Here is a 72,089-nt window from a genome sequence, read left to right as displayed (position 1 = left end):
TTTCGTTTTTATCGGACCACCCGTGCAAACAATAGCCATACACTCTGCAAAGAACGGGATCTTTTTTTGTATAAAGTGCTACTTTTTTATAGTCAATAGGCAAATTTTCTTCTAAATAAAATATGTGGGAATAATCATATTTTGTTTCTATTTTATTTTCAAGTGGTAATCTAGATAGAGCATCTGCAGGATTTTTTGATGAATTAACGTATTTTATTTCGTAATTATATGTGCCTAAAATAATACTCCACCTTTGTAACCTGCTAGCAGCATAGATTGGAATTCCTTTTTTATTACCAAAAATATTTACTAAAGCTTTATTGTCACAAAGAAGAAGAACATGCCTCCCATATAAATAATCATGAAATTTCTTTAAACAAAATATGATTGCTGCTCCTTCTTTATCCATTTGACTGTAATATTTTTCAGCGGAAGTCAAAGTTCTCAAAGCGAATGCAATAGGGCGAGCATCTCCGTTATCGTATAAGTGCGAAATAACTCCCCCCACTGCATACGAGCTTGCATCACAAGCCAAAGTTATTGGCTTTTTTGGGTCGTAATGTGCCAGTACTTTGGGTGAAACTAATTCCTTTTTTATGTCCTGAAAGCTTTTATTTTGATTTTCACCCCACTTCCATACGGAATTTTTTTTAACAAACAGTATAGAGGGTATAATTTTGAACTCAAATGTTCAATAAATTTCCCATAATAATTCACTAGGCCCAAAAATGACTTCAAACTGGTAATATCCCTTGGAATTGGAGCTTTTAAAATTGCCTCCACTTTATCTTGTGATGTGGATAATCCATATTTACTTATAGTGTGTCCCAAAAAATGTATTTCTTTTTGAAAAAACTTGCATTTATTGACTTGCACCCTTAATCCACATTCATTTAATTTTTCGAAAACAATGAACAAATTTTTTTATGATGTTCAACATCCTTACCCGTAATTAAAATATCATCCAAGAATACCACAACATTGTCAATTCCAGAAAAGGTATTTTCGATAATTCTTTGAAAAATTCCTGGGCTAGAAGCTATTCCGTACGGTAACCGATTCATTTGAAACAGTCCTTTGTGTGTATTGAGGGTTGTGAGCATTTTTGAGGAATCTTCAAGTTCTATTTGAGCATATGCTTGTGATAAATCAATTTTACTAAAAAATTGTCCTAACCCCATTGCAGCAAAAAGATGTTCAATTTTAGGAACAGGATATCTATCAATTAATAAATGTGGATTTAATGTCACTTTATAATCACCACAAATTCTCACTTCCCCAGTTTTTTTTAACACAGGTACTATAGGAGTGGCCCAATTGCTATATTCAATAGGAGTTAAAATACCGGATGATACTAATTTATTTAATTCACTCTCAACTTTTTCCCTAAGAGATAATGCTAGTGAGCGTGTTTTGCAAAATATTGGAGTTGTATTTTCCTTCCTTGTTGAATTTACCTAATCCTTCACGAAAAACTTCGGGAAATTTGTGTTGTAAAATTTTTGGAATGTCTTCTATTACATTCATATGATTAATTCTATGTGATTTCAGTAATTTCACAAACTACACTTAAACGATTTGATCTCCACTAACTTTATTGAAAATAATCATAACATGTTTCGCTAAAACATTAGCTTTTTCAAATGATTAATACATCCAAGCATCCTTACATTCATATTTATATACTACAGGTAACCACAATCGAGACTACCTGTAAGAAATTACCTGAATCTCTACATCACATACCTGCTCGATTATGCTTACCTAAAGCAAATTGCCTACCATCTACATCAATAATAATTCTTTATGGGTTTTTAAGAAAACAAGTTCAATAATGGTGATCTATTCAAATCTAATTGGTCATTCATTAGAATATTTGAATTTTTAAGTTTATTAATTTCCATTGCTTCTAAATGATTCAGTTTGAAACCTTTATTTTCAATGTGCAAAATTTCGAATTCTTCATTAAAGATGTGATTTTCTTCTAGAAGATGATTTGAATACGTTGAATTTGTTTTCTTGTTTACATAGCTCTTATGATGTTCCTGGATTCGATTCCTAAATGTCCTGCCAGTTTGACCAATATATACCTTAGGGCACGTTCCACACTTTAATTTATATACCCCTGATTTCTCGAATTTAGATGTCTTATCTTTATTATTTTTAACTAGCTTTCCCAACGTATTACTTGTTCTATATGCAATTTTAATATCTCTATTTCTCAAAAATGAAGCCACTTTTTCCGTTGGTTGTCCAAAATAGGTTAAAGCTCTATAATTTTGATTATCTACCTTATCAATGGGAAAAACGTCTCGCATCGCTTTTGTGTAGACTTTCTTGGCAAGTATTTTGTTTATTAATTCGGCTTTAAACCCATTGTTTACCGCAATTTGCTTGATGATATTGAGTTCTTTATCAAAATTATCTATTGAAAGAGGAACATTGACTAATCTATGAATCATGCTATTATAAGCTGATACTTTGTGTTGATACGGATGGGTAGAATCGTAATGTATCGTAATATCCGTATAGGACGGTTTGTGATAAATTGAAAAATCATGTTTGTTGTTCCTCCTACTAATTGTTAGGTCCAAAAAATTGATTGAGTTGTCTGTTTCTATTTCAATAGTGAATTTAATGTTCTCATGAATTTTGTTAATATCCCGATGAAAAGTATCTAATTGCCTCTTAGTACCTGTAAAACATACCAAAACGTCATCCACATATCTATGCCAATACAAGAAATTCTTAATCAAAGGATGTTTAAAGATTGACTTCTCTAGATTATCCATGAAAATTTCTGCAAGTAATGGGCTTAATGGATTTCCCATAATTAAACCTTTTGAGGAGGAATAAATATTGTTGTTGAATTGAAAATAATTTTGGTTGAGACATAATGACAGAAGGTCAATTATTTCTCGTTTTATGACTGGGTTCACTCTATTTTTATCTAATAATTCTATTACTAAAGTAATAGTATCATCTGGAGGTATACTGGGAAATAGATTCTGCACATCAAAGGATAGTAATTTTGCGTTGTCTGGTAGAGATAAGTTCTCTATTTTATTGATTAAGTCATATGAGTTCCGTAGACTAAATTTTGGTTGGAAGTTACTATGGTTTAAGATGATATTGATAAGCCTTTCTGATAATTTCACTGATGGTGCAGTGACAAAGGAAACCACTGGTCTAATTGGATAACCCTGTTTGTGCAGTTTTATGAGTGAATATAATTTTGGCATTTGGGGGTTCATCAATGTTAATTTGAACTTTTCCCTTTCTGTAAAAAGTATGTTAGAATTTTTCAAAAAATCTTTCACTTGTCTTTGAAATAAATTAGTTGGATCACGTTTCAGCGTTTCAAAATTTCCTAAATTCAAGAAATCAAGGGTTCCGTTGACATAGTCCTTTCGATCAATAGCAACTACAGTATTGCCTTTATCTGCTCTAGTTAATATAACATTATTTTCGTTAATTTTACTACGTATTGATTTAACAAGTTTCAATTCATTCGTAAAAGTACCTTCTTTCAGAAATTCTGACTTTATGATATGTGACGCCAAATGTTTGTTATTAATGTTATTCAATGTCCCTCCTAATGCCATTTCAGTTTCTATTCCCAAAATTTCAAAGTTGTTAGTGCTATTTTTATGTCCAATGTTGTATTTGAAACCTTTTTCTATCAACCCATTTTCCATGTCTGTGAACTGAACTTTCGATAAATTTATGAACCTGTCATAAAATTTATGATTCGAGAAATTGTTTCTAATAGATAGAGATGGTTTCTGTGCTATTAGTGAATTTAGTTTTTTCTTTTGAATGCAGTACTTTTTATGAATGATTTGATTTACTTGTTCTCTTACTCTAACATCTAAAATATCGAATTCTATATTATGACACCTATGAAGTAATTCCGTATGTACTACCTTAAGATATATATTTGCGTTGTCCCTCTTGCTATATTCCCGTTTTCGCACTTCTTTCATCCATTTCATTTTTCCTGTTTTTATGCCATCTTGCGCTGCTTGGCTTTTATTTGATGTTTTCAGTTGGATAATCTTGGAAACACTTCTTTCTTGATGCAAATGTTAAAAAACCAAATATTCTGATTAGTTATGGCACACCGAAGAATTAACTTGAAGTACCACAGTAAATTATCTATGGAAATATTAAAATTTTTAATCCATTTCCTCCCAATTATCGGAGGACCGCCATTTTTTATGACAAATAATTTCAATTAGCTGGTGACACCATCGTAAGAAGCCTCAACTTTGATATAGCCCACCGTTATTAACTTATTTTCTATGTATGATTTTAAATTCAAATTAGAAGATAGCAAAGGAACATTTTTGAAATTTTCTGTATAAAATTTATCAGAAATTGCCGAAATGGGTGAGCCAGTATCACATTCCATAGCTATCGATTTTTTATTTATAAGCAAAACAACTTTGATAGGTTTTTCGTCAACTTGAGTAATATTATAAAAATTCAACTCATCCAAATCAGAGTCGTCACTATTTTTATCAATACTAAGTTTATTACATTTGGTCTGACGTTCTAAAACTAATTTATTACCCTTTTTCTTGCATACCGTGCTGATATGGCCTCTTTTTTGACAAAGTCTACAAATAGCTTCTTTGAAAAAACAGACAGCGTTACTGTGATTTCTTTTTCAGCAATGTTGGCATTTGCTACTTCCGCCACGATGTGCGCGATCTTCCCTAAAAGATGGCGGCCGATCTCGTTTGCATTCTTTGGATACATCGGCGGAGCTTCTGTAAGTATCGATGCGGCAGACTGAGTTATTTGTACCTACAAATCATGCCAGAATTTATTTCTGCGGCCTCTAGGTTTATAGCCAAATCATATGCCTTGACATATGTGAGATTTGTCTCTTGAAAGTGGCGTTGCCTAATGATATCATTTTCAAGCCAAAAACAACTTGATCTCTCAATTCGGTTTCTAAATTTGTACCAAAATTACAGTTCTTGGAAAGTTTTTTTAGAACTGCCACGTAACATGCTATGGACTCACTTGGTTCTTGCTTCCTTTGACGGAATTTATACCGTTCTGCGATTTCTGACGGTGTTGGTTTTAGATGATTAACCACTAATTTCACTAAATCTTCATATGATTTATTTTCCGGTTTTTCGGGACTGCAAAGATCTACCATTAATTCAAATGTTTCATCACCCACTGCCGTGATGAGAATTGCTGTTTTCATTTCATCTTTAACTTGGTTGGCTTTGAAATACTGTCCAATACGAGCAATATATGTTGTAAAGCTACTTTCGCCAAATTTAAATGGTTCCAACTTTCCAATTGACATTTTCAATTTTCATTTATAACTGAACTTAAAACTGATTTCCGACTGCGCCAGTGTGATAACTTAGCTTCTTCAATAAACTATTTGAATAATTTCCTTATTTATCAGGTACAAATAAAACCAAACACGTTCCATTTAATAATGACAATCTATTTCATTTCAAACCCTTGAGAACATCAAAACCTGAAATTTACAAAATATAAAAACCCATATAAAACACTGCCGCCGTGACACTGCAATGTTGGGACTTATACCCCGTGGCACAAATCCAAATATATCTCAGTTATCAGTGTATGAAACTCATCAAAAATACTGGAGAAGATTTTGTCGCATATGCATCCAAAGTCAATAAATTTTGTGAAGATTTTGACATCAGAAACATCACAGCAGATCAATTCAAATGTTTGATATTTGTATGCGGTCTTCAATCTGGTAATGATTCAGATATCAGAACCAAACTTCTATCTAGAAATGATGGAAAAGATGCAGAATCTTTATTACTTCAAGATCTTACTTCCGAATGTCAACGTATACTGAATCTTAAGAACGATACAGCGATGATAGAGCAATCTACAACACCGGTCGTTAATGCAGTTTCTCAGAAAAATAAGTATCCATCAACAAAAAGAAGTCATAATTCTCAATCCAGTTCATACATGAATGGGAATTCATCAAAAACACCATGTTGGTACTGTAGTCAAATGCATTGTTCAATGTTCAATGCAATCACACTTGTAATGACTTCAAACAGACAGGGTGTTGTAATTTGTAGGAAATCGAACTGTTAACTCTACTGAACCAGGTTTTAGTCTTGAATATACAAACGATACATTTTATGTATTAACAATAATATTAACTAATTCAATTAACAACAATTTCCAAGGAATCATAAAAACAAGATCAATCAAAATGAAACGAACATGGATTACTTCAACACTCCCACTCTTTGTTCACTTCGGAGACGTTACCCACAGACCTTGTCCATTTCTTGACAATTTTTCTCGTGGAAAGGGTTTGGTTAAAATATCTGCCAACTGGTTTTCTGATTGGGTGTAAACAACAGTGATATTTTTTTCTTGAACATGATGTCTTATGTAATGATACTTGACATCTATGTGTTTTGTTCGTTTGTGATGATCATTATTGCTCACCAAGTTTATAGCACTTCTATTATCAACAAAAAGTTCCGTTGGATTTGAAACGTCAACATCAATTTCTTGAAGGAACCTTCTCAACCATATTATTTCTTGTGCGGCATCCGAAGCTGCAATATATTCAGATTCTGTCGTGGATCTTGCAACACACTTGTCGTTGAGATGTCCATGTAACTGGACAACCTGATAATAAAGTAACATAGCCAGTTGTTGAATATCTAGTATCCATGTGTCCTGCAAAATCTGCATCTGAATAAGCTTTTAAACATTCGTTGCTCCCATTGTATAGAATTCCATAACTTTTAGTACCCTTTAGGTATCTGAAAATACGTTTGACTGCTTCCCAGTGCTGCTTTCCTGGATTTTCCAAATGTCTGCTGACTCTGCTCACTGAGAATGATATATCTGGACGAGTGACAACCGCTAAAAACATGAGACTTCCTATAGCTTCTCTGTACGGAATATTTTTCATATATTCTTTTTCTTCCTCATTTTGGGGGCTTTGAGCTGCATTCAGGTTAACATTTGGATCGACTGGTGAATGAAATGGTGAATGAAAAAATGAATAATACTTGTAGTTTCATTTGACACAGCAAATTTAAATTTGTGATATTTCATATACTACTCTGTTCAAAAATAAGATGATTTTTTGCTAAAAGAATATTTATTTATTCATCAACTCCTATTTTTTCCCCTTCAATGTAGCCCTCTTCAGATATGATACACTTGTGCCAGCGTTTTTTTCCAATCTGCAGTTTTCAAAGTGTCTTTGAGCTCTCTCTCCGCGATTTGATTTTTATCTCCTCAATCGTCGCAAAATGCCTTCATTTCATGGGTCTCTTCAATGTTGCAAAAAGGAAAAAGTCTCAGGAGGCCAAATCTGGTGAATATTGTGAAATATTTTTTGTTGACTTGATCTATGAACTCATTTTTGAATGATTTCGATTTGTTTTATATGTATAATATAATGAGGATTCCAAATAGTTCCAAATAGCTCAGGAAGCTATTTACGTATGTCATAAAGAGTTTTTGTATTGTTTGTCCGTATAATGAAACCAAGCATTTTATTTGCTCTTTTAGTAATATAAGATATGTGCCTATCAAAAATCAATTTACTTCATTACATATTTGGAGATGATGGCTTTCTAATTTATAGCCAAAATATGATGAAATATTTCGACAGAATGTAATATGATAGCATTTGTGAAGGTTTAGGAAAAGCCCATTATTTTCACAGTATTTCATAAACCTGTCGAGGTTTTTTCATATTAGCAGATCACAACACAACAAAAAAATATTTTTTGAATGTTTCCTACACTAAATTAGTCAATTTCTACTAATTTTGGGGTGATAAAAACGAAAATAACAATGAAAAATTTTTATTAGCTCTGGTTTTTGAGATACACAGTACTTAATCTTAAAGAGTAGTTATACTATACGTGAAAAGTGAAAGTACATAAAACAATATTGTTATGTTTCTTTTAGAATATTTTAAGTACAAAATTAATAAAAAAAAAACATTATTCTTAGTGTTTTGACAAATAAAAGAAGTTTGTACCACCAAATTTCAATTAAGTCCATCCGATTCATTGTAAGATCGCTGTCGTTTAGCTTGTCTTTTATAAAACACTTCTGGAGCATCCCTACACACAGACCAGCAGTAGTCTGCAAGCATTGCTTCATTCCAACGGCCCTGATATCTCTGTTCCATTAAGGCAATGTCTTGATGGAATCTTTCTCCATGTTCGTCACTCACAGCTCCACAGTTTTGTGGGAAGAAATTAAGATGAGAGTGAAGAAAATGAATTTTTAAGGACATGTTGCATCCAAGTTGGTGGTAAGCTTGAAGAAGCTCTTTAACCAATGCTGTGAAGTTATCATCTCTTTTGTTACCTAAAAACCCATGTACAACCCCCTTAAAGGCTTCCCAGGCTCTTTTTTCATTTCCTGTTAAAATCATGTCAAAAGCAGGATCATTTACGATTTCACGGATTTGAGGCCCAATAAAGATGCCTTCCTTGACTTTAGCATCAGTCAACCTGGAAAACTTTGCTCTCAAGTACTTAAAAGCTTGTCCTTCCTGGTCCATGACCTTCACAAAGTTTTTCATTAGTCCCAACTTAATATGTAATGGGGGAAGGAGAACATCCTTAGGATCTACAAGAGGCTCGTAAACTACATTTTTCTCATTAGGGTTTAGGTCTCGTGTAGGCCAGTTCATTTTTTTATAGTGAGATTTTCTATTCCGACTGTCCCACAGACACAAAAAACGACAGTACTCGGTGAACCCTAATTGCATTCCTAGGAGTATAGCAATGACTTTCAGATCACCACAGATGTGCCACTTGTGTTGTTCATATTTGATTGATTGGAGAAGTGTTTTCATATTTATATACGTTTCCTTCATGTGAACTGCATGACCTATAGGAATAGAGGGTAGCTGATTTCCATTATGCAGAAGTACAGCTTTTAAGCTTAGTTTTGAAGAGTCTATAAACAGTCTCCATTCAGATGGAGTGTGATCCAAATTCAAGCAGTCCATCAAACCATTAACATCAGAACAAACTACGAGGTTTTCTTTTTTCTCAAAAAAAGGAAGCAAATCTTTTTGACGCTGTCTGTACTGAGATATTTTCACATCATGTTTTAGAAGATTCCACTGTTGTAGTCTTGACCCTAACAGCTCAGCCTTTTCCTTAGACAAGCGAAGATCTCTTATAAGGTCACTCAACTCTGCTTGACTAATTCTGTGCGGATCACTAGACCTATCGCTTACCTCAAAATCAGGGTCATAGGATGTAGAAAGATGGGTTGCTCCTTCTAAACAGTCTTCATCACCTTCCTCTAAAATTTCATAGTTTTGGGGTGGAGAAGGGACTGGCAAATTGTCTGAGTGTGGTACAGGCCGAAGAGCAGATGGGAGATTAGCGTATTTAACCGTTCCTCTTTTCTCCATAGATAAACCTTGCTTAATGGGAGGAGTTAAGCAGAAATAACAGTCGTCTGTATGATTGGTAGGCTCACGCCAAACCATAGGTACTGCAAGTCATTGCCCGGTTTTTATTTTTCAGCCACTCTCGCAATATGACGGAACAAGAATTACAACATATATGAGGAGCCCATGATTTATCTTGGTCCCCAACTTTCACACCAAAATAATGTTCATAGGCTGTCTTAACGATAGGTGTCATTTTACGTTTCTGAGCCTTAAATGTTATTTCACCACATATATAGCAAAAGCTATCAACAGAATTCACACAATTTCGAGGCATTTCAGATCAGCACTTAAATTAATTTAAAAATCAACTTCACACGATAATTTCAATAGCAACCACGTGCGTACAATTGACAAACTCACATAGGTTATGTTTACTACTTAAGAACAGCTGATGAGAGGGGTGTTATGTAAACAAACATGTGTACCAACTGTTGGTGATGAAATATTTTATTTGTTGAAAACTCAATATACATATATATAATATAATGATACTATATCTTGAAAACAAGAGCTAATATATAATTTTTATGGTCACTTTCGGTTTTAACACGTGGAAATACATTAAAATTATCTAATTTCAACCCCGAAACAAAAACTTTGTTGTGTTGTGATAATCAATCATTCCAGTTAGAGACTGCATGGAATATTTTCATATAGTCAGCAAACATGGGAAAATTGGAAAACTTGGAACGTTCTGAAATAGTTGAAAGGGTAAATGTTGAAAGGGTAGTAGGCCCAAATGAGATCCCAGTGGAACTCCACATGTTATGCAAATTGAGTTTGAAATATTATTTCCAATACAAACTGCCTGACAATGGTTACTCATGTAAGATCGAAACAAATTCAGCTGTGATCCAGTAATACCGACTTCAGCAAGCTTGAACACTAGTAAACCATACTCATTTTTTTACATTTTTACTGAAGTACGTGTAAATAGCACCTACTTGAATTTTGCTATTAAGATTTTTTAAATTTATTCGAATGAGTTTATTTTGACAGATCTTTTTTAATGAATTCGTGTTGGTTTTTATTAAAAATATTGATTAGTCTTAATATAAATAATCGTACACACTTGATTCAAAAAACTTAGCTACAATAGATAATTTTGAGATAGGTCCATAATTCTGGGGCAATTGTCTGTTGCCTGATTTGTGTAAACGGGCAACATAGACTTGTTTCCAGAATTCAGGATAATATTCTTTTCTCAAGTATCTATTGAAAAGAGGTGAGACAAACTTTCCGAACACTTTTTGATGAAAAATATTGGGAGGGTATCTGGGCCACATACTTTGGAAAGTTGTTAAATTTATTTGTTATAACATTTTCGGGTATGTAGTAATTGCTAATAATTTGGTAATTGTTACTGGTAGATACTGTTATTTTTTAGAATTTTAATATTTATTGTACTATGAACCTGAAAAATCTAAATTGGAGACAAAATTGTCTAACACAATTGCTCAAATGAGTATTATTTCAATAATTAATTTTTTCTGTAAGAAAATGTTTTATTGAGAAAAATATTACATTTATAAATATGAAGTCCTGATATTGTTAGAGAGTTTCACATCGTTTTTGAATTTTGAAAACTGTTCAAATTGCTACTTCCGCCCTAAATGATAATACCATATTGAGCATGAGAGTAAAACTTTTTAGCAGTTTCTTGGAAAAAAATAACGTTTGGTTTTTGTTCTTCTCCATCATTGAACAATAAATATAGAAAACTTCCAAAGAAAGGAAGAAAATATATAACAATGATATCTGATAAAGCACAAATATTACAGAAAATTTTTCGGTATAGTATTGGAATTTTTTTTGATGAAATACATATCTTTTTCAGGAACTTCAACTAGCTAAAACGTTCAATATTATTATCTAGATATTACTTTTGCAAAAAATTCAAACAAATAATTTCGTTGATGCATTTCATTTTACTGAGACATTTTGCAAAATTAAAACCAACAAGTCAAAATTCATTATATTTCAATCCCAAATATGTTTATGGAACTTTTGAATCCAATATTATTGAATATTCACCTCAATGATTTGCTTTATATGCAAATTGAAAGTAAACTTTGGTCTTTTATAGATGATAATGTGATTTTATATAGCTATCTTTATGTTGTAGTATAATTTAATGTTAAGTATGGAGGCAGATTTCAAAATTATTAAATACTGGTTCGAGGTAATTTATTAACAATAAATTTCAAAAACCAAATATCTTTTGCATGATTGTAAATATGTGGGCAAAATGATTGACAAACATTTGCAATGGTATCATCGAATCAATTATTTGCTGAAAAAAATTGGGAATCTTCTGACAAAATCCAAAAAGTTTTTGACTTTCCACCATTTTCATTTTTAGCTTGTTGAAACACAACTAGAATATGGAATATTAGATTGAGTTGGAGTGGGTAGAATCTACTCAAATAAATTTGAAGTAAACAACCTTGGATGTATAGAAATGAAATAAATATTCAATATAATTTATTTATACAACATTTCCAATTATAATTGAAAAATACATTATTAAAAAAACAAAAATTTTAAAATAAATATAAATATATAAACAGAATACAAAATAAATATAAAACAATACAATAAATACCAATATATAGTCTTACTATATAATCATATGCAAATTAAATTGCAGTCATTCAAAGGACTCATTTCGAACAGCAGAAAATATCTACATGTTGAAACATACTTGACACAAAATCTCATTGATGACTCTAGTTTGTCCATTCATATTCAACTTAACTAAGGATACGATTTCATCACAGTCAATATTACATGTTAAAAGTCTATTCAAAAAGCACATCATTAAGTACTATCCTATTTTCCAATATTAATAGCTAGAGTAGATGACGAATATTTATATATAAGTAATGTCTTTTTGTGATAATTGCATAATTGAACCATACTTCAGAGAACTGTATAACAACTTGAGAGTGGGGAAGAAAGGCTTTGGCTTTCTACTTATCTGACTTTTGGACATTGAATCAGATATGTCACAGGTAATAGAGCAAATGTCTCATTCCAAGACATTGGATTTCCCCAATAAACCTTTTTCCTGAAGTACGAAAAATCACTTTTATAGCAGCGCTAGTAGTTCGGTAGGGACAAACACTGCCTAATCCTCATATAAACATATGCTAAAGTACAATTAAAAAAGAATGTTTTTAACAGAAGAAAATGCCCCTGAAGCAAAACTAAAATTTGCAACTGTAAAGGATAACAATGTTGTAACATTAAAACGTTGGCTTGCATGTCGTAATTTAAAAGTTACTTGAAAAAAGTTAATTAATAGACAGGTTAGTATACAGACTCTAGTAAAAGAGTAGCGGTAGATTCAAAGTGTAATAAAAGAAATTTAAAACAATTATGAATTTCCGAGTGAAATATGAATCAAATATAGATGGTAATGAAATAAATTCAATTAAATATAATTAAGGAATATAAATTCATAAACGATTGAGATTATATCTCATTCTAATCAATGTTAATTAACTATGAAAAATTTACTATTCATTTCATGTTTAGAGCATACATATGAATATTTATTTTTTGCACTGTTACATCCACTCGAAGTATGTATTCATTTCTTACGTGAGGTTTTATAAATGGTATAAAAAACACGTTTTCTTCCGGATATTGATTATCCGACGTACAATTCGCAAAACAGCAATGCTTTGTTGGCATTATACGAGCACAAAATAATTTTTTATCTCAGATTTATATTCTTAAATAATAAATTAATATTACATAAATAACACTGTTTTACATGTGAATAGTTTATGTTTGTCCCAACTAGTGCTGCCTCTCGTGACGCGTTCGCTGTACTTTTCTCAGGAAAAAGGCTCATTGAGGATGACATTGTTCCATGTAAGTGAAATTTGACCTTTTTGATATACTTTACTGTATAGCAATCCTGTGGTAGATATCTGATTCAATACCATAAAGTATGTTTGGAGTACAAACTAAATGGGAAAGTGTTTTTTGTATAATTCAATGTTCAATTGAAAGTATTTTTTCTTTTGTGGAATTCAATGTTTATATGAAAGTAGTTGTTTTGAGAGTTTTTTTATTCCAGTTTGTTTCTGAAAGTTACTTTTTTGCATGATCTATACATATTTGTAGAGTTCATTTTGAAATTAATTACTTTCTTCCTTTCTTTGGAAGATTCCCACATTTTTTATATAAAGATGGAAAAGTAGAAAGCCAAAATCGTTCCCAAAAATTACACGATATTATATGAACATACTTTATCGTAAAATTGGTAAAAAAGACATCCGTATTCAAAATTCGAAAAATCGGATGATATACCGTATGAACGTATGAAATATGTTCAAGAAGATCTAGGTATCCTTTATTATCACAACTGGTGAGTTTATTGAACACGATGATGAGAGATAAGTCACTGGAATTTCATTTTAATTTCAATTCAAATGAGTTTTAATACTGGCTGTTTGTATACGGTCAGTATGAGTCTAAGGAAGTTATTGTATAGCGAAACACGTGTTGCGGTTTTGTAAATTGTCCAATGAAAATCTCTTAATGAAGTGTTACTTGAATAAGTTATGGATTTTCATCGAGTAGGTATCGTCAAACTCCATCACATAACAAAGTTGTTCATCAGTAAGACTGGTACTATCTAGATGAAGGTACCCTATGGCAAAACGTGCCTTAAATAAAATCTTTCGTGAAAATTGTATAATTATTATCATGGATAATATTAATAATTTTCATGGAGTCAGTGTATTCAGAATGATTGTCTAGGAAAAAATTACTGAGAATTACTAGTTTCAGTCCTTCAAAGAGTATTTATTGTACTTCAAATTATTCTTTGAATCAATCATACTAACGTAATTGTAATAATTCATATTCAGTGACACAACTTGAAACTATTTATCCGGGAGTTAGGATAATTAATTCTAAATTATATACTTTGACTTAGATGATTGAACGAAACCAATTTGTAACAGCTAACTTTCATGATACTCTTCTTCATTTATTTCAATTTTTAAAATTGATTTGATGCCAATCACACAATATACAGATTAAGGCGTCTTTCAGCTTTTGTTCAAAATCAACCTGAAGACGTCAAGCGAACTCTGACGACAGCGTATATCTAATAAAACATCAATATTTTTTTTCGTCTAAAGGACACTCTTTGTGTTCCATATACCGGGTGTCAACGAATCTATTAGACAAGTCATAATTTCTAGACCATTAGGAGAATTGAAATGAGATTTGGTATAGTTGAATGGTATGTGGAGAGGAATGTTTTCACATATTTTTCACTTTCCGGTCACTTCCGGTTTCAGCGGAAATGGCTCCGGTTCTGAATTTTTAAATGGAACACCCTGTATATTGTAACATTTTTGGATTTCTGAGACAATTCTGGATCAGAAACTGACATTTCCGGAAGTTTTTCAGCCTACTTGATTTTATCAGAGTCACTTTTAAAATTGCATCTAGGTGGCCATGATCGGACGTAAACTAATCTATGGACCTCAGGTGATATCAGAAAATTGCAATAGCGGAGTTTTAGTGACTAGTGTGTTGAATATGAATGAGACAAGTTTACAAAATAACATTTTCGTGTCTAACTATTATTTTTCAAATGGCGACCATTTTTTGACAAGCAATTTCCGAAAAAAGGATTTTTTGACGAATCTAACGTTACTAATTTATTTGCGATTGGATCAACAAATTTAACAAATTTAACTAATAATTTCAGCGATGCACTTAGATTTTTTGCAATATCCTAAGTTCTTGAAAATTCCACTATAGTAAATTTTCAAAGTGCATCCCTCCTTGTTCAAGACACATTTCAGCTCGTTCAATTGTTTCTCTCAACACGTTTTGTAACATTTGAGGCGATATACTTCTAAATGCCTGTTGAATCCTTTCTTCTAAGATTTCGAGAGTGGCTGGGGCTGTTGCATAGTAGACCCTTTCTTTTACATATCCCCAAATGAAGAAATCTAACACAGTCAGATCCGGTGAGCGGGCAGGCCACCGTACTGGACCGTTGGTTGCAATAACTCTATTATTAAAATGCTCTATTAAAAAATCAAGTACGTCTCTGCTATTATGGGGTGGTGCTCCATCTTGCTGGAAGTAAATTTGCCGTAAAACTTCTAAAGGCATATCATTGAGATGATCCTCGATTTCATTTTGAAGAAAACCCAAGTATCTAACCCCTGTTAACTGACCTTGAAACAATATTGGACCAATTATTCTGTTTCCAACGATACCAGCCCAGACATTGACGCCAAACCTTTCTTGAAAATTGCCCTCTCTCATTGCATGTTGATTTTGTTGGGCCCAGTACCGACAATTCTGCTTATTAAACATGCCATTATTTGTAAACCGTGATTCGTCGGAAAATAGAATGAAGTTGATAAAATTTGGGTTAACTCTATGATTTTGAAGCAACCAATCACAAAATACTACTCTTCTATTGCCGTCGTCAGCATACAAATGTTGATGTAACTGATATTTAAATGCTCGATATCCGTGCTTTTTCAGTATTTTTCTTGCTGATTAGTGACTTATCTGCATTTCTCTACTAATTTCTCTTAAAGAAACCGTTTTGTCAACTTCTACCATAGCAAGAACGTTAATCTCAGTCTCCTCATTTATGACAAACCTCTGTTCTGCGTCTCGATTTCCCTCTTGCCTAAAACGACTCTCAACATAGGGAAAATACTGATGAGATGGGTGTTGCCGATTGGGATATCTCTGAGCATACAACTCAGCAGCTTTCCTTGAATTTCAGTGGCATTCTCCAAACAATAACAACATATCCACTTTTTCACTTTGAGTATACATTATTTCGACGAAAAATTAAACTAAAATTAACGAAAATCAAGAGAAACTTCTACTTTCTGCTCATAAAGCTTATGTCACTGTCATAACCTAGGTGAGCGTTTTGTTCTCCAAAGTGGACTTGATGGAAATAACCGCAAAATATTATGCATCATTCCTATCCATGGCACCCTTGACAAAAGTAAATGAATTTGTATCGAGTATTTTCCTCAGTAATATTTAATTTATGTTCTTATTTGTAATCCAATCGCAAATAAATTAGTATCGTTAGATTTGTCAAAAAATCCTTTTTTCGGAAAGTGCTTGTCAAAAAATGGTCGCCATTTGAAAAATAATAGTTAGACACGAAAATGTTATTTTGTAAACTTGTCTCATTCATATTCAACACACTAGTCACTAAAACTCCGCTATTGCAATTTTCTGATATCTCCTGAGGTCCATAGATTAGTTTACGTCCGATCATGGCCACCTACATGCAATTTTAAAAGTGACTCTGAAAAAATCAAGTAGGCTGAAAAACTTCCGGAAATGTCAGTTTCTGATCCAGAATTGTCTCAGAAATCCAAAAATGTTACAATATACAGGGTGTTCCATTTAAAAATTCAGAACCGGAGCCATTTCCGCTGAAACCGGAAGTGACCGGAAAGTGAAAAATATGTGAAAACTCTCCTCTCCACATACCATTTATCTGTACCAAATCTCGTTTTGATACACCTATTAGTCTAGAAGTTATGACTTGTCTAATAGATTCGTTGACACCCGGTATATGAGGGATTGTTTCGAAATTGTTCGAATAATTATTTAAAAAATGTATTGCAAGGAATTTCCAAATTAATGGAATTACAGTCAAATATTCAACCCTCATCTTTACAATATTGCTGTAAATTCCTTTGGAACAAATAAAATATTAGAATATAAATATTTCAAGTCATCCCATCTTATGTAAAAGGTATCCTCAATTAGTCTAGAGCAAATAAGAAACTAAATATTAAATTTATGATCAGTTTTGAACATCATGTTGGCATGTCTTCGATTTCTGTGAATATTTTGGGAATGAGAATGCGGAAGAGCATATCTGAGTTTCCTCCAAAACCAAGGTTTTCCCCACTCTACATACGTATTACTTTTGAGATATACCTTCAATTCTTCATCAACTTTATCTTCATCTAATTCACCATACTTTATAATGATTACCCTAGCTCTTCCTTCATGGATTGCCTTGGTATGTGCCGTTCTGAACTCCATTTTTCCCCAAACGCTCTCCAAGAAGTTGTTGGAGAGAACCACCAGCATTCTTCTGGAATTGTTCACCGAATTTGAAATGTGTCCAGTGATTGTTTCACCTGGTACCCAGTCTCTAACATGAACACAAGTTTTGAATGGATTCGGACCTGCTTCTAATACAGAAAGTAAATTATTTAAAACAAAATCTTCATCTTTATGAGAGTAACTGATAAAAACATCCCAAATTTTATCTTTGTCAAGTTCCTCCTCAGTAATGAGCCAAAGAAATAACTTCTTCTCATAAAGCCAGATTTTGACTTCTTCTTTATAGAAACAGTACAAAGCAAAGCCTATAGCCGTCAGAACAATAATCAATAAGATTGGAAAATGACACTTCCATAATAAGAATGGCAATTGATTCACACAGCTGGATTTGTTCAATTAGTAGTTTACCATCTTCTTTGCAGATAATTTCCATGCTTTCCTGAAAAATTTACTGTATTAGAATAAAAATAATATAATAATAATTTGAAAATATAATACCAATGAAATGTTTTCATAAATTTTAAAAATGTGTTGCATGTCTCTAGGTTACTGAGCCAAACAGGTTTATATTGCTTTCATTATTTGAACAAATTTAAGAATGCAACAAATTTCTCAAACTGGTTCATTAATTCTATAAATATTAACATGTATTTTGAATTTCTTACCTTGCCAAATTTAGCCCTGGAATTCCAGTGCCGAACAATCACAAGTCCAAGGATTGTTAGATAATCTTAAAACTGAAGTGGAGTTGATCATTTTCAAAACTTCAGAATTCAAATGTGTCAGTTGGTTATCATCCAATTTGAGAATCTGAAACAACAGCCATTAAAAGAATATGAATATAAAGGTTCAACTCATTTTTTAGATATTTTTTTAAATTATAAGTTTGACTTTCCCTAACGGTTTGACATCACCATAAACTTTCTTTTCATTTTATCTCATTGAAATATAAATTCATTTATTTCTCTTTGCATACCTATCCTATGCAATAGAATAGTTGATAGATATTATTCTTACTTGCATGTCTGTTATCAGATATTCTGGATTAGAGAGGGTTGTGTCTGACTAATCGGTGACGAGTTATCAAAAATTGGTTTTTAACTTTTTCACTCATTTCACTGCAAGCATATAAAAGGCGCATCAAAATTCAACAGACAAATAACTGTTAAATTTGTTAGCGTTGTTTCATTCAATCTTTTTTCAAAATACATACATAAAAACTTATAAAGATTTAATATTTTATGAGATAGATGTGAAGGCTACATCCATCAATTTAGTAAATATTTCATATTTACTCTAATCGATGTTTTCTAAATGCTTTTTGTAAACTATATATACAGTTATTGAGCTTTTCAGGTACACTACAAATTTCAAATAAACAAATCAACAATTATTTTTTGAAATTTGGGCTTTCATTGCAATAAAGTTGTGTATAAAATGATACCTATCATTTGTGGAAATGTATTCCTTTTGTTCTTCTGGTGGCATGATCCGAAAATTCAAGAATTTTTGAGATTTTACATTCTTGCCTAGGTCACAGAATATCGGAACTACACCTAGGTGCGATAACATTAAAACCATACAATAAAACCAGCCGATTTGAATCATAGTTCAGTACTCTCTCTTTTTATGTTCTTATCCTCATTCAACGTCGGAAATTTATATTTTTATGAATTCCACGAAATTTTGTATCTTATAAATGATACAGAAACCTAGAAAATAAACCTTGGAAAAGTAAGTTTCGATAATTTTAAATTCATATTCTACTTTAACTTTGACTGTATTAATCTGTATTATCGAGCCTAAGCGTTTGTAATGTAAACGCAAAAAATGTGTTAATTCACGACATTACATTAGAAACCTTCAAAATTATTAGTGTTTTTTCTACTATATTATGCATGTTATAAACCTTCCTCTTGAATCTATCTATTAGAAAACCCGCATCAAAATTCGTTGCGTAGTTTTGAAGATCTAAGCATACATAGGAACAGACAGCAGAAAGCGACTTATACTATGTAATGATTATTGGGTTTTTCCCTACTACAATCAAGTATGCTCCTTGGGAAAATCAATCATTGCTATTATTATTATTGAAAAAATACCAGGTAGTAAATGTTATACCATATTTCAAAATAAACTTGTTTTTATAGAAATGCTATTGTAGAGTCCAAGAATTTTTCGGTGCTGATCTTTGAAAAAACATTTAAGTCTACATCTCTTAATATACCTATTTATGTTTTAGGAATGTTTTTACATTTACATGTATGTGTTAGTTTGGGATGATGAGTCCCATTTTGGCAATCAAGGGTTGCCCATGGTTCATACTTCGCTATATTCAAGAAATATAAGTTCTTGAGAAAAAAGATTTTTGGCTTTTACATCCCCATTTTTATATAAAAAATTGTGGGAAACTCAAAAAGGGAGGAAAAAGCAATTGATTTTAAAACAAACTCTTCACAAAAATATGTTGATCATGCATAAAAGTTTCTCTTTAATGCACACTGGAAAAAATACCCCCGAAACAACTACTTTCACGTGAACATTGAATTACACGAACGAAAGAATACTCTCAAAACAACTATTTCTGTTGAAAAAAAAATCTGTTTTTCCGTTAATCAGCTGTTAACATTGAATTATACGAAAATCACTTTTTCCTATTCAGTTTGTGAGTTGTAAACCATTAAGTTTGAAATAAACGTTTCACAAAGATGTGTAGATCATGCCCACTTTCAGATGAAATACTTTCGATATATTGACATTGAATTGAATGAAAATCGGAAGGAATTTCTCTTCCTGTTCGTATCTTCTATACACGATCTACACATCTTTTTGTAAAGAGATTTTGAACTCCATATTTATACAAAAAATTGTGGGAAACTTCCATTGGAAGTTTCCCACAATTTTTTGTATAAATATGGAGAAGTAAAAGACAAAAAGTTGATTTTTATTACTTTTTCACTTTTTACTCTCATATACAGGTCATAACTCGATGTTAAGTACGAGTCTTAGTCAAATTACGGAAAATTCTTTAGACGGGCAGCAAATTAAGTTTTTTCCTCATCAGTGCCGGATGGCTCAGTTCAGAACCATTTAAAAAATTCCGAACAAACAAAATTTCTTTCAGCTATTCCTGAGAGCCTTATTTGCAGTTGAATCGATAGACTACAATAAATAGCCATATGTGGTCTACACTCTCTTGGTATTTCTCTAAAACATTTAAAAGCTCCGCGAAACTCCACGTATATATCATACTGTTATATGGGAATGTTTTAGGAGGTATAGTATATACACAGTCAATTTGACATGAAAGCTAAATAATTACCGAACGTTGACAGTTTCTTTGTATGGCATGGGCGGCGTGGTAATTCATACGAGGTCTAATTATTATTTTTATGTGAGGGGTTTTATATAGTATTAACTAGTCAATTTATCAGACCTGGTACATTAGTCTTTTATTTAGCTGTTCGGATTGATTTCGTATATATAAACTATATAACCGTCAATGAAAGTGAGTTGAAATATTTTAAATGAATAAATCATCACCCATTATTTCGTGTTGTAATTTTTCAGACTTAAAATCATGGTACCGAAATACACCTTCATCAAGAATCACCCTTCATTATCACACCGCAAAAGTTAGTGCATATCTTACAGTATCGCCTAATTAGGATCACCTTTGCTAGTATTATAAACAGAAAAAAATGAATAAAGATCCTACCTTGATTTTAGGAGGAACCCATTCGATCTGCTCAATCCTATTTTTCGACAAATATAAGGTAGTCACATTGTCATATCCTAAACTGGAGTTTGGGCCATAACGAATAGAATTTCCAACCAAATTCAATTCCACTTTTTCACCTTCCGATTCGATCCTTGGGCATTCCGTGAAATTTTTGTTCGAACAATCTATTACAACAGCATTATCATAGGGTCGATAGAAACACTGGCAGTCACCAACGCTGCATTTCATGCCATAAGGACAGGTCACATTTTGTGGTTTAAGATCTTCTACTTTAATGTGTTCCAATAACTGTGGTGATGAGCAACTGGTATCTCCTAGTTTCAAATCTACCATTGTTTTCAGAGAAGTCTTCAACATATCTCTGACATATTGCACTAAATTGTAAACTCTACAATCGCAAATGACAGGATTGTTATGCAAAAGAACCGTTGTAGCGGGTACAATATCTTTCATGTCCAGTTCTTGAAAATTGATTTCTGCTAGACTTTCTGCGTCTTCGAAATCTATTTCAGATATCTTATTGTTACCTAAGTCTACTACCAATTCCTTGGGTGTTAATTTTTTCAAATCAGTCACCTGAAATAGAATAAAAATGGATATTAGTTGAAACTGCATAGCAAATGGTACAATGTACATTGAATGAAGTTTCAAGTAAGTTGAGGATTTTATTCTCTCAAGTCAAAACCATATGGTTACTGTTGCTGACCAATTCAAGTGAATGGCGAATTAGTAAATACTTTGATCTGGAACACAACATATCAACTTAAAATTCAGCATGAATCAAAGTTAACAAAAATATAATGCGGTAATGGACTGTTCTCACATAGACGTCATGTTTTGAATAATTTTCCAAAAAAATTGGATCTCACTTCAACTCCGATCTCGCTTGTACCTTTTTTGCTAGAAGTTGAATTAATTTTCTTATCAGGAACATAAGGAACAAATAGAAATATATTAAGGTGCGTATTCATCAAAAAAGCGAGCACGAGCGAACAAGAGTGAACGAGCATTCTGCATCAATAATCGTCTAGCGAGTACGGGCTAGCGAGCGAGCGAACGTATGCTTGTTCGCGTTCAGAAAAGATCGAGAAGAAGGCGGTACAACGAACTTGAAGATATTCGCTCTGGTGTGGACGAGACATCAATATGTCGAGCAAACACGAGCGAACACGAGCAAACATACACGAATGACCGCTCATGCTCGCTCGTGCTCGCTTTTTTGGTGAATACGCACCTTTAGGCATTTTTTATAAAAATGATTGAAATATACCGGGTGTCCCACATTTTATGTGACAGGCAATATCTGGTTTGTTGAAGGAGATACACAAAAATATTTCATACAAAAGTTTTAAGAGTTTATGAGAGCTATATTTTGATATAATTTTTAAATATACAGGGTGTTTGGTGTAGGTGCTACAGACCAAAATTCCATTTTTTGAAATAGAACGCCCTGTATATCATTACATATTCAGATGCTACGTTAAATTCTAATATCATTTCATGTTTGGTTTTTGAAATTCAGTTACGGCGTTGTTGAGTTATTGCACTTTTCCTTAAATATAAATTTTCAAAAAAACTTATTTACTCGTACACGAATCCACTCTATATCTTTTATTAAATTGAACTGGACTACTACTGAATACAAACCATTATTCTCACCTCTACGATACGATATCGATATCAGTTGAACTGTGTTATTTGTGCGAAAACTCCAGTATGGCTTTCTCGTTTAGTCCAAGTGATTGCGTTGATATGTTATTAATTTTTGGGGAATGTCAGAAAAACTGCCGTCAAGCACAACGTCTATACCAAGAACGTTTTCCAGACAGACCCATTCCGTCACGAATGACTTTTTCGAGAGTTGTAGAAAAATTGCGAACTGGGTCATTTCCTTCTACTATAAAGCATCGTCATCATACGAGATCTGTTAGAACTGAAGATTTAGAGATCAATGTGTTGGCTTATATTATTATTCATCCACATGTTTCTATCCGTACTCTTGCAGAAGAAGTCGGTGTGAGTAAATCTAATGTACAGAGAATTCTGAAAGAAAATAAATACCACCCATTCAAAATTCAGTTGGTACAAGGTTTGAAACCCACGGACTTTGAACGACGACTTGAATTCATTGCTTGTATTACATGAAAGTCCTGACATATTCAGTCAAATTTTGTGGAGCGATGAATCGCGATTCCACAATAATGGAGTTGTGAATCGACATAACAGTCACTATTGGTCTCAAGAAAATCCCCACTGGGTCCGCGAAAGTAATTTTCAAACTACTTGGGGTATTAATGTATGGTGTGGATTGTTCAATGGCCGCATCATAGGACCTTACTTTTTCAATGAAAATCTCAATGGATTGCGATATTTTCATTTTCTAGAAAATGATTTGATCCAGTTGAAGGAAGATATTCCCATAGCAGAACGACAAGGAATTTGGTGGCAACAGATGGTGCTCCTCCTCACAATTCACAGGTTGTTACTGAATAACTGGATAGAACGTACCCAAATAGATGGATAGGTAATAAGGGTCCAATTCGGTGGCCGGCTCGTTCCCCAGATTTATCACCGCTTGATTTTTTCCTATGGGGTTATTTAAAAGATATTGTTTTCACTACTCCCCCTTTGAATGTGTATGATCTGAAAATGAAAATTCGACTAGCGTGCAGTGATATTACGCCTGATATTATAAGAGCGACTTGTACGAGAGAAGTGATTCGACGTTTCGAAGCCTGTATAATATCTAATGGGCATCACTTTGAACAATTTTTATGACTTATTTCTAGGTACCTACCATTCTTATGAAATGATTTATCAAGTTATATTATTTACATTGTTATTAGTTGAAGATTTGTTTTCGAATACACCTCTTTCAATTTCACAATTGTTTCATATTCAAAATGATTCCTGACTGAATTCCACAACTCAAAATTGAAACCATTACTTCGAACACCCAAAATTTTGACTAATTTTCATGTGATCTGATGCAGAGAGAATAATTGTATGAGATATTTTTAAAAATAATAGTCGTTCTCAAGACTTTACATTTTAAGCAATAACTCAACAACGCCGTAACCGAATTTCAAAAACCAAACATGAAATGATATCAGAATTTAACGTAGCATCTGAATATGTAATGATATACAGGGCGTTATATTTTAAAAAATGGAATTTTGGTCTGTAGCACCTACACCAAACACCCTGTATATTTGAAAATTATATCAAAATATAGCTCTCATGAACTCCTAAAACTTTTGTATGAAACATTTTTGTGTATCTCCTTCAACAAACCAGATATTGCCTGTCACATAAAATGTGGGACACCCGGTATATTTGGAAATATTCCCAAACACCCATACCTCAAATTTTATCCAAATCAGTAACGGCATGAATTCGTCTGTTTCAATAACTTATTGCTTACTGAAGAAAAAATCAACTCGATATAAAAAACATACAGCCTACAGGGCTATATGTGATATTAGTAATTAGGTGTTGTATATCATCTTTCTGCTTTGGGTATTGGGATTATTTTCAGAGAGGGGAGTCTTAATCTGCGAGTATTCGCGAGTGGTAGAATAAATATTATAGTTGGTGAAATAGTATTTTAATTTTACTAGCCGATGGGTTATTCCTAACATGTAAGAGGTAGGATCAATAGTTTTTTCCTTTTTTTTTTCTACACGCTCAACAATCTGGGACGTCGTGGGACATCGATCAACGCAACTATCAAAAGGTCGAGTTTTTCGGGGTGTTCAAATTCATCGAGATCTAATGTTTTCAACAGCAGCAATGTACCTAAACGACGGGCACAAAGGAATAAATCAGGTGGACGTAAAAGTCAAAAGTCCAGGGTAAGAATCAGGCATTTTGATTTTGGTGAAAAATGTGAGCCGAAAAATGTTTCTACGATTCCTGAATTTGACCCCAAGCCAGATTCGGTTAGAGACTGGCTGAATATTGTGGATCAACAATATTCGCATTGAATAAATTTAAAAACACTGCACCACAATGGTTCCAAACTTTCATTACAATAAAAGTCGGTTGGGCAAATTATTCATAGGCTAAATGAAAACATTTCAGTCAGTTAGGAATATTCATAAAATGTTCATGGATGTTGCGAATCATTAGCCATTTGAGGGGGAATCATTATATATTTTTCATTTTATTCACCTAGCCTGAAAAAAGTGATTTCTTCTGACGCTGAGAAAGTTACAAAATTACAAAAGTTTAGGAAAAAAAACCGGAAAAAACGTAATGGAGAGTATCGCTAAAGATGAATTTTTATCGAAAAATTAAAATCAATGACGGTTTCCTTTTCGGATTTGTTGACTTTGGTAGTGACTGCCCCATTCCGAAACATGAAATGGCAAAGAAGCTTGGACTCAAAGTATGCAAACTTCCACTCCTACATTATTATCAGAGTTTTGTATAACATTATGAAAGTGGATGGAACTGTCGAGGCTTCAGTAGCAATTGAACAAGTAACTTTGCTCTGCCAGTTTTATGTCATCAATACTTTGTCAATGTATATAATCGATAGAAATTTCACTGATTACATCACGATCAATTACCAGAGAGGAAATGACTTATCCAGGAAATGACTTATCATTTACTTATGCAAATGAATATTCGAAAAAAAAATTAAAATATTTTTTAAATTTCGGTTTACCCTTTTCAGGAGAAATGATTTTTACAAGAATATAGTGACTGTTTACTACTCAAAGGGTTCAAAAATTTCTTGATGAAAATTCAAGTCAAAAAGTTATTGGACGAAGACACAAAGTGAAAAACCAATATTTACAAAGTTGGTATCAAAGTTGGTCAAAAGCAGAAATAATCTGTCGAGAGACAGTGTTTTTGTACTGATGTGTTTTCTTTGGATTACAGTCCCACACAAAAATACATAAGCCTGATATATATCCCATCACTTCTGACATATCTATATTGAAAATCGAAAACCGAAATGAATTTCCAGTAGCATTTTTTTAGATTTAAGTGAAAGTAAATGTCACAGATGAAATTAACTCACCATAATATAATCGATGTGATTATCGCTCAGATTCAATTTTTTCAGGTGCATCATATACATAATGTCTGCAGGAAACTGCTCTATAAGGTTTCCGTTCAACAACACTTCTTCCAAATTATCGCAATTCTTGAATGGATTATAGTTTATGTCAAAAAAGTTATTGGATAAGTCTATATACATCATGTTTTTGTTACTGTCGAAAGTATCCAGCATTATCGATTTCAATCCGTTGTTACTTAGGACAAGTTTTTTGAGATTCAATGCATTTTTGAAAGTATTCTCGTTAATACTAAAAATGCTATTATCTCCCAACTCCAAAATCTCCAAGTTCACTAGGGAAGAAAATAATCGATCAGGAATGGAAGAAATTTTATTGTTAGTCAAATAAAGTTCCTTCAGATTCTTCAATCCACTGAATAGACTTTCTGGTAACTCTTGCAGAAAGTTGTTTCGCATCATCAGTATCTGCACATTTTCAGAATCATGGAAAACGTGTTCTGGGATAATTTCCAATCGGCACTGTTCTAAGCTCACCAAATATAAATTCTTCAAATTCGCGAAAGCATAGTCGTCCAATGTAACATTGGGGTTGTCATCTATACGAATAATATTGAGCTTCCCATTATTCCTGAAAAGGCTGGAACTTATATGACCAAGCCGGTTGTTTTTCAAACTTATATCGACTAATTCTGGCAAATTAGAAAATGAATCGCTTTCTATGAACTGAATGTCATTCAGACTGAGTTCCAGATATTTCAGTTGACTGAGAAAAGAAAAGTAATTTTTTGTGATTCTTGTAAGTTTATTCTTCCACAGATGAAGTCGTTCTAACTCTTTGACATTCCGAAACGAATCAGAAACATTTCTCAGCATGTTTTTTGATAAATGTAAAACTTTGAGATGTTTCAAATTTTTGAACATTCCATCTATTGTTTCTATGTTATTGTTCTGTAAGTAGACACTCGTCAAATTAGGAAAGTTTTCAAATATATCGATTTCCATGATACTGTCCGAGAAAGAAATGTCAATTTTTTGCAATGACGAAAGACCTCGGAAAGGGTTTTTAACGATAGGAACTTCTTCTAAACGGAGACTTTTTAAATTTTCGATACTGAACTTTTGGAGCACAGGAAAAAGGCCATCATCTGGTAATGGACAAGAAACTATTTCCAGAAATTCAATTTTACCTGTTGGTAGTTAGGTAAGATACCCAAGTTGAATTTTTTGAATATACAATCTATTTTCATATACTTGTTTTTTACTGCACGAATAACAACTACGTCGTCATGTGACGATGAACACTGGAGTTCATATTCATCGAATGTAGAATGACAGAAATTACGAGCTTTGGTTTTGGTAGATGATGGCAAAGCACTAAATTCTTCTCCCAGTAGAAAAATCAGTACAACTCCCAAAAGTTTCATGTTACCTGAAAGGAAAACAAAGTATTTTGAAAATCCAACACCTAAAAATATTATCACTAATTATCAAAATGAAGAAAACGAAATTATCTCTCACATCAAATGAAACGGGACGAAACAAACAAAAAACGCGCCAAAAATAATGCTGACGTTAGAAGGGATGTTGTGTGTTTATACCTATACGGGCGTTAAAAGTAACCACATTACAAGGCGCCAAAATAATAATAATATAAATATTTTAATTAAGACAAATGAGCCGCACGATAAAGCAGAATTCACTTTCTTAAAAAAAAGGAAACATTACCTTGAATCAATATTCACTTAACAGTAATGAACTTCTCCGATCACCAAGCATTTGGAATGAAGTTCAACTAGAAATTTCCTAGCAGTAAATAAATAAAACTATGGTTATAGACACACTACCTGCTCATTTCCTGAATTTGGGGAATTTCATTTAGATACAGATTATGAAAAGTTCTGCCCTCGGTGGAGACATAGAGCCTATGAATTCATATTGATTGTAAAAGTCTTGAAACTCTAATCAATGAAAACCAATTATAACATTTACAGAATTCTGCAGCAGGTAAAAATTTCAATGATCTATTGTTGCAATGGAAATTGCAAAAATTTTGTAAACTGCTAATATAGCTACTAATTTTGTAATAAATTTGCGAAATGAAAGAGGTACGGACCTTTGTATTACTTCATTCGTCCATATTTTTTTCCAATTTCTTATTGTAAAAATTACAATATAGTTCTGCAGTTAAATATTTTTAGATATATTTAGGTACAACGTGTTTTGTCCTTTTTTTTTCTCAGCTCTACCATTTTCGATATAAATACGTTGAGAAATATCCACAAAATTTTGAAACTATGAAATTGAATTTAGCCTTATATAATGGCGGTATGAAAAGATGTGCTGAATGGTGGTTTCACCAAATAACCGAATACTATTTGGTTTAACCTTTACCGAACCAGATTATTCCGTTTAAATATTGATTTGACGTTTAAAAATGAATGTTGATATAAGTTTTTAAAATAAATGTAGATTTCAGTGAGGTTTGAAAAAAATATTAATTCAAGTTCAAAAAATAAATTGATTTAATCAAAGTTTGAAAATACCTAAATATTGTTTTGATCTGAGGTTTAAAAATAAATGTTGATTTGAAGTTTAATTGCTTTATTGTATCAGCTTTACTCAACACTTTCTTTGACTTATATAATATAACATGAATCTTACAAAAGAAGTTTTGTCTTTTAGTTCTATACCGTGTCGTATAGCCAAAAAAATAGTAATACTCGGAACGAATATATTCGGCACTAAAACCGAATGATTCGGCCGAATACAAATTGTGAAAAAAAAGCCGAATTTGCCGAATACCAAATGAATGTCATCAAAAAATTCCGCAGGTCCATCCACTGACTAGCCGAAGATTCAAGAAAGGTTTATTTCATAAAAAGTATCAAGATTCAAGAAAACATCCTGAGACATTTTTCAACTACTGCCGGATGTCAGTAGCCAGTTTCGATAAAACTTTGCAAATTGTACGTTCACACATTACCTACATGAATACAACATTTCGTTTATGTATTTCACCAAAAACGCGGCGACTCTTCATAAAGGTGTGCCGAATAATGACAGAACCGCCCTCGGTTGCCACGTCAAATGTGTGCGCTCCAATATAAGTTATATGAACTACACATTTTGACGCGGTTGTTTCCATTCGTAACAAGCCGCGATTTTATGATCAGTCGCGGGTAAAAACCGTCAGTAGGGCCGCTTCCATTATTTCCTTTACTCACAAACTGAGGCGGTTAATATCCGCGGCGGTTTAGCCGCCTGCGGCCTGAGCCTTATTCTTGTTTTGTAGAAAGATTTGCAATTGTTCCTGTTCAACAGAACTTTTATGTTCAATGGCTTCATTTGCTTCGCAATGAATTGACTAGAACAGATTATATTAAACTTAAAAAATGTTCAAGTAGTTTTCTGTGAAAAGGGTAAGTTATAGGTGAAAGAAAATTTTCAGAAAAAAAATTGTAGAGGATACACAATCCACAAATTATCTAGGGCAGAGCTGCAAAATGACTTATACTAAAACGGAGGTGTAAATTTTTCCAAAAAAATTGAAGGTGAATTACAAAAAAAATGAAAATGAGACCACGAGATTGAGTGGCCGTGTCAGGTGACGCCGAATCACCTGGTTACGAACACAAACAAACAGTATTGTTTACAGATCACGCATTTTATGTAAAGTCACATTTAGTCAACTTTGTGGAGCAAGTTTTCAATGATAAAGTCGAGTGCGCTCGTTAAAAATGGTATTATTACAAGTATTTCAAGGTATAAGCAAGTATATAAGGTATAAAGCGAAAAAATGGAATATATAGGCCCAGAAAATCGAAAACTCTTATGTTTGAACAAGTCGCCCCGGAGCGCCAATTAATTTTTATTGTTGTTTTTATTTTTATTCTTGTTTTATAATTTCACAAATAAAATGTATTTCAGTCCAGAGGTTCATGAATGAGGCGCCAGATGAAAAATATTTGATGATAAAAGTTGCTACTATTTTCGGAATATATGGAGCCTGTCGGCGTAAAGAGCTGTGCCATTTATTAATAGAAGACATTAAATTAAATGAATAGATAATTGATTGTTCAAATTTTAAATACAAAAACGAAAATAGGTCGTTCTTTTTGTATTGTTGGAAAAAACATTGACTATTTTAACAAATACGTTGCATTACGCCCTTCTGTTATCAATCATTTACGATTTTTTCTAAAACACCTACTCAAATTATAAATGCAGTGCCAACCCAGTTGGTATAAACATGTTTGGGAAAATGACCTCTACCATTGCTGAGTTTCTGAATTTCCCGGAACCAAAGTAAAATACAGGTCACTGTTTCAGAAGGTCGTCTGCTTCTTTGCTAGCAGAATCAGGAGCAAATATAACGGATGTTATATCACGGAGAATGGAAGTCTACAACAGTAGCTGAGGGTTACACCGATCAATCTATTTCTTATAAAAAGGCTATTGCAGAAAGAATAATCCCAACAGCTAGCTCCAGCGTTACAGCATCGTTCTCTTCACTTCAAGAATTGAATATTAATGCCCATGAAATTGTCAACTCAGATAGTTTAACATCGCAAGGTATTAATATCAGCAGTTGTTCTAATTGTACTTTGCATATTAATGTTCATAGCCAATATATAGAATGATGTATAGAAAATACTCAATATCATAGAATGGAATGTCATTTACTTGATGTATTACTATCAAAATTTGCAAATATAAGTTATGAAAACCACGCGACACGTGCTTCATTCATGTGCGTTAAGTCTAAGATCGTGGGTCGGATAGCTAGTCTGTACAATCTGGTCAATAGGAAATCTGAACTGAGCACGAAGAATAAAATCAACATCTATAACACGATGTTCAAGCCTGTCATCATGTATGCTTCAGGCGTCTGGGAACAAGCGGCTCCGTACAACATTTCCATTTTGGAAAGGTTACAAAATAAGTTAATTAGGATGATTGTGAATGCTCCTTGGTTCGTGCGGAACGAAGCCATCCGCAGAGATTTGCAGCTGCCTTCCATTCGGCAGTCCATCCAGTCGAGTAATCAGAGAGTTTTTGAAAGTACGGAAACTCATGAAAACCCATTAGTTAGGGAAGCCACAGATTATGCTGTAGACGACCCCTCCCGATATAGAAGGCCCCGACACTCTGTCGAATGAGGTCCTCATGTCCCCCGTTTACGGATGAACAACTTTCTCATCCATCCCACCCCAGCCAGGTACGGGTATCCCGTGAAGGGCGGCACTGATGTCTGAGGACTTCATACCGCCATATCATCAGTCATGAACCCATTGGTCCTTCTCAAGACCAATAATCAGCCGAAAGGGTAGGGGAGCTGGACTCCAAACCTGACTAACACAAAGATGACTTTCCACGTGCTTCATTCCTCGAGCAGGAGTGCTGAATTATTCTCTGTTTGAAGAAAATTTTTTTCTTAATTTCAACATTTTGTGGAAAAAAGGCAAATGTAAGCATTCTTACAAAAGATACAGTTAAACATAGAAAATGATTTTTTTTTCAATCCATTCATTTATGAAACACAATCGCAACACTGTTGTATGCCCTTCTTCTTCTTCTGGATAAGCTGCAGTTCTATGGAATAAGAGGTGTAGCTTTATCGCTCATTGCCTCATATTTAACAAATCGTTTACAAGCTGTCACATATAACAGCTGTACATCTAATTATAAACCTATCAAACATGGAGTGCCCCAGGGCTCAGTCCTCGGCCCTCTATTGTTCATCATTTACATCAATGATCTACCTAATTTTTTACATCCCTATAAGTCAGTTTTATTTGCTGACGATACTACGCTCATCTTTTCAGGTGACACCTTGCCGGATTTGCAACAGCCTGTAAAAATTTCACTCTCAAGTGCTCAAACGTGGTTTTCATTAAATAAACTAAAACTGAATAATGAAAAAACAAAGAATCTCACCTTTTGTTTGTCTAGCACTATGTCGAGTGATAACAGTATGAAATTGTTAGGCATAAACATAGATAGTAAATTATCTTGGCAAAATCATACGGATGACCTACGAGGTAAATTGGCCAGCTCAATTTTTCTGCTTCGTCAACTGAAGCCAATTACAAGTTTTCCAACACTCAAAAATGTATATTTTTCATTATTTCACTCTGTCATTACTTATGGGATTGTACTCTGGGGGAACGCCTCTAGTGCTGTAGATATTTTCCGACTTCAAAAAAAAGCAATCAGGATACTTGCCAATGTGAGTTTTCGTGATCACTGCCAGCCCCTTTTTGTCCAATTACGCATATTGCCTTTGCCTTCATTATTCATTTTCTCGGTTCTGCTCGAGATCCACAAAAATCGAATGTGTCTGCGCAAACAATCCGATATTCACAATCATTATACCAGAGCTGCAGGCAATATTCGTACTGATCGTTTTCGCTTAACCAAATCACAGAAAAACTCTCTAAATTATAATCTTCACAACCTGTTACCGCAGAAATACAAAATCCTATCAAACAATAAATTCAAGAAGCGCTTAAAAGAATTTTTACTAACTAATTGTTTTTATTCTGTCAGTGATTTCATGGATCATTTTCGACATCGCTAGTGTATTTCTATGGAATGCACTCGCCACTGCGACACTTGACAATAGCTAGTAGTAGTGTACTATATTTTGAAATTTTATTTTATCTTATTTTGTTTCTCTATGTGTTGTACTCTTTTTAGATATTATTTGGACTTACTACAAACATTATGTAATGTAAGGTAGTCAATAAACTTTCATTCATTCATTCATTCATTCATTCATTCATTCATTCATTCTTCTATATAGGAAAACACAGTATATAATGCGGTGTAGCGAATAATTGTTATATTTATTCATTTATGAAGCAAAATTTGAGAGGAACACATGAGGTTCAGAGTCGACTTCTTCACAGTTATTATCAAATCAGCAAAAGAAATAACTACCCTCATCAAAGTCGCATATTAACTTACCATCCTTAAGTGATTCGTGAATGTATTTGATTGTGTCTGAGAATATTAATTATTTTCTTTTTTTTTTCTATGTAATACCATACTCAAATAAAATGATATACAAACCTAATATATAAAAATGGATGTTTGTTGGTTGGTTCGTTGGTTGGTAAGTGATAAACTTATACATCGCTCAACCGATCGTAATGAAACTTGACATGTATAATTAATTTTCCATAGAGAAGGTTGTCAGGCTATCAATTTTTCTGTAACTCGCCACTAAATGGCGCTGTAGAACAATTTTTTGAAAACACTGTTCTATAACGCTGCGCACGCTTAAGTTCGTTGATTCTGATTCTGTCAAAACATTGGAACAGCAGTGATACAGCACCATAGTACTAGTGAAACATAACATTGAATCAAAGTGTAGAATCGAAATAAGGCAAGAGATTTTTTCTGGGACTGAACTGAATTTTCTGATTATTAATAACTAGAAAACTACATCAATCGGCAATTTATCATCAGAATTCCGATACTTGATAAAAATTCATAATGTTAGTTTCATTCCGAGATTTTCACCAAACAATTAGGTGTTATTTGGATAAATTACACATTTTTCTAAAATGTACTATAATGATATATCTTAATTCTGCACTTGACAGATAATATGTTGAACTTTTTTTTAAGTTGTGTTTTTTATCCGTCCATTTTTAGCTCTTTTAGCCGATTTTCATCTTGAAATTTGCTACATAGTTTAAAAAATTAAATAAAACGGGTACTTACATGATAATAATCCATGGTAAAATTTTCTATTATGCTTAACGAACCGTAGATTATATTCTTTTGTTTCCTTTCCAACGCCTTCTGTACGTATTTCAAGCAATTCATCACTTTAAACTTGAAAAGTTTTGGCCACATTGAATAGCTTAGAATGGCCGTTAATAATTTTAAAAGGTTTGCATCATTATGTTTCCTAATACCTCAGTCTTGCTGAGCTGCTTCAGTCCTGACCCGAGAGACCACTGACAGAGGTCGGTCACATTGTGTGGCTTCATCACATAACAACTAATCCATCCACTAAGGCAGCCGTACATATCAGTCAACAGAAAGTGATCTGAAAGTTGGAGAACGTCCAATAGGTCCTTGATTCCTTGCTCTTCGAATTTTGGGTGCTCAAGCAAGTTTAAATGTTTCAGGGTCAACATCGGAAAGTTTTACCTCAGCCTTGACGCCTTTCCTGAAGCGTACATTAAACAGGGTGAGAAAATAATCTGATTTTTTCAGTAAAAGGTCATGACTGCCATAAATCAATGAGCCGTCGTCCAGCCTGAAGGTGGCCACTCCCAGTTTTCTTGTCACTTGTGTGGTTGCTGACAATTGGCCAGTCAGCATATCTACCTTCTGTACCTTGAGTTTTGGAACACGAATTCTCTTCCAGGCTAGGAATCAAATGGATGAGACAGTTGCCTCCTATTATTCGTTATCTTACTCTATGAGTTCCTGAATGATGAGTCCTCCACATGTGACCATCAAATGAATAAGTTCTTTTTCTGTGGAAAATTAAAGTAGGAGTTAATTTTTTTGGGTGACTCTAGTAATCGCAGAAAAAATCAAAGTTCTATCAGCATAGAGATCAAGTAACCCAATAATTTGTGTTAATATTGGGATATATACAAAAACAATTAAAATACCACTATCAAGGCGAATGTGAAATGTTTGATGATTTGAGAAAAATGAATATTTTTGGAAAAATGGCAGAAAATATTGAGTATCTCATTTGGATTTTCAAAATTTCTCAATAACACAAGTCTGCAGTCATATACCCGATATTTTTTTATACATAGTTTTTGATAAACGTGTACAAGCTTTCCGCCTGTGTATCACGCCATGTTTACATGAAGCGTGATATTTTTCAAGCAAAATATTACCTCTAAAACTTCTTCGGAATTGTACCACTTCACATAAAACTTTCAAAAACAACAGTAATTAATGTGATAACTCCTTTGAAAGAATGTTCATTCATGTATTGATTTTGTAAAAAAAATGTAGGGGTATTTGAACGTTCAAAATGAAATTATTGATTATTACGAACAAATTTTTTGAAAGCTAGTTCTATTTGACATTTCAAAAAACTTTCCAGTTTCTTGGTAAATAACAATTTCCCAGATTACGACAACCCTAACTCAATTGATAAAACCAGTTAGTGTCAAAGTGGTAGAACTAGACCAATTATGGTACCGGCCTGTCTCAATCAAGTTTTGTCTATTCGATCCACCTAGGATAGGTATACAGATGGGGTGAAATTTCATAACCTGCACGTCTTACCGATTCGACTACGCTACACTACTTTCAGGGGGTTGCTTGAAATCTGAAGTTACTACAACAGAGCAATCAATATCAATGGTTTGAAAGATAGAAGGCAATGAAATGATCTTTGAAATGATACAAAATATTTCAAAAGGTTTCTATCAACGCCTTTTCGCTATTGTCAAGAAGCAAGGAGCGCGTGGATTGAAAATTTGATTCGAAATGTTCCATGTTTTTGGAAAATATCATAAAGTTTTGATTATGTCATTTAGGCTTATGAATGAAATATTCAGAGTTTGATCTCCGCCAAGATTTTCTCCACGATTGTGATGTTATAGCCGTTAATACCAACAGTTATAGAACACCTTCAGTAATTCACAGAACATCATCACACCGTTGGAGCAAATACAAATCCCTCTTGTCATTTATGTTCAAAATATAATGGAACATTCATATTATTGATGTTTCTCATCTGAAGTGAAAAACAAACAGGACACCACCGCAGTATGACTGGATATTCATAGTTATTTCTACAATTCACAAACGCTTTTTGAATATTTTGGCGTCACTTATATTTTCGAAAAGTTCAAGACATGAAACATTTATTTTTCTACGGAATGAATGGAAAAAATACTTACTTCACTATATGCGGCATGACCAAAACCGCCTGGGTTCTCATATTTTTGTCCCCCTTCATCAAAGCGTGTTCGAAACTTCCATGGGCTGGCTCTGAATTTATCACGTAAAAGAAACACTTTAAGAGATTTTCAGACCAATTTTCATGAAAGTAGAACCGCGATTCAAAGGTTAGTGCTCTATATATCGATAGTTCATGAATTTGCCCAATGATATTGGCCTGGATCAAAGTGGCAAGATACACTGGTCATTTGAGAATTTCGTTCAAAAGATCGACGATTTTCGTCTAGTGCTGATCCCCGTATGAAAAACACAGGATACCCTGCATCATGAGGAGGACCAATTCTTTTGGGTCGAGCTGTGGATTCCCGGGATTGATTTTGCGGTAGGTTGAAATCAGGTTCGTTGTAGCCTTGATGAGATTTTTCCTCAGCCTTGCTGAGCTGCTGTAGTCCTGTCTCCAGAGACCATTGATAGAGGTCGGTCACATTGTCTGGCTTCATCACATAACAACTGGTTCATCCACAAATGCAGCTGTACATATCCGTCAACAGAAAGCGATCTGACAATTGGAGAACGTCCAATAGGTTTTCGATTCCGTGTTCTTCGAATTTTGGGCGCTCAAGCATGTTCAGAATCTGTTTAAATGTTTCAGGGTTAACGTCGAGAAGTTTTACCTTATCCTTGACGCTTTTCCTGATGCGGCCACTGAACAGGGTAACAAAATGATCTGATTTTTCATTGAAATCAATGAGCCGTCGTCCATCCTGAAGGTGGCCTTTCCCGGTTCTCTTGTCTCTTGTGTGGTTGCTGACAATTGGCCAGTCAGCATATCTACCTTCTGTACCTTCAATTTTCGAACACGAATTCTCTCCCTGGCTAGGAAGCAAATGGATGAGACAGCTGCCTCCCTATATTCGTTATCTTGTTCTATGAGGTCCTGAATGATGAGTCCTCCACGTGTGACCATCAAATGAAGGTCTTCCTCTCTGGAAAATTGAAGTACGAGTTAATTTGTATGGTTGACTCTACTAATCGCAGAAAAAATCAAAGTTCTATCAGTATAAAGATCAAGTATCCTATCACCTTGTGTTAATATTGAGATATATACAAAAACACATAAAATACTAGTATGATTAAAGAAACATGAATATTTTTGGAAAATGTTGAGTTTCTCATTTGGAGTTTTTAAATTTCTCAATAACACAATCCTGCATGTGCATGCATGTGAATAAACGTATCCAAAGACCATACCTAGCACTGAAGACTTTACATAGTGCAAGGCATTTTCTTTCTCGTTATATTTAATTATTATGTCAGACAATCCCGTGCTGAGATTACTTCTTGTTTAGTGCTAAATGAGAGTGCAACAGATGAGTTAGTAGTAGAATCAAGTATCACAAAACTGACAACTGTGTATCATCCACATAGAAATGAAATTTAGATTTTATGAGGTTCATGAAACGAGGAAGTACTAACGTAGATGGTGATTAGTAGCGCTCCCAAATACTTTACCGAGAAACAAAGCATTAGTTGAAAATTTGATGAAATTTAAGATACAGGGTATTTCAGTATCATCAAGTGACTTCAATATGTTATCAGAAATGCTATGGAATGCTGATAAACAACAACTTTAGACTGATCTGTTCCCAAACTGATATTTTGTGAGTATATTATTGACATTAATGTGCGTCCTAATGTATTGGCACAGGAATTTATTCCAAGAGAAGTGATTTTAAAAACTTAAATGCCAAAAGTAAATAATATACTTTCCCAAAGAATATTTAGATGATAGTTTATGTTATATTTGGGTGAAAACTTATCATTATTTTGTGACGGCCTAGACGATGAAGAATTAAAAAAACATCCATAAATTCAAACTCTGGATCATTCGAAATTCTCAGGGCACGATGCACATTATATGTCAGAGATTGAATAATATTTCAGTCCAATTGATTTTTCATGAACTCGTCATCATAATTTCAGCGGTGAAAAGTCATGACCATCAAGATGAGGCACTTTATTTGCCTCTTGGAAGTGTAGGTGGCTTTGAGTGACACTTTTATGCACTGCCTACGTTGTTCCAGATTATGTTTGAGAGAAAGTTTTCACTTTCAAATATAACAGTAACTATTATCTGAATATTCTTTGGGAAAGTACATTATTTATGGCATTTATGTTTTTAAAATCACTTTCCTTGGAAAGAATTCCTGTCCCAATACAATAAGACGCACAATAATGTCAATAATATACTCACAAAATAACAAGTCTGGAAACAGATCAGTCTAAAGTGTGTATTTATCAGCATTTCATACCATTTCTGATAACATATTGAAGTCACTTGATGATACCGAAATACCCTGTATCTTAAATTTTATAATCTCACAGAAACTCTCCATGTAAGTTTGACATTCACATGTTAATTCTTACCTCTCAATTCTGAATTCAACAATGTATCGTCGAGAATATCAAATATCTCCTGAATTGGCACTTCACGGTGATATGTAGTGTTCAAAAAGTATTTAACAATGTCCACTGTATGTATTGGCGACAGGAGCAAAACTTTGATCGAAGCTATTGTAACTGGAAAAATGTTGCAACAATTCGATGACTTCCTTAAAAAAATTCTTTTCGCCGGTTATCTTCCACTTCGCTTAAAAGTCTCTGAACAGAGAGGAAACCGTACGGGGGTGAAGAAGGTATCTGGAATTAATGAAATTAACCTTCAAAATGTAGAAATGAAAGCATCGAATTGGAACAAATAATCAAACATATAAGGAAGGGATATATTTGTTCAGGAGACGATAGATATTGGAAAAGGAAAAAAACAAAAAAAAGAAGAGAAAAAACGAAATAAATATAATGAATCAAATCAATAGAACGATGATGATATAAATTGAAGATTTCAAGACGAACTATCTATCTTCTCAGAGTATTTAACTTCTTCAATTCCAAATCCGTGGAATCCTTTTTTTCAAAACTATGTCATTAACCGTTTTAGCATTGTCAAGAGATCATAAAAGCCGAAGATTATTTTGAGACATATTAGAAATCTGGTTTGACGGGAGAAAAAAGAACCCTTCATTATATTTGATCTGAGTTGGTAGAAAAAACATCGTGAAAACACCGTTCCGTTGATTTGGTTAAAACTTTGCTCAACTAAATTCACAGTTTTTGAAATAATTTTCTCATAAATCAAAGATAGGGAAATATAGGAGAATATCTGGGAAAATCTAAAACTGAAGTCCACCTGAGCGATGTCTGATAATATATTGTCTGATATAACAGACATAACATTTTTTTCTATGTTCCAGACCAGAGAACTGTACCTAAAGACAAAAATATTTCTGATTTTATAGCCCAAAATATAGAATATACATTCTTTTCGACTTTCTATGATTCTTACCTGTAAAGCAGTTACGTACATCTGTGTTTTGCTCATGAGAATCTAACCGCAACCGAATAATATACACTCGCTTGCCTTGCTTGCGTTTTAGGAGTTTAAAAATCTCAACTATTTCTGAAACGTTTCCATTATTCCAGTTATCCATGTGCAGTATAATTTTTTGTAAAGCTTCTGCATCATGCAATACGGTAATCAGATCTTTAGATACTTGGGACAAATTGATTCGTAATACCTGAAAATGAAAATAACAATTTCATATTAATACGATACTATCGAAAAAAAATGACGTAACATACATTCCACGTACATCGTGTTCTTATATGAATATCATAATTGTATGTCTCCCTCACTCATTTGTTACTATAAGTTATTTTTTTTGTCAAGAAACCTGTTGAATATTTTTATAGTGAAAATCATGCAATAATAAACTATATCAATGGCCCAAATTTTTTACAACTTTTTCAAGATGATCTGCGTGAGCTTCTGGATAATATGCCGCTAAGTATCAGACAACGGATGTGTTTACAATTGGATGGAGCTCTGGCACATTTCAAATTCAGTGTCAGACAGTTTTTAAAATGTGCTTTACGAAAAAATGGATTGGTAGAAAAATTGGTCAGCGAGATCACCAGATTTGCCTTGCCTCGGTTTTTTCCTAAGGGGATACTTGAAGAATGTGGTTTGCGACACTCGTCCAAGCACACTGGAAATTATGAAGGAGAGAATAAGAGCTGCTTTTCGAAGAGTGACGCCTCAAATTTGATAAATGTTGAGCAGTCTTTCATAGAGAAAGTGGATCTTTATATTCAGCAGGATGGTCTTTAATTCGGGCACATTTTCTGAATAAATTTGTGTTTCATATTTTGTTGCTGTTTCGGTTGAATAATAAAAAAGTGCATAGTCTGTTCAGTGAACTACTGTCAGAATAAAAATGTGAATGATAAATTAATTTTTGTGAAAGGTAATTTTTTTCGACGAAGTAAAGTATAACAACTGTCAATGACGAATCTGTGAGCAAATCAAATAAATGTTGTTTCAAAACTATTTTGATTCAAAGAATGCATTTGTAAAAGCCAATATCTAAAAAACTATTTAGGTTAGGTATAGAGAACACCGAAATAAAATGGAAGATAATTGAATTTTATATTGTTCAGATCAAAAGAATACTGGGTGTTCTATTTGCGATAGCAAAGTTATCTTTGTTAGAAAGTATAAAAATGTGACAATGCTTTTTGAACATTTTGTAGGCTTTTTTTTTGCTTGTTCATAATTAGAAGGGATGATGTTATTTACAGTCCACTGTTATTTAGTTTCCAGGTGTACCTAGCATAAAAAACCAATAACCCGAGAATGGTTACAGGAAGGTACAGAGTAACTTGAATGAAATCATAATATTTTAACCCAGCCTATTCAAAAGTGTAACAATATCGAGGATGTTCCATTTAAAAAAACACAATTTCAGTATGTCAGAACTGCTTTGAGGATTGAAAAAAATCACCGGTATGAGAGGAACTACTTTGAATGCGACAAAATAGAAATTGATGAATAAATGACAGTATATATTCATTTTGATAACTTCTGAAATTATTAATATGTGAATTTTATTATTAGTGCACCTATTGTGACGTTAATTTCAACAGATAAACAGAAATACGTCTTTGAAAATTAACAGGTTGTTCGATATGATGTCATTTTCTACAGAGAATTAGTTCGATAATGAAATTAGTGTATAATCAGGAACATATCATGCGAAAGTAATGAAATTTTTACGGAAATATATTTTCGTAAACACTTATATATAAGTCTACATTTTATTCACCTGTAACATTGAGAAGCGCCGTAAAAGGACAGGATTGAACTGTATTCCAGAACAGTCTTTTTCGAAAGAACAAAGACTAATTTTTAATACAGCAGTATTCATCAATAATTGGTCAAAAGATCAGTTTGGCAGGTTTGGTCCACATCCCATACCGAATTCGTCAAGTCTTGGTAAACATTCCTGTAGCGAATCCAGTAGCTCGTCGGCCAATTTTAAACTGAAAATAAAAATATAGAATTAGCAGCTGCTTAAGAATTGAGAATGACAACTCCCATCAAGAAGTGACCATCTGATCGTTAGCTCATTCAGACTATGACTATAAAAAATAAACAGTTCGGGAGAGGTGATTCAGCTACCTCAATAGAAGCTGTTATTTGGACTTCACTACAATTTTGTGTACTTATTGTGCACTATTGAGTCACATTTGTGAGTTAAGACAAGTACTACTCTCAGTCCGCGTTCGTTACTTACTCCACTGGAGCAGAAGTCCGGCAATACTGAAAGAAAGTCATTTTTTGTGTAGGTGTAGGAAATCAGAGTTTTGCTCAAATCTTTTTTGGGTATTTAAATTATTAAATACGGAAAGTTACTGAAAAATATAAAATAATCATTTGACATTTGTCGAAGAAGTTTAGAAATAAAGGAACTCAGCGAAAAAAAACTGAAACTTTTTCAATTTTGAAGACGGAGGCAGATTTTAGCATCCGAAACGTTAAGGTAAGTATATGTATTCTTTTCTGATAGTCAAAACTATTAGATACGAAAAGTATCTGATAAATAGAACATTTTTCTTTGTGATAAATACTTTAAATCTACGCAGTAACTTATTCAAGTGAACTTAAAAGTTTGCCCTTTCTACATGTGTATAAAGTTCTCCATTGAATTTTGTTTTATTGTGGAAGGTAAAAATACCCGAAGAAGTTTTAGAAAGTTGTATAATTTAATGCAGATCTACGTACCCCCCTGTCCTGGTTCAAGAAAGGATTGCAAATCTGATAAAATGTTCTCATTATCAAAATTCGGCAGGTTTAGAAATATTTATTTGGTGTTTTCATCAGTTTCAATTTGTGGACAAGTGAGGTTTCACAAACGACTGTATTCAAATGGAGAACTAAGAAGTATGAGAGAGAGAGAGAGAGAGAGAGAATATGCTTTATTGTATACATGATAAATCATGGTTACAAAGCTTAAAAATAGTACAAAATAATACATATAAAATATTAAAATCAGTACAAGGTGTGTGTACACACACACCAACAGACACACACATGCATAGTACATACATTAAAAACACAATAAAGTCCTAAGCCTGAGTCAATTTTTACAAGAGAGAAAATATATATATATATATATATGTATATCAATCTGGATAACAATGTGTGAAATTATGAATCATATACTTAAACCACAATATCGCTTTACGAATATTTAAAAATGAATTATTACTAAGAATTTTGGAGTATGAATAATACAACTATGATAGCGTGTCACTGAAATATTCCTCAAGGTGGTAATACGGTCTAACAACCAAAATATTTTTTACAGCTTTTCTGAACTGCTTAAGAGGTATAATGTCTTTAATTTCATCAGGTAAATGATTGAATATTTTGCATCCATTGTAAATGAATGAATCTTTAAATAAAGTGGAAGTCGGTCTCAGAAGTTTAATATTATTGTCTTGTCTAGTAGTGTAATGAACTTGGGGTGACCCAAATCTGTCAATATGTTTCTTTATTAATGTAACAGTTTCAAAAATGTATAAAGCCATTACTGTTAGAATTCCGAATTGTTTGAATAAAGGTTTGCAAGAGTCGCGATAATTAGCTTTGGACATATATCGTATAGCACGTTTCTGTAAAACCAGAATACTATTAAAGAGATAACTACTGCAGCTTCCCCAGAATGCAATACCGTAGCGCAAGCGGGATTCGATTAAAGAATAATAAATCAATTTTGCCGAATGCAAGTCTAATTCCTTGGCTACCAATTTAACAGCAAAACACCCAGATGATATGAGTGATGGACTACGCCTATCAAAAAAAAAGTTGACAGACTTTACGAAGTGATGAAAATTCATAATTTGCATTCATTAGACTACGACAGGAGAAAAATATTTTTTGGTAGGCGACTACTCAGACAATTTCGAAGGGATAATGAAATTTGAATTGAAATTTTGTGGGGTGACGAGAGTAGATGCACAAATGAAGGATGTTTTTACAGAAATACCCATCGTTTCATGGGAACTTTCAGAACAGATGTAGAGTTAATTTTTGGACTGGCATCTTTTGATAATATTGATGGATTGAAAGATATTCTGAAAAATTGACATAATAATAGTTTTGTAAGAGCAAATATGTATTTTATAAACGATGAATGACAATTTTAACTTTCAATGAGATATCGTGTGCTACTTTGATGATATTGTTCGAATTGTAATTAACAATATATCATTTAGAGATTTTTTTGCGGTTTTCTTTTATTCGACGTTAAATGCTATCAAAAACTTCGAAATTCAATTCGTAGCTTTCAACGCTTCAATGTAGCTTACGTTAACGTGAAAAAAGTTACTATATCAAATAAGTTGATCTGAAAGCGAAAGGATTGAGAATTTGGATATGTACATCGAAGCAAGGTCTAATTATTATTCGTTTTTAATTAGTATCTAGTAGCAACATAATGACGTAATTTCATTTGACTATTTTATTAGGTTCATTCTTCACGCAATAATTTGTAAACTAATCTTTTCTAACTAGTCAAGACTAAAATTGTACCACTATTGGGGTGAGCAACATAGGAAATAATACTCAAAAGATTTGTCGATGTTATATGATGATGCTGAATACAGCTATTTGAAAAACTATAAGACTCACCGTAGTTGATGTGCTGTTTTCGCTGGCGTTTTGAATGTGCGAGGATCAGGATAAATGAACAGACTCTTCAGATTGTTGTTCTCGTCCAAATGTTGCAACAGCTGAAGAAATGCTCTCAAACAATGCTGGTATGTTGTGTCTAAAACAACTCTTGTCTTTTTTAGATTCCTTCCTTCTAGTACGCCACCTAGCTACAACAAGTTTTTCAGGTGTGAACGAAAATTTTACAGATGGCCATAATTGAAAAATAAGGGAGAATGATGGTAAAACCTCAATACATTCTTATAAAGTTTTCATCGAACACATCATGCAATTTCGGTGCGGGTAATATTAATTAAATCACCAATTTCGGAAACCTTTTTTTTGCTCTATGGGAGAGAATAACTTGTCCATTCATTGGGCTTTAGGAAATACTACATTTATATAGAATTATTAAGTTGGCTCCCATATTTCCAGAACATTAATTTATTCCAAGGAATGTCGACTTTTACGGTTGGAGATAACCACGTCAAAGATATTTTCCGGGTTATTGACCACGGCCTACAGTTTTTTATGGCTGACCTGTCATATACAAAAGACCAAAAATACGTTTCGAATACAAAAATACGTCTAGTTTACTTTCCTCCATAAATGATATATTTGTTTATAGTAAAATATGTACAAAACATGAATTTGAAAAAATGTTTTCATTGAATTTTCATTTTTCCGTTGAAGTAGTTCTCAATACCTACTATGTCATTTCCTGTCACCTCTACCTAAAATTGCTAATAAATCTAGTTTGGAAAATTCAAATCCCAAAGTACCGTTTATTTATAAACGGTGCTGAATCAGATTCAGGAAAGAAATGTTGAAATTATTCGATAAATGGCCGGATATCATTTTCTCTGGAGTCATTCGAAAACTAAAAGATAGGGAGGTGGTTATTTATATAGTTGAGATTGTCGGTGTGTCATCGACACACTAAACAACAGCTTCTTAAGGCGTGTTAATATTCATATAACAACACTAATAATAATGTTTATTCACTAATAAACAATGAAATAAACAGTAAGTATTCAGGATTACAAAACGAGTGAGTATTATCAAAAATATCGTGAATAAACATGAATAGGTCACTGAAGTGTGTTTAACAACTGTAGGTTGCTACACCACTTGTGTGTGACTTGATGAGTTCAAAATATTTTTCCAAATGTAAACACTATCTTTGACTGTTTTGTATTAACAGAAACAAGGACAAGAATTTATACAATATACCAGGTTACAATACGATTTACAATGAAGGTAATCATAATGAAAAAGATGGATCAATAATTTATATAAAAAACAATTATGTATTCGATTTTGATATCATCGAAATAGAGCACATGAAATTCTCAAAAACAATTATTAAATTTGGAAGAAATCTCTATTCGTGACAGCATGCTATAGATCACCATCTTCCCTCATAGGTCATTTCATTCTCATTCTTCAAGAATACATTGAAAATAATCAAACCGAAACAAAAAGTTACTATATATACATCCACGATATAAATTTTCTCATAGATGATGAAAAAAAATTGAAATATTTGAATACTCCGAATGAATATGGATATATTTCTACTATCATAGAGTCAACAAGAGTAAACTCAAGTCTCCACCATATTTTTATTAAATCAAAATTAAATATAACACATACGATTGAACCCATCATAGTGAAAACAACTCCATCACAATGAATCATCAGCAAATGTATTCCACACATAAATTATGAGAAATACAAAAAGTTAGAAGACACAAATTGGGAAAACGTATACCCGATCCAAGATCTAAATATAGCATTGAATAACTTCATCACTACAATCTTGAGCATTTTGAATAATTGCACCAATCTGAAAAAGAGATATAGAAAAAGCACCAAGGTGGCACCATGGTCAACACACCCCTTACTGAAAATGATTAACGAAAAAAATTCTTTATTCAAAACTAGTCTCAAATACCCTGACAGCATTCTATTAAAAACCGTTACAAAAGTTTGAAAAACAAAGACACTAATTTGCTAAAAACCTCCAAGCAAAACTAATATAAGAACAAAATAGAATACAAAAAGCAAGATAGCAAACAACTATTGAATATTGTGAAAGAAATCACCGGCACTAAACCTAAACCAACCACAGTTGGACCAATAAGAAATAATCAGGGAGTACTCCTCACAAACAACAGAAACATATTTCTTTATGTCTATTTATAGACCTAACGAAGACTTTCGATACTGTCGATCATCAACTACTCCTATAAACTTTAGATAATAATGGTATCAGAGGGAACTGCCAAACGCTTTTTGAAATCTATCTTCGATATAGAATGCAAGTTGTGCGAATTGCAAGTACAATAAGCAATCAAAAACAAATAGAATATTTTCAATTTAAATCTGAACGAATCATTCAGTTTGGACAGCGTTGGGAAAATAATTGGATACGCGGGCGATACTGCAATATTATATGAGGCAGACACTTGGCTTGATTTGAAAATAGATGAAGAAACAGATTTCCACTTGCTCAAAAAAGGGTTTGATCAAAAGCTCCTGACAGTGAATCTGAAAAAAACTAATTTTCTTTCTTTTAGCTGCAATCTATCCAATGATTGTCCATTTGAAACTCTTGATGTCGGCGAATAAGGAAAAACACTAAAAATAGATTCCCTGGTCAGTCGGTAGCCAAGCGGTTCGGCGTGGGTGCTTTGTTCACTCACTCGAATTGTTGGTCGGTGGTTCAAGCCCTAGTCTGAACGATCGATCTTCACTTGCTACCGTCCAACCCGTGTTAGGAATCACACGTTAAAAGGTAAGACCTCGTTAATCCTTAGCTCGCACAAGTTTCGACTTCTGAGGGTTGTCGTTCGTAGGGGTGCGACAGCTGGTTAACGGAAAAACAGATTTTAAACAGATTTTTTAATCTAATACTTTGACAACTACATAGATAGAAACTCAAGGCGGGACTGTCATATAAAATATATAATGAAAAACTGCAAACAATGCTTCCAGGGAGTACAGAAACAATCGACAGGGGATCCGTCACAGAACGAAAACAAGTAAGTGCACAGTTTGTGGCAGGTTGAATCACTCTGCTAAAGTGTGTTCATACAAAGATGGCATGTCACAGGTGTGGTGTGAAAGGCCATTTGGCACCACAGTGTCAACGATTTGAGCATACATTTTTAGTAGATGATTGTACTTCTGATGAACTCAAAAATGACTCCATGTTTTGTTAACTGGAAAAATAAGAGTATTCAGTTGATAAAAATAATGAGGATAATGATGACTTTCTGAATTTGATCATGATGATATTCTAGGAAATGTCAAGCCTGCTTTCGTCAAATTGTTGGTGGAAGATATTCCAATTAATTTTGAAATAGATTCAGGTTTTGGTCATTCAGCTATCTCGGAAATATTGTTTAAAAAACGTTTTACGAATAAAATTCTTCATGACAATGATTTATCACTGGGGGATTATATCGGCTTAAGTTTCAAACCATTAGAGTTTTTGAACTTGAACCTACTCTTTGAAAATAGTAAATTTCATATTAAACTGTACGTCATTCGAAATGGGGGACCCCCGTTGCTCGGCAGAAACGAAATGAAAATATTCAATATAGAACTATGTAAAATTAATGTTAACGACCAGGTAGATTCAGTCCAAGAAAGTTTTCCTGGCAAAAACAGTTTTTGCCAGGAAATTTCAATAAATTTAGAGTATCTTTGATTGGAATTGGCCGCGGTGGTAGTGCGCCCGACTCACGATCGGAAGACCGTGGGTTCGATTCCCGCCTCGACCAAATATTTTTCTCGAGAAAATGTATCTGGTTGAAGCTGGAATGATTCTGCAACTGTGTTAAAAATCACACGTTAAAAGGTAAGACCTCGTCAGTCCTTAGCTCGCACAAGTTTCTCAACTTCTGAGAGTTGTCATTCGTATGGGGGCGACAGCTGATGAACAAAATGGAAACCGACCTCTAGCCCAAAATTTTTCAAGGGCAGACTGGTCCCTTTCGCAATTGAACCAAAAATTGAAGCGGAATTAAATAGGTTGATACAAAATGGAGTTTCGATTCCGGTTGAGGTTTCGGAATGGGCAATACCTGTTGTTCCAATATTAAAGCAATTGGAAGCATTAGACAATGTGGCGATTTTAAGGTCACCCTTAATCCACAACTATAAAATCAACATTTTCCTCTACCTAGAATTGAATATATTTTCAGCCAAATACAGGGAATGCAAAAAATTTTCGAAAATTGACTCATCAGAAGCGTATCAATAGATTATTTTAACGCCTGAATCACAAAAGTTAGTTACCATTACAACTCATAAAGGTTCATTTTCTTATACCTGATTACCATATGGAATTACATGTGCTACTGCTATTTTTCAAAATATAATGGAACATATGTTTAATAAACCTGGCATAGTATGCTTTCTTGATGACATTTTAATCACTGGCAAAAATGACCAAGAGCATTTAGAGCGTTTATCATCTGTATTCATTATTTTACAAAATTCTGGTCTTAAAGTAAAAAAGGAAAAATGTTCATTTTTTTAAAATTCTATCAACTATATGGGATACGCTATTGATAGGGATAAACAAGGTCATTTTGTTAGTATGGAAATGGCCTAGCTCTCTATGGACTATGCTAATTTCTTCGGACCGTGCGGTTCCAGAATACTTTACCGAGATACAACCTGACTATTCCAAAGCATTTGATGAAACTCCGAAAAAATGTAAGATACAGGGTATTACGGTATCATTAAGTGACTTCAATATGTTATCAGAAATGATATGAAATGCTGATAAACAACTTTAGACTGATCTGTTCCCAGACTGATATATTGTGAGTATATTATTGACATCAATGTGTATCCTTATGTATAGGGACAGGAATGTTTCCTAAGGAAGTGATTTAAAAAAACATAAATTCCAACCGTAAATAATGTACTTTCCCAAAGAATATTCACATAATTTTTGTTATATTTGGAAGTGAAAACTTACCGTTATTCTGTAACAGCCTAGAAGATGAAGTACTAAATAAACATCCATAAGTTTGAACTCAGGATCATTCGGGATTCTCAGGGCACGACGCACACTATTCGTCAGAGATTTGATAATATTACAGTCCAATTGATCTTTCATGAACTCGTCATCAGAATTCCAACGGTCAAAAAGTCATGACAAACAACATGAGGCACTTTATTTTCCTCTTGGAAGTATAGGTAAAAGTTTCTATGACTTTGAGCAACACCTTGATGCACTGCCTACGTTTCGCATAATGTTTGAGAGGGAGATCCATAATCAAACAGAGACTCTCGACTCAAGTTTGACATTACCATGTTAATTCTGTAACAATAAAAATCGTTAAAGGAACAGCAATATATTTAGGCGGGGTTCTGCGAAATATTAATTTCAGGAAACCATCATCGATACATATAATAGAAGTGGAACTGATCGCTATTTGTCTTTAGAAGACTGTATATTTTCACATTTTTGGATACCTGGCATAATTCCAATGTGAATGCAATACATATTCACACATTCATGCATACAATTCAAAAATTTGATGGATTATATGAATGAGCTATTATTGATTCATCAGGATACTTTATTTGCAATGTTTAGAGATAAACATTCATTCACTTACCTCTCAAGTTTGAATTCAACAATTTATCGTTGAGAATATCAAATATCTCCTCAATCCGTAGTTCACGCTCATTTGTAGCATTAAAAAACTATTTAACAGTGTTCACTGTATGTTTTGGCGACAGGAGCAAAACTCAGAAACGTTGAGCTGTTTTCTCCTTCGATGTTCTTCATATTGGAAAAAATATAGTAACTATTGTAACTGGAAAAATGTTGCAACAATTCGATGATTTCCTTCAAAAAATTCTCCTTGGCGCCGGTCTCTTTACACTCTGCGGTGGCGTTCATGAATACGGAGCACAGAACATTCATCGTTTTTTTAAAGTATCTGAAGAGAGATGAAACCGTACGGGGGTGAAAAAGCTATCTGGAATTAATAAAATTGATCTTCAATCAATTGCATGAAAGCATCGAATGATAAATATTGAAACAACGAATTAAACATATATGGAAGGGGTATATTTTTTCAGGTGAGGAAAGATATTGGGAAATGAAAAGAGAAACAAAAAATAGAAGATAAAAAAACGAATTAAATATAATGAATCAAATCAATAGAACGATGATGATAACAATTGGAGATTTCAAGGTGAACAATCTGTCCTCTCAGAGGACAGATTCGATTCCAAAACTGTGGAATCCTTTCTTTTGAAACGGTCATTAACCGTTTTAGCATTAGCAGAAAATCATAAAAGCTGATGATTATTTTCAGACATATTAGCAATCTGGTCTAATGTTTGACGGCAGAAAAAAAACCTTCATTATATTTGATCTGAGTTGGTAGAAAAATATCCTAAAAACACCGTCCAGTTGATGGGTGAATATCTGGAAAAATTCAGAACTGAAGTCCACCTGAGCGATGTCCCTGATAATACTGTGTCTAACATATCTATGTTCCTCCGCGAAAAGGACGAAGCCAAATCAATCGGACCAGAGAACTGTACTTGAAGAAAAAAATATTTTTGAAGTACAGTTCATCGAAAACAATCCAGGCATTTTCGAAGGAAATGAAATCAATTTTATAGCCCAAAACATAGAATATATATTTTTTTCGAATTTCTATACTTCTTACCTAAAAAGAAATAAAGTCGTGTTGGGAGCATTTTTTGAAAAATTTTCTCTTGCAGCCATTTCCAAAAACACCAAAGGACGTTTCACAAATTTTGGTGTAATGGTGATTATGTGAGCATACTCCTCTTTTTATCTACACATATTTGCTATGATGCTATGGAATATTCTCTCATTGATTTCAGTATTTTCAGGGTATCGCCTCACCAAACTGGGTAATGATATCAAAATGTTATTGTGATTCTACTGAAACGTGAAGAATCAAATTAATCATTGAGTATGTTCATGAAACACAGTTTTCTATATTCCAACTCATTTGAAAATAGAATTCTGAAATATTTACTTTCCATATACTACCCTAATCAAATGAAGTAAAATTTGATAAAATGCAAAAAGCCAATATGTTGAATGACGTATAGAAAAAATTCATTATCATAGAATGGAATCTCATATACTTGATGTATTACTATTGAAATTTTCTAATATACATTTGTTTGAAGGAAATATTTTTTTTTTAATTTCAACATTTTCTGGAACAAAGGCAAATGCAAGCATTTCTACAAAAGATACCGTTAAACATAGTACACGAATGTATCTTTTTTTTTCCAAACCATTCCTTTATGAAGCACAATCGCAACACTGTTGTATGTCATTCAGTATAGGAAAACGCTATATAATGCGGGGTAGCAGATAATTGCTATATTCATTTATTTATGAAGCAAAATTTGAGAGGAACACATGAGGTTCGGAGTACTTCAGTAATTATCAAAACAGCAAAAGAAATAACTACCCTTATTGAAGTCGCATATTGACTTAATATCTTTAAGTGATTCGTGAATGTATTTGATTGTGTCTGAATAACCTATGTATTACCATACTTGAATAAAATGATATACAAACAAAACCTACAGCATTCATCGAATAAAAGTGTAGAATCGAAATAAGGCAAAATATTTTTTCTGGGATTTTTACGCCTTGTATATATATATATATATATATATATATATATATATATATATATATATATATATATATATATATTTTTAAAAATTGTCAATGGCTCACACGCTAATGTAAATAAAATAGATCTAGAGCGAGATTAAGAATAAAGTGATTTTTCTAATAAATAACAGCTGGAAAACTACATCAACTTAAATTTTCGGCAATTCATCACCAGATTTCAGATACTTAATAAAAATTCATGAAGTTAGTTTTATTCTAAGATTTTCACCAAACAATTAGCTGTTATTCGGATAAATCACACATTTTTTTTTAATATACTGAAATAATATATTTCAATTCCGCTTTCGATAATATGTGTAACTGTTTTTTAAATATTCAGTATTTTTTTCATCCCTTTATCTATGTTCAGCTCTTTCAGCCTATTTTCATCTTGAAATTTGCTTCATGGTTCAAAAGTGATAAAATAAACGGGTACTTACATGATAATAATCGATAGCACAATTTTCTATGATGCTTAACGAAATGTAGATTATATTCTTCTGTTTCCTTTCCAACGCCTTCTGTACGTATTTCAAGCACTTTAAACTCCAAAAGTTCGTATATGTGCCACATTATATGGCTTAGAATTGCCGTTGATAATTTGAAAAGGTTTGCATCATTATGTGTCCTTTTTATTTCTTCAAGTTCATAATAACACAACACATCAATTTTTCCTGTCATTTCTTCCTACCGTAATACTTATTTCAACTTCAAATTTAGTGAAGACACTGATCACTGTTACTCTGACTGATCCGGCCGATGAAGATCCATAGTAATTTCATGAACTACATCTCACGATTTGATCTCCACAAATTTTATTTGAGAAATATATCACGACATATTTCGCTAACACACATGTCATGATATATTTCTCAAATGAAGTTTGTGGAGATCAAATCGTGTAGTTTATGAAATAACTTTAGAAATGCTCGAACTGAAAAGTATGTGCCCTAAGTCTTAAATACATTCCGAAGTATTGAGAAGAAGAAATCTTGTGTGCTCCATTCTATTTAGACAATGTTTCAGCGTATCATGTGACATTGCCTAGAATTCGTGCGTAACAAACTCGTATTCGACCTACTGTCTTTAAAATTTTCGAATACTCAATTGAAAGATGTAAATGTAAGAAGAATATCAATTTGGGGTTATACCATTAGAACACGGCTATGAAAAAGTTGAGAATGTAAAAAAATCAATATAATACTGATTTTTTTTTGCCGTACTAAACTTTCCCTGCCTGCTCTAATGAAAAGCTATCAATGTAGCCTCTCATTAGAGCCTCCATCTCAGATAGCCTTCCATTAGAGGATAGGGTATTTTTACCTTCTACAATCTGAAACAAAAAAATTGCAATAGAGAACTTTGTAGAAAAGATCAACTTTTCAGTTCATCCAAATAAGTTATTGCGTAAATTTCCGTGTTAGGAATCACACGTTAAAAGGTAAGACCTCGTTAGTCCTTAGCTCGCACAAGTTTCTTAACTTCTGAGAGTTGTCGTTCGTATGGGGGCGGCAGCTGATTAACGGAAAAACAGATTTCAAACAGATTTTAAACAGATTTAAATAATTTTTTTTTGTCTATTCATCAGCAACTTATCGTATTCATCAATTGTGCCTATTGAAGAAAACTTAGAAATTATACAGTTACTTATTTTACGTTTCGGCGGCCAAAATCTGTCTCCCTCGTCAGAATATGAAAAAATATAAGTATTATTTTTTCATAGATCGCATTTTAAATAGATCGCACTTGGCAACCTTAAAAAAATTGGGTAGTGAAAATGACACAGGCTAATGTCAGACTAAATTTTGTACTACATCGAATGTTTCGAAATCAACAACAATCAACAAAAATGGAAAGGAGTAGTTTTTAGGAGAGATCAATTTTTGGGAAAGAAAGGTTTTGACTTTATACTTCTTCATCTTCATCCAAAAAAATAATGTGTGAATTTTTACGTGAGTGGCATCTGATAAAATTCAATAACGAATGTTCGGAATACAAACTGAATAGGGAAAGAGTGTTTTTGTATGGTTCAATGTACAAAAATTGTTGTTTCGAAAGTACTTTTACTTTCGTATGATTCAATGTTTTTATGCAAATACATTATTTTTTTCCTTTGGATGAAGCTAGGAAATTGCATCTAGAATGAAAAACTAAATGTTGTGAAAATTGTTTATTTATTATCATGAATGACCGGAGTTTGTTCCGATATAAGGTGCATACGAGTACTTTACTACTTGTTCATTTTCAGATCAGATTTGTGTGGGTTTGTTAAAAATTTCACTACCTTCTACACATTGTAATTGTTTATTTTAATATCAATATTGGCGTATTGCCATCTCGGTATAATAATAATAATAATAGCTTTATTGTGCATAAATTACACACAAAAGGTAGGGGTTAGCCAATGGCTATCTTCCACCCCTCCTGCTAAGTAATACAAATAACATTTATGAGCAATAAGGTAATTACCTAATATAATTCAATTTTTTTCAGCGGCAAAATTAAAAGAAAGAATATGATAAATCTCAGTTTGCAGAAAAGTAAAGGAAAACACTACACTACCATACATTACTTCATGCTGGTCAACAAAGTTGATTTCTAATGATGTTTCACTTCATATAAAGATGAATTCAGGAGAGGAATTATTCTGTTCAAAAATAACGGTGCCAGATAGGAAATGCATCTTTCGTATTTAGATGTAACATGGCTTGGAATGTTGAAATTATTGAACCTTGTATTGATGCTACGGATATTATAACGATGTACTATAAGCTCTAATAAATACAGGGGTATTTTGTTTTTGATGAGTTCAAAAAGAAATATTGTGATCAGATATTCCATTCTACACTTTATGTTTAATTCTCTCAATCCTATCAGAAAAGAAGTAATGTGCTCTCTATAAGGTACACAGCAAACAAAACGAATACAAGAATTTTGAATGCGTTGCAACTTTTGTCGATTATATTCCGGTAGAAAATTATAATACACTGGAGCGCAGTATTCTATATGTGGATAGATGAGGGATTTGACTAGTTTAAGTTTCATTTCGGTTGATAGTTGATATTTAAATTTTTGAAGTAATTTCAGTTTGAAGAACGCTATTTTAAATATATTTTGGACATGGTCATTGAAGTTCAAGTTTTGATCGATAATCAATCCGAGATTTTTCGATGTCTATAGATATAGAATCATGTTTTCAATAAGGATATCAATCAATAATTAAAGAAAAATAATATATATTAGTCTTCGAAATGTATAATGTACCTTGAAAGAATAAAATAAACAAATGAGGTGGTTTTGCAACTAACAAAAATATTGTCATTGAAGTATTTGCTGACAAGATTTCCCGAAAGCTTATTTGTATAATGAGGGTATTTTGTTTCAATTATTTTGATATTTCCACTTTCATATTCATTCACAATCCTTCTGCTTATAGATCATAAACCCATTTATTGAAATCCCTCGGTCAAACTTAATATTTTCTTTAGCTGTGATATTTCCAAGTATTATTCGATTTGAAAGGACGAAATTATCAAATTAAGTACCTAAGTTTACGAATTCAGTAGAACTTTACCTCTTTCCATCTTTAAAATTCCCAAACATTGTTTCAATGTACATGTAAATGTACCTGCAGAAAAATATTAACAAAGAAAGTATCTAAGTTGATCAGGTCAATAGAATAGAAATCGGATTAAAAACGGAAGTACCTGGAATTTGTTTCATTTTCAAAATTGAAAATAATTAAAGTTATAATAAATACTTGGAATCAACTTAACTTCAACATCCATCTCTGAATATGAATGTGAGATTTGGCATTTGCTAAGCATGTTTTCAGAAGTATGAAAAAACTCTATGAGGTTTTACAATTTAATTGTTCCACCAGGCATGAATAATATCGCGGAATATTGCATGAAGTACAGAAAAGAGTCCAATGTTGGTATTATAGATCAAGAAAGTAATCAGTTTTATATTCCGCTATTTATGATAATTACAATTTTTCTTTCATTGATAGTTTGAAATTTTGAAATGTAAGTTGATAAAATTCAAAATAACTCGGTAGGCAGCCGATTGGTTAGCGTGAATCGTACTTTAAACCGCTCCACTAAGAGATTTTGAAAACCTAATCTTTTCTTGAATTCTTCACCCTATTTGTTACGAATTGGTTCTTTTGTCACATATATTGCACATATATGGATTGAAAACAAAACACATATTTCAACACTTTCAGGCACTATAAGCTATATGATTCAATACTGTTCAACAAAAATAAAAATAACTCTTTTAAAACGAATTCCCGTTTACATTGTTCTGGAAAACTTGTATGTTGAAATATTCTGTGACAAGTTTTAATTTCCAAAAATATAAAAGCATATGCCGTCATGCTGACGTCATCCATACACTGTTAATTTAATCTATGCATCTTTCAATGTTCATAAAAAAAAAATATTCTATTGAAAGTTACAATGCGATCTTATAAACCCTCCAATTGGTTTACTGTGTTAGAGGCCGATATATGATGAAAATCCATAACTAACGTATTGAATACGATAATTTCACATTGTAATATTACACTCCACCATAATTTCACGGTGGAATTTTACAATCCGACAAAATTTTCCCTTGCAATTTTTCAATCAAGGGTTATATTACCTACCTTCGCTGTAAGATTTCCGTGTTCAGAATCATTTTGGAGAAAACGATATTTCAATCGGATATTGATTCTTGAACTCAATCAGACACCTTAAATATTTTATATACCATTTTGTTTATATCTTTTTTTGACAATATATTGTACGATATAATACATGAAAATAAAAAGTTGAATGAATGAATATTTCAATTCAACATATCTTCTTCAACATCTCAAAAAAATTGAACAATTAACCTGAACACCGTACCTATATATGAGAAATCTTTCTCATTCATGAAAATGTGAATATATAATTTATATATAAAGAGGCTATTCCAAGTTGAAATATCATACATTTCGAAAACGTTACGGTATGATTCCCTGCGATTAAGATTAGTCATAATTATGACATCATATTTCTATGCAATAAAAACTGAACTGGCTGCTGTAGTATGGTACAATACGATTGAAATAGATGGATATTCAAAATATATCTTTCTATAGTCTATTTCAAAAGAGTGTAGAGTAATAAAATCTCATTAAGTATTCAAAAGCGCTACAGGGTGATCCGTCAATAAATTCTGTCACTTCCCTAGTCCGCATTGCAAAATTATGTCGTTTCATAAAGAGCAGGTAGGTATCACCCTGTTTTAAGGGATTTGTCCATTGTTATCGACGGATAAATACTGAGCCAGAGGCGCGCTAGTGGGATAATTGCCAAAAGAATATGCATTCATAAAAATTATATTAAAGGAAATAAAAATTCAATACAGCAGAACAGTGTTATTAAAAAAATATAAAATGTAACAATAAAATATATACGAACCGAAATCGGGAAATACTCACAAACACACACGAACGAACTTTACGTATTGAAACAATTGTGGGGACTTTAAATCAATTTATTCACAAAAACGACAAGAACTTTACTGGATACGTTATTACAATTTGACACTTGAACAATACTAAAACTGTGAACTTCCCTTAACGTTTAACAACACTCTATTTATACCCTAATTGAATGTTCTAGAGATTACTAGGTACAATTTTCGAGAACCTTCCGAGAAAATAATTATTCAGACTACCCTTAATTCTAAACCCTAACCTAAGCAAAAGTGTCACTGTCACTGATACACTGGTCTCTGTCCAGATTGCTTATCCCGCTACAGTATATTTACAATTCAATTAAATTATTCTACATCAGTATAGTCTTCATCCGAAGAACTGTCATCATCCCCTGGTGTTATAATTATAGGGTCAACCACCTGATCGACCAAGTTGTCCAGTTCCCACATTTTATCTTCCTCTTTTAAAACATGCTGGATTGCTTTTTGCCAGTTTTCTGATGTGATTTCCATAATGGCTTGATCAAACAATACCTTGACATCTTTCATTTTAAATGTGGTATTGTGCCTTGCAACATATCCTTTAACTTGTGCCCATATAAGTTCTATAGGATTTAATTCGCAATGATATGGCGGTAGGCGCAGCACAGTTACTTTATACTTTTCTGCTACATCTTCTACGGCATATTTCATGAAGCAAGATTTATGTTGTTTTACTATGGCTAGTAGTTCCTTCTTTACTGAATTCGTCTCAAACTGAATACCTTTATTTGACAGCCAGTTAATAATTTCTTGCTTTCTCCAAGCTGAAGTTGGTACCTTCTCTAAGCGCCTTGAATGGTAGCTTGCATTATCCATAACCACGACCGAATCAGCTGAAAGAAATTTTAACATTTCCCCGAAGTAGTCTTCGAAGACATCCGAATTCATGTCCTCATGATAATCTCCCGTCTGGCACGACTCAAAGCTTAACAAACCTTCTTTTAAAAATCCGTCTTCGCTTCCAATGTGAGCAATTATAAGCCTCTTCCCTTTTCCCGAAGGCACTTTAATACCCGTCGAAAGGCCTTCTATGAAAGCTTGGCGAGAACTTGTTATATTTTTATCTTGCCACATTTTTTTGACTATATAACCTTCGTTTATCCACGTCTCATCAAGATAAAAAATTTTCTTTTGCTCTCTGCGGTACTGCTTTATAGTTGTCAAATATTTTCATCTCCAGCAAACAATTTCATCACTTTCCAGTAATAGTGCCTTTCGATTGTGCTTTTCCCAGGCAAAATTCATACTTTTTAAAGTTTTCCATAAAAGTTTTCTGGATATCAAAGGAATATCGTTATCTTGGCTTATCTCGATAAATATTTTTTCAAGAGTGGGTATTTCCTTTTTAAAATAAAACAAATGAACTTTTCTTCGAATGTCACATTTGGTGTCTTCATCTAAGATTTTCATTGGTATTCCTGATTTTCTCTTGCATGGACTTACCTGGCCTGATATCTTTCTTTCTCGCAATAATTTAAAAATCGTGGACTGTCCAATTCCAGTCATTCGGGCACATCGCTCAACACTTTCTTGCACAGACAAACTAGGGTGATCGTGTTTTATGCAATCATATACATTTAAAATTATAACTTTTTCGCAAACAGATAGCGGAGAATTTTTTACACTTCTTTTCTTTGGAGTAAATGTCCCCATTTTATAACTTTTTCACTATTTCTATATCACAATATCACTGTACGTTTAATTGGTGTAGTAACAATTACTATTATAACTCGAATGTTTAAGACACCATTACAATATATTTAAACCCTTTTTCTTAATTACCTGGGTTTAATAGGTATTGCATGATTGGTGGGCAGGGTCAAAAAGGGATTATTATAATGACATGGCACCTCGGAACTAAGTGTTAACCCTTTTTTGAGAAATCATGCTCAAGTATATGAACCCAAATTGCATATTAAATAAGTTTACAAGAACCACTAAAATTAATCTTAATCTTTTTTTAAGAAATTTTACTTACCTAAATACATGTAGGTACTTAGTTTTAGACCAAATTACTTCCCAAAAATGGCCTTTTATTATTATCTATGTCTGTAATTTTTAATTTACTTTAATTATTAAGTTTAATAATCCTAAGATTTGCCTACGCCCATGGACGACAACGAAATTCAGGCAAATTTTATGACACTTCATGATTTATTACTCTACACTCTTTTGAAATAGACTATAATAAAATATGAATATATTCTACTAGCATCTCTCTCGGTAAATGTCAAATGAATGTCTTTCATTTGCAAATAAGTAAAATAATTTTTAAAATCCTTTGGATACTTTTTGAGTTTACTCTCTATAGGTAAATAAACGTGTTCTCTTCAGATTATAAGTTGAGACAGATTAAATTTTTCTTCTACATACGTACTTGAGCTACATGTTCATGAAAATAAATTTTTAAAATATATTTACATTACATTAATACTCGTAACAGAAATTAATTTCACATGTTTTTCGATACAAGCTGCATTGAATATTGGTTTCTTGAAGTTAATGGAAAAATTGAAAGATTTTCTTCATGAATTTACTACAAAATTTTTTCAATCCTTGAGTCCGTAGATATGATAATTGAAATATCATACACCTTCATAAATATGCAAGGTTCATGAATTACAATAAAATACTGGAAGTTCAAGGCCTCGTTTTATCAATACGAAGCTTTCGTTATTATTATTATCTAATCATTAGTTACTAATGAATAGAAAAGTTTTTCTTTATGAAAAATATTTTGTGTTTACCCATTAACTTATCGGGTTGAAATAAAAAATTAACTCTTTCTACACGTGTATAAAGTTCGCCATGACAATTTTCATATTTTTCAAATTTTGAAAGGTAAAAATACCCAAAGAATATCAATAAAAACTCTGGTTTCCTTAAAAAAATGGATTTATAGTACAATTCCATAGTAGTAAGCTCTAAATTATCAGAAATATTATTGCATTCAAACGAAAACATTGTTGTCAATGTATTTTTTATTATAATTTTTCCTCGTATGTTTAGTAGAATTTCCATACGGCGCCACTGTAAGAGACAAATTGAGGTACAACATCAGTCATTTCTGAGAATTCAGTGCCTACTATTCTGCTGTGCTAAAATCTGGTGACCTAATATCGAGAATCCAGCATCAAAGTATTTTTGATATTCCTTTGTATAGAACGATATATTTGATTGAGAAAAGATGACTTCTGATGTAGAATGATATTAAAAATTTACTGAACAGGATTTTTTTTTCAAAAAAATTAATTTTTTTTACTGAAAAGTCAGATACGGCTTTCATTGTTACAAATATTTGATGACTTCCTAAGCCATAATGCCGTATCTGCGTAATTTTAGTATTCTGTGTAGATACGGCATCCTCATTTTGCAATCGCAGAGAAATAATCAATAAGGAATGTCGTATTTTTTTTTTGAGTTGAGGCATCGACTACAGAGGTCATTAGCCTTGTATACTTCAGACCGGAATCACATGTGATTCACACCTTTTTCATTAGACCTGTTTCATTCAGAAATTGTATTATTTTCAAGCAATTTTTTTCATTTCTAAGACATTGTTGCAGTGTATCAGGAAGGGAGCAATTGTTTCTAGCTTGGGAATATATCGGACACACTAGGAGTAAATGTTCTACAGTAAGTTGTACGTCGCAGGTGTCGCATATTGGGGGTCTGGAGCCACACAAAAGGAAGCTAGAAGTAATATGAGTATGTCCAATTCTCAATCGTGTAAGTGCAATCTGTTCTCTTTTTTGTTGTGACGGAAAAGGTAGTATTTCGTCGACTTTGTTTTTTATTATTTTCAATTTATGGTTACTCTCATTCCATTCTTGATTCCATTTGTCTCTTATTTTATTTCTGATATAGGTTTTTATGTCTTCAGTTCTAATTGGGATGTCATTCAAATAATTTTGTCCAGTAGCATCGCGGGCAGCAGTATCAGCAAGTTCATTACCGGCTATTCCTATGTGTCCAGGAATCCAAAAAAATATTATTTTTTTGCCAGAGTTCTGGAGAATGTTGATTACATTTGATATGATCTGTATTAAAGGATCGTTATTATAACTATTTTGTATGGCTTTGAGTGAACTACAAGAATCGGATAGAATCAAGTAAGTTCCTCTTTCCAATGTCTCGATAAATCTCAATGCTTGGAGAATGGCGTATAATTCGGCTGTGAATATCGATGCTATTGTGTTCGATGTCCATTGGTGAGTTTCTCCATTACAAAAAAATGCTGATCCAACTCCTTCTGTAGTTTTTGACCCATCAGTATATATTATGGTACTATTTTCATATATGTTCATGATCTCATGGAATAGTTGGAAAAATTGGATCCGACTGGTATTTTCTTTCACGAATCTAGTACATTCAAAATGAAATTTTGGCGTAACTAGTATCCAAGGGGGTATTTCTCCGAAGGAGGAAGTAAAAATTGGTGGTAATTCAATATCCAAAGAATCTAAACCATCTACTACTCGTTTTCCTACTGATTTGTTTGCTGGTGCTTCATTGTAAATGATCGAAAAATTAGGATGACTTGGTTGGGACCATATTTTAACTCCATAATTCAATAAAAGTTTTCTTCTCCTATGGGTTAATGAACTGATGCCAGACTCACAGAAAATTGCTTGATTTGGGCTAGTACGGAATGCTCCTATTGCTAGTCGAAGTCCTTCTTTATGGACCTTTTCAAGTTGGTACAAGCGACTTTTACACGCCGACCCATATACAATGCTTCCGTATTCTAATTTTGGCAGTATCATAGCTTTATACGTAGCAAGAATAACTTTTCGATGGGCACCCCAATTTATATTAGAGATACATCTAATGACATTAAGTGCTCTTTTGCATCTGGCGGTCAGGTATTTTATGTGAGGTTTCCAGTATAGTTTTTTATCAAAAATTACTCCGAGTATTTTCATAGTATTCTTGACTTCTATACGGGTTCCATTCATATATAATTCTGGATCATTATGTCTCGTTCTTAAACGGCAGAAGTCAATGCAATGTGTTTTTGTTGGTGAAAATCGAAAATCACTGGAGGTTGCTGTTTTTGTAAGTTGATTTATGGTTGTTTGTATTCTCCTTTCAACTTCTTGCATCTCTCTACCAGAATAATAAATAGTGAGATCATCCACGTAAATGCTCCACCCAATTCTTCCGTCAATAGATTTCAGTAGGTTGTTAATCGCAATTAAAAATAATGTAACACTCAAAGTGGATCCTTGTGGGATTCCATTTTGTAGAGTTCCTCTATCTGAAAGTATATTGTTAATTCTAATTGTGAAATTTCTATTTTTGAGGAAACTGCTTAGGAGTATTGGTAGGTTTCCTTTGAATCCCCATTCGTGTAGTGTCTTCAGAATGTTATATCTCCAAGTGAGGTCAAAAGCTTTTTCAATATCGAAAGAAACTGCTAATAAGTGGTGACGGCGCAAAAAACTCTCTCTTATCGCAGTATCCAAAAGAATAAGTTGGTCTATTGTAGATCTATGTTTTCTGAATCCCATTTGGTGATTTGAAAGGCAGTTGTTGATTTCTAGACACCAGGTTAACCTGTAGTTTATCATTTTTTCGAAAAGTTTGCTTAGACAGCTCGTTAGTGATATTGGGCGGTAACTAGTCGGGTCTGTCGGGTCTTTTCCGGGTTTAGGTATAGGGATTATCAGAGATGTTTGCCAGGATTCAGGATAAGTACCTTCTGACCAGATTTTGTTGAAAAGATGCAAAATTTGTTGTTTATGTTGTATGGGTAGGTTTTTTATCATATCATAGTGAATTTGGTCAAGTCCAGGTGATGAATTCTTCATTTCCTTCAAGGCTTTTTATAGTTCAGATAGTGTGAACACTTTATTATAGGCACTCTCTGTATTTTCCGAAAAATTCAACTCTTTTTCTAATTCATTTTTTCGAAGTTGAAATTCCAAAGGGTAATTATCTGTACTATTTGTTTCTTCAAAGTGGTGAGCTAGCTCATTGGCAATGTTAATTTCATCTCGAATTTCATCACCGTTGATTATGAGTACTGGTGATGGGGTTGATACTTTTTTCCCAGCTATGTTTCTGATTTTCTGCCATATCTCTGTCAGAGGTGTTTCCCCGTTTAGTGTACCAACATACTTTTCCCAACATTCCTTTTTAGATTTCAATATAATGTAACGAGCTTTTGCTCTGAGTCGTTTAAAGTTTATTAGATTCGCAGTGCTAGGATTTCTTTTGAATTTCGATAAAGCTCGGTTTTTATTTCTTACTGCATTGTGGGTTTCCTCATTCCACCACGGTACTCTTGGTTTTCTAATCATACCACTTGATTTTGGAATGCTATGACTAGCTGCATAGATAATTGAATTTGTTATTGTTTCGACTGATTCATTTACTGTTTGTCTCAATTGAAATTGTTCTAGATTGTTTCGAAATTTTTCCCAATCAGCTTTTTTTATCTGCCACCTCTCTGGAATGAAGGTTGGAATCCTAGTACTGCATTGTATTTGAATTGCGGCATGGTCTGTAAATTGGTATTCTGAAACAACATTCCAGTTGAAGTTGTGGGCAACTCCTGGGGAGCATAGAGATAAATCCAGATGACTGAAAGTTTTAGATCTTGAATTCAAGAATGTTCCTTCTCCGTTGTTCAGCAGAACAAGATTATATTCATCTATGAGTTCTTCAATAATTCTTCCCCTAGGGTCTAGGCGTTCAGAACCCCATATAGGGTTGTGCGAATTGAAATCACCCACAAGAATGAAAGGTTGGGGTAATTGGTCAACAATACATTTCAAGTCATCTATACTCCAATTGAATTCAGGTAAATATATATTGCATATTGTGATTCTTATAGGGTACATAATTTGTACTACTATGACTTGTAGTCTAGATTGAATTGAAATTAATGTCGATGGTATATTTTCCTTGATAAAAATGGCAACTCCACCTCGGGCTCTCATATTTGGTATTCCATCTCTTCTGTATATATTGTAACCCCTGAGAGAGAAATTCACTTCTGCTCTGAAATGAATACATCCATTACAATTCCATTGTAAGATATTGTTATGTACTTGGTTCATTATTGTGTTTTATGAAAAAAGAAAAAATATGAATCTGTATTTTGGAAGATAACAAAGTAAAATTGAAATATCAGAGATAAGTTTATGTCAGTGATTAATAAATCACTTGGATGAACCTGGGTCATCTACAGGTTTTCTTGGTTTTCCCTTCGGCCACCCCTTTTTCTTCTTTTTTTGAGAAGACAGGGATGAAATAGATTCTGTATCAGATGATATTTCTGGACTTGGGGTTCGGTCAAGGTTTTTTCTTTTCATTTGAGAAGTTGTTAGTTCCCTTTTTTTGGTGCAGGGGGTTGTCGGTTTCATGAATGACAACGATGATATTTCTGTCGTTACTGCATCTTTAATTATTACACCCAAATGAGGTAATAATTCTTTCACAAGGTCTGTTATATTCAATGGGTTTGTATTATTGGCTACTACCCGGGCGAAAGATAATCCTGGCGCTGGTGTTGTAATCGTTACTTTGTTTCTTGCTTCCGCATATGTCAGATTTTCTTTGATTTTAATTTCTTGTATCGCAACTTCTTTTTTGAAGATGGGACAATCCCTACTACGGGCGTTATGGTTTCCTTTGCAATTTACGCATTCAATTGGTTTTTCACACGGTGATCCTTCATGTAATGTTTTCCCGCATATACAAACTTGATCATTTCCACATCTCATGGATGTATGTCCGAACTGTTGGCATCTAAAACATCTAAGTGGGGGTGGTATATACAAACGAACTGGGAGGGAGTAGAAAGCTGCTTTTATTCTTTTTGGGATACTTGGCTTCTTGAATGTTAATATATGATTTGGTGTTTGCAGTATTTCTCCGTTTTTACGAGTAGTGATACGCCTAACGTTGATAACACCTTGTGAACTCAATTCCTGGCATATTTCATCAGTAGAACAATTCATCAAATCATGACAAAAAACGACTCCTCTACTCTGATTGAGGGTTTTGTGTATCTCGACCTCCACTGGCATGTCACATAATCTTTTAATTTCCATCAATCGTTTCGATTGGGCTGATGATTTCGTTTCAACAATCAATACTTCTCTTGTTTTCTTCAAATTTGATACTTCTTCAATTAAACCATAAATTCCTTTAGATATTAGAAATTATTGTTCTCAATAACGCACAGATATATTGTCAAATTTCATTATAAAAGTAAACTAAATAATACCTGAGTTAATCACAAAACATAGAAGCATTTTGATTTCACAAAAAAAGAAGAAAAATAAAATAACTTCAAATTGAGAATTCGTCCTTATCATCGCTTTCTGGTAAGTTTCTCCAGAGAAAGCCTTTCTGTTTTCTGATAGAAGTCCTCCAAGATTCTTCAATAGCGCTTCTTTTTTGAATTTAGGGAATCCAAGAGCTGTCAATCGGTTAATAAAACCCCTGTTCTTTTCGCAGCTTTCTCAGAGAGAAAATCTAGCTTGATGAATTCTTTGTTGTATGATGTTTTGTAGAATAAAACAAAGTTGCCACGACTGGCTTTGATTTGGACCATATCGGAAAGATGTGGTCTGCTCGCATATTTCTGCAATGCAACTTCAGATTTGAAGTCTTTCCACTGATAAAAATCGTGGCAGTTCATTTTGATGATTTCAATTTTTCCTTTTGGCGCTTGCATCGGCAAAGTCATTAGAATCATAAGTTTTGCCCTGTTTTTTCAACGATAGTTCTACCTGGTGGTGAAAACTGTCGGATGACATCAATGTATGTCCTGGTTCGAAATAATTGAGAAAAATGTCAGTAGCGGATATATCAGAATAAATCATTCTGACTAGAAACGTTAGCAAACACCAATTCTTGTTCTGGCTAGAACAGTTGTCCAACCATATAGTTATTTTCTTGGCATATCTATGTCTTTTCAAGAACGAATAAAAACAGCTCACGATGTCTTCTTTATCTCTTCCTGAAATAGCCTCGTGCCACAAAACAGCATATGGTTTTATCCGCGATTTTGAACCAAGTGGTACGAAACTTTCATTATGCGCAAAGAGTCTTTCGATAAAAATTTCATTCTTGAAGCTATCAACTCTTGGCAACATCATAAGTTTCTGTAAATCTGCAGAAACGCAGATCTCTCCTTCTTCAATAGCGGTTCGAGATTGTGGTTGATAGAATTCTCTAGATTCTCTAGCACGAATTTTATGACTTTGCCAAGAAGAACATATTTTGCAAGTTTCATCGAAATTTTCTTCATTGTGCTCATGTAATTTGAATTCTTCACAATGCTCGCATTCCTCGTGTCCCTGTAGTGCGAATGAAATATTTTTTGCCTTCACGCGCAAACGATATGATTCATAGAAAACATTGAAATCAACTTGTTTGGATTTCAAATCTTCGAACATTGTAAAAATTGATATACCGCTCGGCAGATATCTTCGATTTGGTGCATGAGCACGTCTGAAAAAATCAAAATTAATTTAAATACACATGAGTGGAATTGAATACAGGAACTTACCTGTAATGTAATATCGATGGATGTAATGTCTCAATGTGCTAATCAATAAGAGAATAATCTATTCTCTTCCTAGCAGAATCACAATGTCGATTTTTTGAGGGAGTGATTTTATGCTTAGGAGTTTTCGACAAGGTATCATGCAGAACTCTGTTGTTTGATTTTTTTATACCCCAAGGTCGTAAAAAAAAGTTTTGCATACTTGTACTACTTCATCGCTTTCATTTTTGAAATGATACCTGAAAGTATTTTACTTTCTATTATCTTCAGTTTTTCGACGTTTTGGAGCATGTTGGGTGCACGAAAGCTTTTTTCTGTTCATCAGTCAAATTCCAGAAATTTGAGTTTATCACGATTCTATGATTCTCATTAATTTCACTCGAATATGCTTTAATGCAACTTTTGATATCGCAGCCTTGCAAAATTTTATGTTTCTTGATCATGTTTTCTTTTTTATTCCTCTTTTTTTCGATTTCATCCTTCGGATCTCCCTGTTTTCTCTTTCTTGGGTTACCTGCCTTCGTATAACCTTTGTCATCTGGGGTTCACGTTTGATTTTCTGTAGAATTTCTATTTGTTTCATCGGGTATCATAAATCACGTCTTATCGGTAATATGATCGACTACGTTCTCTTCAGATGCAATTTTCTGAATACCTACTTCGGATATTATATTAATCGATGATGCATTCTCTTGCATTAATTCGTCATTGATAATTGTACAGGATTGGTTTATTTTCAAAAATTTATTTTCTCTCTTGTCATTCTGATGGCATTCTGCTTCATTGAATATCACATTTGACAAGTCTATGAATACACGCACATCATCATCACTCTTACAATTTTCAACAGAAATTGGATTAGCTGTGGAATTGAAACTGGCATTAAATGTCCATTCACAAATTCAATTAATGGCAAATGATCTTCATCATCAAATATTCCCTCAAATGAAATCCGTTCGTTTGGTATAATACACTCCATTTGATTATCATTATCCTCCACATTGAAAGTTGAGGGTAAATCATCATCACTACTCCAAATGAATGTCGTACTTCTTGATGGATTTCCCCTCTACTAGCCAAAGATAACAAAATATCAGTTCTACTGATTGACATTGCGCTAAAGTGAACATATACTTATCACTGAGATATATTATGAGAATTTTACTTTACTCACCTCTTAATGATTACCAAAAACCATCATTCCCTAATGAATCAAGACAGATGTGGATACTCGTAGTAACGTATAACACATGAATAGAGAATTATGCGCCAAACTACGAAGCTTTCCCAGACAAAAAAGCGGTAACTTCAACGTACTAAACAAATGCGGTATATGCGTACGCGCCTAGGTAGATACGGCGTTTTTGACTAGTAGACAGCAGATATCACATTAATGCTTAGAATTCATGGATATTTTATGAAGATGCGACATAATGTGTATTGATTTCCTATATAACTAATACATATACTGCATTTTTATCTGGTGAACAGATAGATAATGATGTTGGAATACCGGTAACCGAAAAAACAAGAAATCGAATTTTTTGTAGATACCGCTTTTGATTTTAGCACGGTAGTATTTTGGAATGTTTAGATTATAGTAAGCCTCACATAACATTATGTTTAATTTATATTTCAGTCGTTTCATAAATTAAAAAAAGGATGTTGATTCTTAGAATCACGTCAAATATTTGTTGCAAAAACGTATGGAAATACTGTTCAGGTGCTTGATTTAGCTGAAACTAAGATCATCTATATTTATAGTTTGTGAAATTTGGCGAGATTAGGGCTCAGGCGGCATCTCGCCAATAACAATACCGCGAAATCTTGCCAATTTTGAGATCTTGTGAGATTGGCAGTTTTTTGCAAATGATAAATTAGAAAAAAATAGTTAGAGTTATAAGTATTATGAAATAAACATACATGAATATGTATTGAATCTACAGGAGCCTCTGGAGACACCCTACATTTTGTTTCATGACAGAGAGGACATTGGCAGATCAAGATCTTCAGATGATGTGGTGCTGCAGGTGTTTCCGGGTTTTATTGTTGTTTATATTTTTATTGTTGTTTTATAATTTCATAATTATATTTTGTAGATAATTTGATAAAAACTGTAATGTCCCTTCTATTATTCCATACTCCCATTTTTCCATATAAAAAAAATATGAATAATTGAATGAGAAAACACGAGTAGAATAATCAATATTACTAGTAGTCTGGGCCACAAGATCCTTTTTTTGGAACTTCTGTCCAAGGACACAGAAAATTATGATCCAGGGCTCATTCGATTCGGAATGAACTCTAGCAACCTTTTGAAAAATTTCAAGAGGGGCTCGGAAAAATTGTAAAAGCTATGAACAATTTAGTAAAAAAAGGGGTAAATTTGAAAAAAGTTCCTTAAAGGGGAAGAAATTTCTAAAAAAAAGTACCACCTCCCGGAACTCTATTACCAATATTTATAATTTTGATTCATAGGCGAAAATAGCGCTAAAAGCAGGCGATGCGCGTCCTGCACGCGCTGAACGATACGGACCTTTGAACAATAAAAATTATTTCAACCCATTAAATATCATTATTAAGGAAAAAAAATCAAATACCTTCTAGACACTTGAATAAACGAAAATCCATGAAAAAAAATTCCCGTGATTATTTTATTAGATATACTTTAGTAGCCAGGCGGTTCGACGTGGGTGCTTTGTTCACTCACTCGAATTAACTGTCGTGTTGGTCGATGGTTCAAGCCCTAGTCAGAACGATCGATTTTCACTTGTTATAATCCAACCCGTGTTAGGAATCACACGTTAAAGGGTAAAACCTCGTTAATCCTTAGCTCGCACAAGTTTCGACTTCTGAGGGTTGTCGTTCGTAGAAATGCGACAGCTGGTTAACGGAAACACAGGTTTTGAACAGTTTTTTTTAATCAACTAATTTTATAAGTTTTAAATTTACATAAAAACCTTGATAATTTTCAAACTAAAAACCTCAAATTTTTTTCACTTCTTGGAGCTTTTCCTGAAAGTCTTCAAAAAAGATTTCCGTTAGAAAAATTGAAAAATTGTTATTTTCCACTTTGTTATTAAAAAGTGAAAAATTAAATTAAAGCAATGAATTTTTTTATTCAAATTTATCCGTATTCTTATTTTTTAAAGTTACATGAAAATGATTTTTAATAATTTTCAGCTCCATTTGTTTAAAACATTGTTTTAAACAAATTTAATGTTTTTAATATATTTGAAATTTTTCTGGAGGGATTTCTATGAGTGATGAATATTATGATTTTTAAAAACAAAATCGTTTCTTAAAAAAAAGTTTTATTTCTTGAAAACGCATTAGTTGATTAACAAATTTTTTTGTTACAAATATGAATATTGAGTAACGAAATCATAATTTCTATTTCTCTTTGCTATTCTGAAAAAAATAATTTTTCAATTTATATTTTCTTTATTTCTTTAATGAACAATTTGTTTTGAACAAAATAATTTCTACGATATATTTTTTTAAATACTACCAAAAAAACAAAAACAGCCATGTGTCACTTTTTGTTAAAAAAAATTCTCTACCTTGAAGGTATAAATTTGATACCTTCAAGCTATAAGTTTGAAATTGTCCTCATAGGATGAAAGTTCTTTAGAACAATGATCATTGTTTGAATACTCAAGTAAACTTAAACAGAGATTTCCTTCCCCTTCATAAGAGGATTATGAATTATTAATTAATCACAGTTTATTAATATAATTTATTCAAAATTTTTCCTCTACATATTCATTTAAACCTATAATGGACCACTCCTCAAGTTGGTACCATTATTTTAACATGACACTTGACACATTCTGTCTCAAGTTGTCCTTCTTCATAAGATACTTTGACTGAACCACATGGCCTGAATCCAAAAATGTATTTTCTTGGCTATAAGCCTATTTTGTTTTATATAATTTAAATATTACAATGTACAATTCACTTATCTTGATACTTCCTGTTGCCTGACAAGTAAGTAATCTCAAACAATTTTTCCAAATTTCTTAACCTTAAAAAATTTTACAACTTCAATTTCACTAAATTCCCTTTTCAACTAGATCACTTACTTTCAGGTGAGCACTGATGATGACAAAAGTCGAAAGCGCTTTGCAAGAATTTTAATATATTATACACTTTAATGCAAAACCTCTTCGATTCATTAATTCAAATAAGTGTATTCAGCTTTTCCAAATCCTTTTTTTGAAAGATATTTTAACCTCAACTTCGATATTCTGAAACAAAAACACACAGTATTCACAATTCCATCTTTCGTTATTCCAAGTTCATAGTCATCAAAATTGATACGATTATAATATATATATAGGAATATAAAACTATCTTCAAATACAGTTGCATGAATGCACATCAAGCATTTTGTCGTAGTAAGGTGACCGGGGCAAAGTTACAACTTCAGCATAATATGAATGTTTATAAATATTAGGGAAGATCAAGATCATCAACAGGTATTAAGAAATTCATTCGGTGTCCAAAGCTTTCGGAATACAATGCAAATAATTTTCTTTATGACTATTCGTTCGATATTAAATATTATTACCTCAAAATATATCGAAATCATAACACGTTTGCGATTCTTTTTTTTCAGTTACACTTGAAAAGTGAGTTTCAGTTTGCAGAAATAATAGCCCACACATGTTGGAAATTTTGCCATAGTGTGGTGAAAATCGTATTGAAAATTCTACGAAATATAAGCGCATACATACAGAGTGAATCAATATTTGAAATACGTCGTTTGGAACCCCCCATAACCCTTCTCTATCGAATTTTGGCAGAAATAATGCTGAGTCGTATTGTAGAGTTAACGTTCGAAATTGGGGAAAGTGAAGTATTCAACAGTTTTGCGTGCGACGGTTTTGCGTGCGTTTTCGAACAGTTTACGTGCATTTATTCGTTATCGTTTCGTCGTTATTGTCGTTTTTTTTCCTATTTCAATATGA

The 72,089-nt window shown here is 33.0% G+C and overlaps 2 protein-coding genes and 1 long non-coding RNA gene across 8 annotated transcripts; 1 reads left to right on the top strand and 2 right to left on the bottom strand.

Annotated features, from left to right (window-relative positions):
• Positions 1 to 11,945: 11,945 nt before the first annotated feature.
• Positions 11,946 to 17,977, bottom strand: LOC111516493 (protein toll-like; the record flags this gene model as incomplete). Its single annotated transcript, XM_023172648.2, has 1 exon — positions 11,946 to 17,977. A coding segment is annotated over one exon (684 nt), but the record flags the coding sequence as incomplete, so codon positions are not given.
• Positions 17,882 to 53,052, bottom strand: LOC141484313 (protein toll-like). Of its 6 annotated transcripts, XM_074179396.1 has the most exons (14): positions 52,816 to 53,050; positions 52,514 to 52,711; positions 50,008 to 50,373; positions 49,362 to 49,706; positions 44,342 to 44,532; positions 41,472 to 41,688; positions 39,653 to 39,884; positions 38,677 to 38,949; positions 36,249 to 37,235; positions 34,087 to 34,853; positions 26,356 to 27,784; positions 21,300 to 21,899; positions 18,247 to 18,391; positions 17,882 to 18,020 (listed from the first exon to the last, which is right to left on the bottom strand). In XM_074179396.1, the coding sequence occupies exons 11-13, from the start codon at positions 27,355 to 27,357 to the stop codon at positions 18,257 to 18,259; spliced, it is 1,737 nt and encodes a 578-aa protein (XP_074035497.1). In that variant the 5' UTR covers positions 27,358 to 27,784; positions 34,087 to 34,853; positions 36,249 to 37,235; positions 38,677 to 38,949; positions 39,653 to 39,884; positions 41,472 to 41,688; positions 44,342 to 44,532; positions 49,362 to 49,706; positions 50,008 to 50,373; positions 52,514 to 52,711; positions 52,816 to 53,050; the 3' UTR covers positions 17,882 to 18,020; positions 18,247 to 18,256. The 6 variants fall into 6 exon arrangements, with proteins under 6 accessions (XP_074035497.1, XP_074035495.1, XP_074035504.1 ...); XM_074179394.1 differs by having other exon boundaries at positions 52,514 to 53,050; XM_074179403.1 differs by having other exon boundaries at positions 36,269 to 37,235; positions 52,514 to 53,050.
• Positions 53,053 to 53,808: 756 nt separating this feature from the next.
• On the top strand, positions 53,809 to 54,872 carry LOC141484281 (uncharacterized). Its single transcript, XR_012466561.1, has 2 exons — positions 53,809 to 54,025; positions 54,567 to 54,872. It is a non-coding gene; the product is annotated as an uncharacterized lncRNA (long non-coding RNA).
• Positions 54,873 to 72,089: the final 17,217 nt, after the last annotated feature.

This window comes from Leptinotarsa decemlineata, unplaced genomic scaffold (genome assembly GCF_025532065.1).
Source record: "Leptinotarsa decemlineata unplaced genomic scaffold, Ldec_3_MD MMD2_P_RNA_scaffold_14, whole genome shotgun sequence".
NCBI lineage: Eukaryota > Metazoa > Arthropoda > Insecta > Coleoptera > Chrysomelidae > Leptinotarsa > Leptinotarsa decemlineata.
The sequence above is the reverse complement of the archived record's forward strand: the minus strand, read 5'-3'. Positions and strand labels throughout refer to the sequence as shown.

What these genes read in the sequence shown, in the direction of transcription:
- LOC141484313 (XM_074179394.1), bottom strand. Translation starts at nt 27,357, where the DNA reads ATGGAAATCGATATATTTGAAAACTTTCCTAATTTGACGAGTGTCTAC. An exon ending in ATCACATCGATTATATTATG is followed by an intron (nt 21,900 to 26,355) that starts GTGAGTTAATTT and finishes ATTCTATTTCAG; the next exon opens with GTGACTGATTTGAAAAAATT. An exon ending in GGGTTCCTCCTAAAATCAAG is followed by an intron (nt 18,392 to 21,299) that starts GTAGGATCTTTA and finishes CTGTTGTTTCAG; the next exon opens with ATTCTCAAATTGGATGATAA.